This window comes from Impatiens glandulifera, chromosome 6, assembly GCF_907164915.1.
Source record: "Impatiens glandulifera chromosome 6, dImpGla2.1, whole genome shotgun sequence".
Taxonomy (NCBI): domain Eukaryota; kingdom Viridiplantae; phylum Streptophyta; class Magnoliopsida; order Ericales; family Balsaminaceae; genus Impatiens; species Impatiens glandulifera.
In genome coordinates this window covers 2,543,314-2,615,402 of record NC_061867.1, presented here as the reverse complement: position 1 = coordinate 2,615,402, position 72,089 = coordinate 2,543,314, and the positions used below count along the sequence as shown (strand labels likewise).

General features: G+C 28.1%; 6 protein-coding genes across 6 annotated transcripts; all 6 read left to right on the top strand.

Moving 5' to 3' along the window:
- Positions 1 to 7,330: 7,330 nt before the first annotated feature.
- LOC124941078 (E3 ubiquitin-protein ligase RHA1B-like) lies at positions 7,331 to 8,122 on the top strand. The gene has a single exon (XM_047481343.1). It carries the CDS (start codon positions 7,391 to 7,393, stop codon positions 7,943 to 7,945), a length of 555 nt encoding a protein of 184 aa, XP_047337299.1. The 5' UTR covers positions 7,331 to 7,390; the 3' UTR covers positions 7,946 to 8,122.
- Positions 8,123 to 23,390: 15,268 nt separating this feature from the next.
- Positions 23,391 to 23,933, top strand: LOC124941129 (E3 ubiquitin-protein ligase RHA1B-like). Its single transcript, XM_047481394.1, has one exon. The coding sequence runs from the start codon at positions 23,415 to 23,417 to the stop codon at positions 23,931 to 23,933; it is 519 nt and encodes a 172-aa protein (XP_047337350.1). The 5' UTR covers positions 23,391 to 23,414.
- Positions 23,934 to 34,066: 10,133 nt separating this feature from the next.
- LOC124942128 (thaumatin-like protein) lies at positions 34,067 to 35,001 on the top strand. Its single transcript, XM_047482554.1, has one exon. It carries the CDS (start codon positions 34,166 to 34,168, stop codon positions 34,832 to 34,834), a length of 669 nt encoding a protein of 222 aa, XP_047338510.1. The 5' UTR covers positions 34,067 to 34,165; the 3' UTR covers positions 34,835 to 35,001.
- A 12,340-nt stretch (positions 35,002 to 47,341) lies between these two features.
- Positions 47,342 to 48,180, top strand: LOC124941947 (protein P21-like). Its single transcript, XM_047482339.1, has one exon. The coding sequence runs from the start codon at positions 47,377 to 47,379 to the stop codon at positions 48,043 to 48,045; it is 669 nt and encodes a 222-aa protein (XP_047338295.1). The 5' UTR covers positions 47,342 to 47,376; the 3' UTR covers positions 48,046 to 48,180.
- Positions 48,181 to 63,497: 15,317 nt separating this feature from the next.
- LOC124944118 (thaumatin-like protein 1) lies at positions 63,498 to 64,403 on the top strand. Its single transcript, XM_047484591.1, has one exon. It carries the CDS (start codon positions 63,516 to 63,518, stop codon positions 64,377 to 64,379), a length of 864 nt encoding a protein of 287 aa, XP_047340547.1. The 5' UTR covers positions 63,498 to 63,515; the 3' UTR covers positions 64,380 to 64,403.
- A 4,590-nt stretch (positions 64,404 to 68,993) lies between these two features.
- Positions 68,994 to 70,075, top strand: LOC124944119 (protein P21-like). Its single transcript, XM_047484592.1, has one exon. The coding sequence runs from the start codon at positions 69,077 to 69,079 to the stop codon at positions 69,887 to 69,889; it is 813 nt and encodes a 270-aa protein (XP_047340548.1). The 5' UTR covers positions 68,994 to 69,076; the 3' UTR covers positions 69,890 to 70,075.
- The last annotated feature ends 2,014 nt before the right edge of the window (positions 70,076 to 72,089 follow it).

Below are 72,089 nucleotides of genomic sequence, written 5' to 3'. Positions count from 1 at the left end.
AGGCCTGTAATCAATGCGTACTCTTTCAGACCAAAAGTATATTCCTCCCCATTAAAGTTGAAAATCATCCTATTCAAATTGGCCTTCACCTTCCGAACCAGCAACTGATGTAAAATGGTCCCTGAGAACAACAAGTCTGGGACTCCTCTCAATAAATACTGAAATTGGGAATTTAGAGCCCTCTCCATAAGACCCAGCGCTTCAAACCTATCAGATACTTTTTTTAAGGCTAGGACAGATTTCAATGAAATCCTACCAGGAAAATCATAAACCGTGAAGTCTGCCATCTATAAAAGGGAAAAGAAAAACAACAATGTTTGTGAAAACATTTCACAACAAATATAAACAAACGAGAAGAAAAGCAACCGTCAAAATAGCTAGAAACAACTGTCAGATGCGTCAAGCAGCTGCTTGACGCAGCTGCTTGACGCAACCCAACCCATAAACCGTGCATGAACCATTTGAAATCAAGAAGCATCCTACCCTAATCCCTAACATAAAACATGCATGAACCGTTTGAAAGCAGGAAGCAACCTACCCTAAAACCCTAACATAAAACATGCATGAACTATTTGAAAGCAAGAAGCAACCCTAAAAACCTAACATAAAACATGCATGAACCATTTGCAAGCATGAAGCAACCCTAAACCCTAACATAAACCATGAATGAACCATTTGCAAACAAGAAGCAACCAACCCTAAAACCTAACATGAACATAAACAAACATAACTAAAACTAACCTCATGAAGTCAATGAATGAACGAGAAGATGAAGACGAAGACGAGCAGGAAGAGACGTCGAGGCAGGTGCGTCGTCGAGGCAGGTGCGTCGTCGGGTGCGAGAGAGAGAGAGAGCATGAATAGTGGTCGAGGCTTATTTGGGTTTTTATATAAAATAAAAATAAATGTGACGCATCGTATCCTACTTGATGCATCCGAGTTGACGCATCGGAGTTGACGCATCCGAGTTGACGCATCGGAGTTGACGCATCGGAGTTGACGCATCCGAGTTGACGCATCGGAGTTGACGCATCCGAGTTGACGCATCAGAGTTGACGCATCCGAGTTGACGCATCCATGTTGACGCATCCATGTTGACGCATCCATCTTGACGCATCCTACGTGACGCATCCTACCAAACAAACAACCTGCATTCAACGAATCAGCGAATCAATAAGGAACGTTCTGTAAAGGAAATATACACGAACTGAATAGGAAATCGAAACAAACAATAACGAAATAAACACAAAATATAGTGGAATGGTCGAATGAAATGTCAATTTGTTCGAAATCCTCAGCGCTGTGCAAACTCGTCTTCATTGGATGTTCTTCGAAGCTATAGGCCGTTGAATATGGTGCCATGGTCGACGGTGCCTCTTCGATTCGTTCTTCATCGCTGAAAAAGAAGAGAAAATCTTCTCCGCCACCATTAGGGTTTCACGGCGGAACGGAGAAGACGGGAAGAAAGGGGCTGGATGAGAGAGAAAATGAAACGAAAATGAAAAAAAATTAAGTCTTTATAGGGTTCAGGGTGCGTCACGCATCTGGAGGGTGCGTGACGCATGGGTAAAATGGTCATTAAAAAATTTGGGGGTCACCAACGCTATAAAAATTAGTGGCCCGCACCATCGGCTATTTGGCCCTATTTTGGGGTCATTTCCTCAAATTTCCCCCAAATATCTGGATAACTCAAACAAGCATGAAACAGGTATGCAGTTAAAGACCACTTATGGACTAGGGATAGTATTATCACTTTTATTTGTAAATCGTTTTGTTTAATCTTATAAATCTAAATAATATTTTTTTTCTCCATATTTTATTGCCTTGAATTTGTTATTTTTTTTTTAATTTTATAAAAATATAACGATTAATTTCTAGATTTGTCATAAATCTAATTATAAAGGAATATTTAAAGTTGAAACAAATGGTAAATACAATACGATATATAGTCAATTTTATGTCATACAAATCTATATATATATATATAATAATGATGCTTAATTTTTAAAATGTCCGGATTGGCAGGTCGAAAGCTGTGATTAATTTGGATATATGTGAGAGTAAATGAATATTTGGATCGGTTTGTAGGTTGACCCACTCATAAACATTTTTACCGTAATATTTTTTTCATGCAAATGCACGGGATACATGTTAGTTGTATAAATATCTGTTATCAATAATCATTGATTATTATAATTATTATTTTTAATTTTCTAAGTTTATTTTGATTTGAATACAACAATTTGCAATTTTTAAACAATATTTTTGATGGTTTCCACTTTACTTTAATGATTAATTATTGTCAACTATTATAAGTCATGGATACATACTAATAAGCTCAATAATACTCAAACTAAATATATTAATATATATATTCACAAGTTGTCTATAATTAAGTATATAAAGACATTGACTACCTATTACAAATATTAAATTGAAACATAGGACATAAATATAAATAAAGAAATTGACCTAGCTATTATTACAAATATTGAAATTGAAACATAAACATAGGACATAAATATAAAGTCACGTTCAACCCTACAACCCCGGATTCACTTATATAATTTATTATATAATAATAAAGTTTGAGTGTCCCACCACTAAAAATATATAATTAATTTTGTAATTAAAAAATATTTTTAATTACTAAATAAAAAATATTTACACTCTAACTCTAACCCTAATATTAACATTAACAGTGGGTTTGAAAAACTGAAATTCATCCTCTCAAATATTTCTATAATTTTTTAGGGCTAAAATAGAAAGTTTATTGTTCTAAATTAAAATTTATTCTCTCGTATTATGTGTTGGTTGTAGATGAAATTCATTCTCTCGTACTCTGTCGGTTATAAATTAAAATGCATTCTCTCACAAGGTTGGTATAATTTTTAAGTATGTATTTTTCATCCGTTATTTTATTAGTATTTGTAGTATTGTTATACCATTTGTGTTTATGACTCGTTATTACACTCTTAATATTTTGATATTAACTTTATTAGTATCTCATAAATACATGTATTTATGAGAATCTAAAAATTCTAACAATTTTTTAATGTAAAATTTGAAAAGGAAGAAAAAAAAATAATATTATATCTTTTATTAAAAAAAAAAATTATAATCCTCCGTTACATAAGCAAACGAAAACAAATGCAATAATTTTTGAGAATATTGAATCTCCTTCTAACTCTCAAAAAGTTAAGTTTAATGAAACTATCATTGAATGAATGAAATATTGGTTTGTGTATTTCTTTGTGTCAACATTTTATTAATCATCAGAGTAAAATTAAATGAATTTTATATTAAAATTGGGTCATATTAACACATATTGTCAAAGTATTCGAGATTTGAATCTGGTAAACAATAACATGATTTTAATATTTTTGGCTCAAAAAATTCTTTGATTGGAATACTCTCGAAAAAAAGTTTAGTCCCTGTAAATTTAAAATCATGTTACCCCTGTATATAAGCATTATAATATATATATATATATATATATATATATATATATAACTTGCTTATAACTGTCAACACTTTGACAAATTAAATTACTTAATTTTTATATTTTAAATTCAATTAAATATTTTTATCAACTAACTATTTTTTATATTTTTTTTAAGTGTTTTTAAAATATACTCTTAAATGTTTAGAAAATTAAATGAAGCTTTAGTTTGAAAGGTTCTCTTTCGAGTCATGAACTTTTGTATTTCAAATTTAATTGTATTTTGTATTTGATATAAACTAGATAATATATTAGACACCATAAAGTTTAATTTAAAAAAAAAACACTTTATAATGAAATAAAATTAATTTTAAGTCATAAATAAAATATTATTATATATATTTTTAAATATAGAAAATTAATATCTCAGCAAATTATTCATTTAGGTAGTTGCTTCTATATGACGTACGGGTACCTACATCAATAAGTTTCGTACAAATTATTTTTTTTGTTGCACTATCTAATTTGAAAAAAAATAGTCAATTTTTCAATAATTGTAGTCGTTCGATCAATAAATATCATTCATAATGTTATTATTAGGACGCTTTTTAAGATTCGGCCAGAAAAACTAGTAAAGTCGGCCAGTAAATTAATTGTCTCCTCGAGAATCTACGTGCTTGATAACTTATTGAGTAACATTTTTTATTTTCATAACATTTTTATCGTTGTGCTTAAATAATTTTTATCAGTTTTAATATAAATGAATAATTTAAAAAAAATTAATTTAAAAGTATCTAAAACTAATATATCAAACAAACAACTAGTATCATAGTATCAAGCTTTTGAAAACCGTTCCGGTTTATGTTTTGGATTCTTAAACGAATACCGATTTGACCGGTTCTATCGGTCCGACCACCGGTTATAACGTTTTTTTATTTTTTATTATATTAAGATATTATTGGTCTAATTATGGGAATATGATAAGGATGAAAAAGAAAATAAAATATTATGCATATTAATTATAGATTTGATTGACAACCGAGAAAGGACAACTGACAACATAATTTAATATATTTTACCTTAAATTTATTTATTATTAATATTTATAAATTTGTATATTTTTTTATACATTTTCATTTTTCTCTCTCACTAGTTATCTTGGATATTTGTTTGAAACTGTCACAGACTGTTGAATCTATACTTGATATTTCTATACATTTTCATTTTTCTCTCACTAGTTATCTTGGATATTTGTTTGAAACTGTCACAGACTGCCGAATCTATATTTGATATTTGCTCGGAGTTCTCACATGCCGCCATGTTTGGAACCAATCGGACCAGAACTGGTACGATTGTAGTCTTTAGGGAGGATGGTTGCCCTGTTTGTTTGAAACGGACGGGAGCACCCACAATCATAGAGGAGAGAAAGAGAAACGCATCAGCAGGTAGAAGATAACCTTTCGAACCGGAAAATTCCGCTTTGGATTTTCAGTCGAACCGTCCGGTCCGACCGGATTTTGACCGGTTCGTAAGGTAACGATATTATAGTTAAAAACCGGACCGTTCATCTAACCGGTTAACGGTCGGATCGGTTGAACCGCCGGTTCGACCGCGTATTTTAAAACTATGCATAGTATACTCTTAAATATTAATATATTAAATTATATAATTTAATATATTAAATTAAAAAATATTAATATTCTGTTTTTTTAATATAGATAATGGGCAACTAATTTATAATTTATTCAAGTTGACCATATATATATATATATATATATATATATATATATATATATATATATATATATATATATATATATATATATTATCCTTTCTTCCTTTTATCTATTTAAATTTGATTACATTTTAAAATTGAAAAAAAAGTAGATGTGTTGTAAGAAGAAGATGCAAAACCAAATATAATTTTATCTATATTAGTAAATTTAGGAGGATAAATTAGTGTTTTAGTAAAAAAATTTAAATTAAAGTGTTTAATTATTTAAAAAATAAATATATTTTTTTAATACATTTTTACTTAAGTTTATAAAAAATAAACAATTATAAATATATTTTATCATTATACTTATATTAAGTGATAAATTATTTTATCAAACAATATATCACTTGAACCATCTAATTCATCTCTTTTATTTATTAGTATAATTTTGTTTTAAATTAATTATTGTCAACTATTATTAGTCATGGATATAGGCTAATAAGCTCAATAATACTCAAACTAAGATATATTAAAATATATACATTCACATGTTGTCTATAATTAAGTATATAAAGACCTTGACTACCTATTACAATGATTGAATTGAAACCTAGGACCTATCATTTTTCAATTAATAATACCACTAAAAAAGGAATTATTATTAAATTTTTTTTTTAGAAAAACCCAAGCAAAACTCAAAAATTTATTTCTCAAACGAGACCAAACTCGTGAAGGTATTATTGTGAGAAATAATAATATTGTTTTTAAATAATAATATTGTTTTAAAATTTTTAATATTTAACTGTATTTATTTTTTTAAATGGTTCATACAAAATGATATGAATGATAGTCGTTTAAGCTCAACGACAAAAGCATTACAATATAAAAAAAAAATATTTTAAAAAAGCACAATACAAAATAGTTCACCAATGATCAAACAAAAAGAATAAATTTTAATGAGCACGGAGATCTTCAAGAAGATCAATGAGTTCTTCAACTGCCTGAACTGGTTTACTCAATGAAACTTCTCCGATTGTCATAATAATAACATTATGAATTAAACGCATTGGTCGATAACGATTACTGAACGTTCTACGGTTTCTTTCAAGGCAAATGGTGCACTAGAAGATAAACGGGATATGAGCCCAATGACTAAGACCAACTGAACTCACCGTCTCTATCCACACTTCCCAACAACTAACAATGGATTCCGACATAACCCACTGAATATTAGTCATGTTCCATAATAAGCTCCAAATCGCAATCACTCCATCACAGTGTAAGAGCAAGTGAGACGCCGACTCTACCTCTTTATGACACATTCTACAACGACTTGTCATAATACACCATTTTTTTCATGCATATCATCTGTCAAAATTCCTCAATGCATGACACTCCATCCAAAGAACGAGATCTTCAATGAGAATTTAGAGTCCCACAACTTCTCCTATATGAGATCGTAAGAAACATTCTCCGCAATTAAAGAGTAATAATAAGTAACCTTAAAATTATCAGTATCTTGCCAACGCAAAATATCACATAAAGAAGGATTCACCTCTTTACACCCCACCAAGTTTAACACTCTATCATGTGAAGCTAAGTATTCAACATTTAGTCTTCTTCTATATCTAATTCTTCTTGCAAAACCTTTAGAACTCGCGTCAAACATATCTTTGACTGTAACATCTCTACATATAGCAATCAAGGAAAGGACCAAGTACGATGAGGAAATACTTCTAATCGACACTATACCATACGTCATCCCAAAAACTAATCGAAGAGCCATCGCCAACCAAAAATCTGAATCGTCCACGAAAACGAAAAGACTTCCACATATCTAATGTATTAATATATATATATATATATATATATATATATATATATATATATATATATATATATATATATATATATATATATATATATATATATATATATATATATATATATATATATATATTTTCTCCTAACCCTTTTATTTATCAGTATATTTAAGCCAACATGAAACAATCGTGCCCCCTCATATACATCAAAACCTACATTATATAATTCATTTCCATTTTCTTCTCTTTTACTTTATATTTTTAACTTAAATAATATTATCTCCTTATCCAACAATAAATAGTATTGAATCCAGAGAAGAAATGCTTAAACACTCATCCTTCTTCTCCATTAATTTCTTCATCATCTCTCTCTTCAATTCATTTCAGAATTCAAAGATCATAGAAGAAATGTTATCCAGATTCGAGAAACTTCGATTGATCAAAAGCGCAATCATCATAACCGTCTACATAATTTCATTCACACTCTATTTCATGTTCAAAGAAATGAAGAAGAAAGCCATAGCCGCACTCCCTAAGTTCCATTTCTTCAATCAAGTCGCCGATCATCAAATCAACAACAGTACAATCGCTAGCCACATCTTCATCGACGGCAGTTCTCCAATACCTAAAGAAATCGTAACCGCTGCCATCAAGCTGAGTCTACCCATTATCAGGTACGAAGATTTTCATGAATTGATGAAGATAGAGACGAAATCGATTGTTATTCAGCATGATTCAAATGGGTCTTGTGTTGTTTGTTGGGAAAGGGTTGAGTTGAGTGATGAAATTAGGGATCTGGTTAATTGTAGACATGTGTTTCATAAAGATTGTTTGGATAATTGGCTTGATGAAGGACAAATTACTTGTCCGATTTGTAGATCTATGCTTCTTCCTCCGTTTATTAATCCATGGACGGTTGTTCTTGAATCAAACTCGTCTATGGAGAGATCTGATAGTTTATGAATCATCTTGGATCCAGTATGATCTTAGAAGAAGAAGAAGAAATCAACGATCCATGTATGTCAATCGATCTCCACTGTTTCTTTTCCTATTCTTCTTGTAGGAGTAGAATTTATACCGTAATGCATTTTTCCATCAACTTTTTTTTTTTAAACTGAATTTTATAAAAATTATAATCAAAACTAGGTCAAAATGGGAATAAAAAAAAATATTCAACCGTTAGAACGTTTTTATTATGATATTATCTAAAATTCGTTTCGAAAAAAATTCTCTTTCTTTATTGTATTTCTATTGGAAGGAAAGAGAAGATTAATGATTACAAATTAAGGTATATTTCCATATTAAGATTTAATTTATCATAATTTAAATTATAATTAATTCAAATAATTCTGACACAAATTACTTGTCATATTTGTAGATTATGCTTATTTCACCCTCCGTATGATAAAAGAAGGAGTAATCAATGATTTATGTACGAGGTCATTAATATAATAAATAATTGTGCAAATATCATATTTAGTATAAGTCAAAATTATGTGATATAATGTGAAATTAAGTTTATGTTTGTGAATGTATTTTTTAGAATATAAAGTGAGAGTCTAGGGATGAATCTATGTAGGGGTTCGGGTGCCCAACCCGATTTTTTTTTACGGTTAAAATATGACATTATCCCTTCATTATTAAAAAAAATTTAATAGAATTCACTATGTTATTTATTTAATTATTAAAAAAAAAGGGTAAAACTTACTTTTATTTACCCGTTTTATTCAAAAAAAAATCGTTTTTTACTTTAGCTCACCCTAAATTTTTTTTAAGTCCATCACACCACCGAATCCTAAGTCCGTCCCTGAGTGAGACTATCTAAAGTGATATTTCTAAGTTTATGAAAAAGCTAAATTAAAATTATTCAAATCATAATAAATAGCATGTTGGTTATAATCATAATAAATAGCATGTTGGTTATTTTATAACGATAAAAATCTCCATTTGAGGTATGATCTATTTTATCTTTACGTCTCCAATAAATAGATAGAGAAACTAATTTGACATACTAATCAAATTAGAAGAATCATTCCATCTAAGAAAAATTTAAGGAAAAAAAAGATTATAGATCTTTTATATTACAAAGAAAAAAAGATTATAGATCTTTTATATTACAAAGAAAAAAAAGATTCATGATCACAAATTAAGGTACGATTCCGTGTTCAGATTCAATTTGTCACAATTTTTAAATATGATAATTGATTTATTTCTCAATTCTTCTTTTAAAATTACCTTAGAATAGTATAATTTATAACCTAATGTATTTTTTCATAACCTTTTTGTGAAACTGATTTTTATAATAATTATAATCGAAAATAGGTCAGGAGAGGAATACAAAAAAAAAGAAAAATAATATTTTAATAAAAAATTAGAATATACTGAAAATTAGTTAAAATTATGTATAAATATTTATTTTCTTATTTTTATTATCTTTTGTTAGATTATTTAGCTTCATTATATTTGATTGAATAGTATAATTTATTATAATGATATTATCATAAATTTGTTATCAAAAGTTGATAGAGTTCGTTAAAGAGCTCTTCGCCCTTCTTAAAAATTATGCCCACTAATTTAACAGGGAAAGTCAACGAGGTAGGAAAGAATAAAGTAGAAAAAAAATATGAAGATCATGCCTAAAAAAAAAAAATCTATTTAGGGATATCCAAACAAAGATAGATGTACTCAACTCTCTTTTTGATGCGGTGCGAGTCGAAGAGGCGTTTATGCGAAAGTTGCAGCATCCGAAAATATCTCGCAAGTGTCAGATTTCGACGATTGCCTAGTGTTTTTTGGGCGGAAATGTGGTGCTGTGAAGAAGTCATGGTTTTGCCATGAGGTATGATGGTTTAAGGCCATCTGACGACGTTTAGGGGCTCAAAATCGCATTTTTATTAGTTTCGGGTGTTTTTTGCAATTTATTAAAAGTTGTTTATTTCTTTTGCAAGCTAGGGTTTGAGTATTTAAAGAATCTTAAAACACTTTGTTAGGGGAAGATTATTAATTAGAAAACGAGGTTTCCTCAATATCTATCAACTTTCGGTATTCGTAAGAATCAACGAATCTTGATAAAGGTTCATCCTAGCCACGCACGCTGCATCAGTTGGTATCAGTTTCCAGTCGACCCTGAGGTATGCCGCCCCGAAGACAGCCGCGCAACCCTACCCCTGGTGCTGATGATGGTGACCTTGCTGAGTTGCGACGTGAAAACGCTGAGTTTCGCCGTGATAACGACGATTTGAGGCGGCAGGTTGAATGGTTGACGCAACGGATGGATGCATCTATGCACATGCACCACCCTGAAGATGATGTTACGATGACAGATGAAAACCCTTTCGGTGGTCTTCGGAATCGATCCCCTGAACGCCCCAATCATCGCTGGGAGCAGGCTTTCAGGGTGGACATCCCTAAGTTCGATGGTAGTCTATCACCGGAAGAGTTTATTGATTGGCTTTCTCAGGTTGAAGAGATTCTGGATTTCAAGGAAGTTCCTGCAGATCGTCGTGTACCCCTTGTTACGATCCGCTTACATGGTCGTGCACAAGCATGGTGGCAGCAGTTGAAACAGACACGTGTTCGTCATGGTAAGGCAAAGCTCACGAATTGGGACAAATTCAGGAAGCATATTAGGGTTGCGTTTCTACCATATAATTATGAACGTAACCTGTACCAGCGGTTCCAGAATCTTCGTCAGGGTTCTCGTTCCGTGGATGACTATTCCACTGAGTTTTACACCTTTGTGGCTCGTGTTGACCTGTCTGAGTCCCCTCTCCAGTTGGTTTCTCGCTATATTGGTGGCCTTCGCCTCAAGTTGCAGGATATTTTGAATATGTTTGATCCCTTGACTGTTTCTGAGGCACATCAGCGTGCTTCACAGGCTGAGAAACAGCTAGCCAGGCGCGGTTCGGGTAGCTTTGGAAAACAGGTTGTCCCCACTAGTGGCATTGGTTCTTCTTCCCAGCTGGCCCATCCCACCCCAGCCCCCCCTCGCAACACTACAGCCCCCCCGCAGGGACGTCCCGGTGGCTTGCGTTGTTTCAATTGTGGTGAAGTTGGCCATCGCCAAGCAGAGTGTCGCAACCCAAAGTCCACCAATCGTGGTCTTTTTACTGAGGTGGATGATCCTGACTCTGCTCTTCCTTCAGATTCAGCCCCAGTGTATGATGTTTATGATGATGAGGCAGCGGAGGAGTATGTTTCTGGTGATGTTGGCCCCCTTTTGGTGATTCGTCGATCATGTTTAACCCCTCGTGCTCCTGACAACGAGTGGTTACGCAATAATCTGTTCCATTCCACTTGTACCATCGGTGGCAAAGTTTGCACCTTCATCATTGATGCTGGGAGTTGTGAGAATGTGATTTCTGAGGTTGCAGTTTCGAAGCTGGGTCTGTCCACTGAACCTCACCCCAAGCCTTATCGCCTGTCCTGGCTGAGTCAAGGTACGGATGTTACAGTTTCCAAGCGCGTACTTGTTAATTTTTCCATTGGTTCCCATTATCGTGATGCTGTATATTGTGATGTGGGTCCTATGGATGCTTATCACCTTTTACTTGGTCGCCCTTGGCAGTTTGATCATTCTGTTATACATGATGGGCGTGCTAATACCTACACGTTCTTATTTCATGGTACCAAGATTGTGTTGATGCCAAATCAGCCCAAGAAGGGTGCTGCCCCCACTCATCATGCGTCCCCCCCTACCACCTTGTTGTCTCGGGGTCCTTTTCAGACCGCCATGGTCGAATCGGGCATGGTGTTTGCTCTATTTTGTTCGCTAATTACCTGTGGTGCTAGTTCTGAGGTGCCTATTCCAGTGCAGCCGCTGTTACAGGAGTTTGCAGATGTTTTTCCTGAGAATCTGCCTTGTGCCTTGCCTCCTTTGCGTGATATCCAGCATCACATTGACTTGGTTCCAGGTGCTGCCCTACCCAACCGTCCTCATTACCGCATGAGTCCCAAAGAACATGAAGAGTTGCGTAGACAGGTGGAGGACTTGCTGGCTAAGGGACACATTCGAGAGAGCCTTAGTCCCTGTGCTGTCCCGGCCCTTCTTACCCCAAAAAGGATGGGTCTTGGCGTATGTGCATTGATAGTCGTGCTATCAACAAGATTACAGTGCGTTATCGGTTTCCTATTCCCCGGTTGGATGACTTGTTGGATCAGTTGGGTGGTGCTTCTGTGTTTAGCAAACTGGATCTCAAGAGTGGATACCATCAGATTCGTATTCGCATGGGTGATGAGTGGAAGACTGCCTTTAAGACTCGTGAGGGCTTATATGAGTGGCTGGTTATGCCGTTTGGTCTGTCGAATGCTCCTAGCACCTTTATGCGTGTGATGAACCAGGCTCTTCGCCCTTTCATTGGGAAGTTTGCTCACAATCATGCTGTTAATCGCTCCACTGGTTTCAGTCCTTTCCATGTGATTTACGGGCTGTCTCCGCGTGCTCCTCTTGATTTGTTAGCGCTGCCCAGCAAGGTGCGTCCTCATTCCACTGCTGCGGATTTTGTTGGTCAGTTGGCTCAGGTTCATCAGACCACTCATGACCGTTTGGTTGCTGCTACTGCCAAGTACAAGGAGAAGGCTGATTCGAGAAGGCGTGCTGTTGATTTTGAAGTTGGTGACTTTGTGTGGGCTTTTCTGACTAAGGATCGTTTTCCAGCTCATGAATATAACAAGCTTGCTGCTAAGAAGATTGGTCCTGTTGAGATTGTGGAGAAGATCAACCCCAATGCTTATCGTTTACGCCTTCCCAGCCATGTGCGTACCTCTGATGTGTTCAATGTGAAGCATCTTGTTCCTTTTGTGGGTGAGTCTTCTTCTGACGAGGATGATGCAGTTCCAGATTCGAGGACGAATCTTTTCTACCCTGGGGGGAATGATGCGGTGCGAGTCGAAGAGGCGTTTATGCGAAAGTTGCAGCATCCGAAAATATCTCGCAAGTGTCAGATTTCGACGATTGCCTAGTGTTTTTCGGGCGGAAATGTGGTGCTGTGAAGAAGTCATGGTTTTGCCATGAGGTATGATGGTTTAAGGCCATCTGACGACGTTTAGGGGCTCAAAATCGCATTTTTATTAGTTTCGGGTGTTTTTTGCAATTTATTAAAAGTTGTTTATTTCTTTTGCAAGCTAGGGTTTGAGTATTTAAAGAATCTTAAAACACTTTGTTAGGGGAAGATTATTAATTAGAAAACGAGGTTTCCTCAATATCTATCAACTTTCGGTATTCGTAAGAATCAACGAATCTTGATAAAGGTTCATCCTAGCCACGCACGCTGCATCACTTTTTGAATTCAAACTGCATTCTAAAATAGAGGAGAAATGTATTGAAGATTGAGAAACTTCATTGGGAAAAATAGAGTATCATTCGCAACTACCAAAAATGCTCTAATTAAATAGTGGGGAGAAAAAGAGTTTTGAAAAAGTTTCTACAAACATACATGACCTCTATTTTCTGTAATTCAAAATTAAAGAACTCAAATCTGAAAGAAATCTTGGAGAATGGACATATTTACATATGATCAAATTGCATGAAGCTGGAAAAATGGTTAGAAGAGATTAATCTACAGAGCAGACCAAAGAAAGTTGCCCAAATTTGGTTCAAGTTCTGGAACATTCCAGCCCACATGTACAATGCTGGAGCGATTAATCACTTTGCAGGTACAATTGAGAAACCATTATATATGAACCCAATAATTGAAGGAGGAAAACACTTGTCCTTTGCTAGAATTAGCATTGAAATGCATTCTAGGAGTGTCCTGCCAATGAAAATGACAGTTATTAGCAGAAAAGGAAAATACAATGTCATGAAGATCTCTTATGAATGAATACCAAAAATGTGTGTTTTCTGTAATATTTTTCTTCACAATAAATGTGATAAATTAAAAAAAAAGAGCAGAAAAGCCAAGAAATAGAAAATAAAAAGAAGGAAACAAAGGAGGCTAAACTGAAAGATTAAACATTTGTAAAAGAAAGTAAGAAGGATTATGAGAAAAAGGAAAGCAGCGAAAGAAAAAAAGTAAAGGGAATCAAGGTGAAGAGGAAATTTTTTTTATGTAATGCAAAGGATTATGATCAAAATGGAAGGATAACCTTAAGTTATTGTTGAGGAAACTCAAGATGAAAACACCCATAATTTCAAAGCTGAAACAGAGAATTCTAAAACCGATAAAAATGATTTTAAAATTGATGTGGAGTCTGAAACTGAAGATAAAGAAGACAAAAATACAAAAATTCAAGTTGAAGATAACAAATGTAAAACTCCTAAAATTCTCAGAAATAATTCTTTCTATCAAATCAGAACGGCTCGTACAAATAGAGAATTCAAAATGAGAAACAACAATACTCATCATCCTCACTAATATAATCTCCTTTTATCGTTAGAGGAAGGGGAAGAAAACCTCTCAGTGAAGATAGATGACATGCGAAAATCCTAGATTATGATGGTTATGTTTGAATATAGTCTTTTCTGTTTGTAATTTTTATTTTTTTAGAAGGTTCATAAGTAGATTTTTTTTAGAATATACTACTACTCAATTTTTTTAGAGTTTTTTCATTGTTATCCTTAATCATAACTAGATTTTTTAGAGTCTTTTGTCTAACTTTAATTTTTGACACTCCCACTTTTGAGATTTTAGTGAAATGATTTTAACCGTTTTTCAAAAAAAACAATTAAAAAATTCATGCGCGCTAATTATTTTTTTTTCATTACGTCTATCTTTATTTTTTTCTCTTTTTATTGTCATTATTTATTTCGAATTCCATTTTTCAATATTTGATGTACTTTCTCGAAAGAAAATCTTTTACATTTAAATTAAGTATATATATCAAATAATTATAAAATAGTTTATTCAACGTTTTTTAATTATATTTTATTTATTTTGATAATAAATATTCAAAATTAATTTTAATTTTATCCTACCACATTCTATCAATCTTATTGGAATAACTAATAAAAAGTTTTAATTTTGTACTAGACATTTGTATTATTCCTCCATTTATTTTTAACTTTTTTTTTATATATTATACTTTTAAATATTGAATATCACGGTTTTTATTTTTTTTATTCAAAATAACCTTAGTGAGAAAAAGGTGAAGAAAAGGAATTATAAAAAGTTTTTTTTTTAAAGCGTGTTTTAACAAAATAAAAAAAAGTCACCAAATTTACATTTTTAAATATTTTAAAAAAAAATTTCAAACACAAAAATATATCTTTTAATTACTTAAAATATAGAACATCAAATTATTTCTCAATTTGTTTTTAACACTTTTTAATCCATCAATTTTTATTTTTATTTTTTTCCTTTGAAAAAACCTTCTAGACTTATTCTAAGTTCCATATGATCTATTTAATTTATTATAGAATTTTCTTAATTACATGTAATTAATTTAATATATATATATATAATTACAGCATTAAAAATTTAAGTACTCAATTTATAAAATCAAAATAATTAACATTAAGTTTAAAACCTAATTAAAACAATTAATTAGATTAATTATTGTGATAATTAAAATCTTATTAATTAAGGAAAATGACCAAAACAAAAAACAAAATTATTTGAAATAAATATTATACTCATTTTATCTTAATAATAATTTAAAAAAAAAATAAAGAGATTGAAATAAATAAGTTTGGATGAAATGAGTACCCATTTCATCCCCTAAAATTATTTATTTAAACTAAAAATATAAAAATAAATTGACAAAATATTTGCATATATAGTTTTAATGTTTTGTGCATTTAAAAAATAATAAAGCCAAAAGGGTGAAAGAAAAATCAATTTCAAACAAACCCTTAAGGTTTTAAATAAAAAATAAAATTCGCAATCGGGTGTAGCCGAAACTCGGAAAGAAAACTACAACCAAAATCGCGTCCATTGGATAGGTGCTGAACTTTCATCCAACGCCATAGGAGTGCCCGCGTAGCCCGCTTTAGCCGAAGGAGCGCGCCCGCGCCGCACATGATCAACTAACACCCATTAATTAGCTGAAACGCCAACAGAACGCAACAAAGTTCTAACGAAACGCTCTACGCACCCAAAACGATATCATTTCTCCCTAGTTTGTCGTCTTCCTCGCATTCGTCGAATATATTGTCTGGTTGTTAGGGTTTAGGGTTTAGGGTTTCTTAAGCCCTAAACCCTAAACTCTAAACCCTAAAATTTCCTAAGGTCTAAGGAGTGTTCTTCAATCATTGGTATGATTTCAATCACCCTTTAATTCTTATTTCCAGTTTGAATTTGAAATTTTTATATTTCAATATTCATAAGTTTATATATTGTCTGGTTGTTACATTTTAGGATTGAAAATCAATCCTAAGATCATTTCCAAGCTTTATGTTTAGTATAAAATCAATCAATCAACATTAAATAAATCAACCTTAAAAAACCCATATTTAAAATTTGAAAATCCAAAAATCGAATATGTTCTTAGGCTAATCTTTAAGAATAGCTGCCTAGAAAACATTCCTATATGTGTCTAATGATGTTGGGAGGTTATTTGGATCATGTTTCATCTATCCCGATCATGTTTGATTAAAATCAAAATTTTCAAAATAATTGAAAATTTTGAGGTCTTTAATTGGACCAAACGAACAACCAATATTCATGTTTTGGTACCAATCAAGTATATCAAGTATAATGAAGTTAATGACAATCTCCTTACACTTCAGAACAATTTTAAAACCAAAAACTCAATTTTTGGCCAAAAACTGTTTTGAATATATTGATCATCACCCATGTCGATTGATACCTTGGGATGATGTTTTAAATGTTCTTGGGAGCTTTGTGAAGCTACCCAGACCCTTGGATCATAGAATCCAAGCCTCCATCAAAATTGCAAAACCTACAATTTTGATGTTCTTGAAGACTAAGAGATCCGACCGAGGATCGAGGATCAAGAGGTCCGACCGATAAATTTAATCTAGGATCGACATGTCCGGCCGAGGCTTTTTAGCCAAGATAGAGAGGTCCGACTGATGTTCTTCATCTAAGACCGAGAGGTTTGACCGATGATTTTTATATTCGACCGAGAAATCAAACTTAGGACAGAGGACTTTCGCACCTGACCAAGAACTCCGAAACCTATGACCGATGCCTTCCACCTAGGACCAAGAGGTCCGATTAAGAATTATGGCACCTGACCGAGAATTCTATCCAAGAACCGAGAGGCCCTAGCACCCCGATCGAGGGACTTCCTCACCCCGACCGAGGATCCCGATCTCGGACTGAGGGGTTCTCAACAAGGACCAAGGGTTTCTTAGCTCCCAACCGATAAAACGAACCTAGAACCTAGAACACCGGTCCTACGGCCTGTTTGGTTCCTCTTTTAAAATTCCAAAATTATTTTTGTAAATTTGGAGTCCCAAACCATTTTCTAAAAATCTCGGAAAAATAAAATATGATTTCAAAATATTTTTGGGATATTTCCACACAAAATATTTTGATAAAGGCTTGTTAGGATTTATGTTTAAACCTAAATACCTTTAAAAAACTGGTGGTCTTCAGGTATTTTTCTCCCTTAGTCAACGTGAACCGCAACGGGTACCAGCATTTAAATAATTGTTTTTTACAACTATTTAGATAACATTTAAACTTATACATACCTAGATCGGAAGAATAATCGGTTAAAATAAAACGTTATACAACCGATTTTCAAAACCCAAATTTATAAGTAGAGACTGTTTTCAAAACGGGTACAGAGGATGAAGCGTTAAATCCCTTCCTAAGTATCACCAAACTACGAACTAAAAGAAACTCTAGTTAATATGTTCGTACACTTATGCCATTTTTATCACTAGTAAAAGATACATAATTATCGAGAACGATCGTTGAGTACAAAAAAATGGTCTTGGTGATATTAATATCACTGAGGGCAAAGGGTTGCTCTTATAAAAATTATGATTATAACCGAGAGTAGAGGGTTGCTCTCGGTAAAAAAAAAATGAATTTTACTCTAGACAATTCTAGTCGCCCAACTCTCTTCCTTTCCAGTCGCCCAACTCTCTTCCTTCCTCTCTTATTCTCTCTCTTATTCTCTTCATTTCTCCAAAGCTTTCTTACTCTTCATCCTATCATCTCTCTTCTTCCTTTTCATTCTTGTCAGGAAGAGATTTACATATTAAAAAAGTATTTCTTTCTTCGTTAACTTTTTTCTTGTTCATCTAATCTAATCTCTAATTTGTATCACCATATGCACAAATTTGAAGAAGTCATCGGCACAAATTTGAATTTGTATCACGAACTGCACCTGTAGTTCTGTAAATATAAATTTGTACGAGATACTTCATCAATGTCATCGAATTAAGGTTAGAAGATTTCGCATATAAAATGAGTATATAGAGAAACTACCGATTTAGATTCGGATCTATATGAAGAAGATGAAATAATCCAGATCTCAAATCAGATCTATGAAGAAAATGATGAAATAATCCAGATCTGTATGAAGAAGATGATGAAATATTTCAGATCTCAAATCAGATCCATGAAGAAGAAGATGAAATAATCCATATTTGTATGAAGAAGAATGAGTATATCATACTACCACTACTATAAATGACATACATTCTCCTCCTCTAGCTGTTAGTTCGTCTAGCAGCGAAGGATCATCTAGAATATTTCGGAACAACGATCGAGCATATCCAAATCTCAAATTAGATGTATGCAATATTCCTCATACTTGTTCAATTTCTTCACAATTCTGTTTACTCGTTTCTCTATTCTATTAATTATTTTAATTTGTTGTTGTAATTTGTTTGAATCTCTAGATTCAACTGTTTTTCTTCTTTATCCTTTTGATTTTTTTGTTATAATTTGTTTGAAACTTTTGTTGCTATAATTTGCTGGACTATACAAATTTAGAAATGGTGATTGAGTCATAACCAGATGGAGATTTCAGATAATTTTTTTAGAAAAATTTATTATCATCGAGAGCATTGGTTTTGCTCTCTATAAAAAAAATTTATCTCTGAGGGCGAAAAATGCTCTCGGTGAATTTTTTTCACCGAGACACTACGAGAGCATTTATCGATCTCGGTGAACACTATCACCGAAGACATTTCTGTCTTTTTCCGAGGGTTTTTGCTCTCCTTAAAAATGATTTTTTTACTAGTGTATTAATTTTTAAAAATCAATTGACGACTATATTTCAAATAAATAATATTTCAAATTGATTATTTTAATTAATTTAAAACAAATTTCTTAAAAAATCAAATTTTAATTTGATTACCGTAAATCCTTAAGTGATTTAAATTTGAATCCAAATTAATTATTTTTATAATTAATTTTAAAAGTATAAGATTTATTTAAAATCTTTTAAAATAATTTTTTGTTAAAAAAAATTCTCTGACACGTAAACAAATGTTAAATTCTTGAACTTCGAACTAGTCTGTATGTGTGTGGAACCAAATAATTTTTCCAAATTAAATAAAAAGTAGAGAAATACACTCACAAGTGAGACTATTTATATTTTTGGATGGAGGATATTGATTTTTATTTTTATCTTCATATTAATATTTTTATTATATTACAAAATTTATTTTTAGTAAAAAAAATAACAACCATGTTTCCCAAAATTGTAGTCCAACCATTATTTAAATAACAAAAAGTAACAATTTTAATAGTACCCAACTTGCCTATTATGAGTCACGTGGCAGGATGATGGACACACACTTTAATTTTATGGTTTTTTAATAAGATAAAATATTAGTATTCAAACAAAAATCTTATTATAATTCAGAAAAATTTTAGTGCGATACAAACGGATAAGGATAAAAACAAAATAAATTAAATAAATTATAATAATATTTATTCAATGTTTAAAATTATTAGAATAAAAAATATAACGCTCTCATTTCATATTTTAATCACTTCGATAAAACAACTTATTTTCTCACATGTTTATCATATATTTTTTCCGAATGAATCTCTCATCTCGTGACTTTACACTTTAATTTTGTCAATCAAATATTTGATTTATATTTTTTAATAATTAGCATCGTGACCACACACTTTGGTTAATAAAATATTTGATTCATAATTTTTTAACCACTTTCAAATGATATCGGTCTATTATCCCTCGGTAAACCACATCTCAATCACACTTGGTTAAAGGTTGTACTTGTTTTGTTAGGTTGCAATTTCAAAACATACAAATAACATTTTTATATTTATTTTTAACCGTTTTAAATTTATATGCGGGTCAACCCACAATCCGACCCAAATATCCATTTACTCTCACATAAATATCCAAATTAACCACAGCTCTCGACCTGACAATCCGGACACTTTAAAAATTAAGCATCATTATATATATAGATTAACTAGTTAAAAATTTAAACTTTTATTGTTAAAATGTCTCGCGTTCATCAAATTTGGTGTTGAATCTTAAATATAAAGTGTTGTTAGCCTATTTGGTTAAAGAGTTGTACTTGTTTTGTTAGGTTGCAAGTTTGAAACATACAAATAACATTTTTAATTTTATTTTTAACCATTTTAAGTTTATGGGCGAGTCAACCCACAATCCGACCCAAGTATATCCATATACTCTCACATAAATATCCAATTAACCACAGCTCTCGACCCGGAAATCCGGACACTTTAAAAATTAAGCATCATTATATATATATATATAGATTAGTTAGTTAAAAATTTGAACTTTTATTGTTAAAAGGTCTTGTGTTCATCAAATTTGGTGTTGAATTTTAAATATAAAGTGTTGTTAGCCTAGTTGGTTAAAGAGTTATACTTATTTTGTTAGGTTGCAAGTTCGAAACATACTAATAACAATTTTAATTTTATTTTTAACAGTTTAAAGTTTATGGACGGGTCAACCCATAATCCGACCCAAGTATCCATTTACTCTCACATAAATATCCAAATTAACCACAACTCTCGACCCGGCAATCCGGGCACTTTAAAAATTAAACATTATATATATATAGATATGGTTAAGTATATATTTAAATATCTTGACTATTAAAAATACAAAATTGAAGGGGACTACAAATTTTATTAAACTATTATAAAAATCAAAAATTTTATTTCAGTGTGAACTTTCCTAGATCTCTTTATATTTTTCACATATGTTTCGATGAATTAAACCTAATCATCAATTTAAGTTTAAGAAACATTTAGATACCAAATTTTCAGAATTAAGTTGTCTAGGTCTTCCATACCATTAATAGCTTTCGAGCAAAAAAGTACTTTTGAACATGGCATACCCCAAACTCAATTTCTAGTGCAGTCTTTGACATTGAATTTTCATCCTCCTTAGGTGAACTAGTTTAGTCTCAAGGTCCTTTGATCAACTCGTATAATATTGTCTTGATGATCGACAACATTTAAGCTAATATCTATAAGTGTGACAATTTATCATTGATACTGAAATATCCTTTGTGTCAAATTATGTTGGGAACACTTGATTATGGTATCTATTTGATATGGAATTTTGGATTTTGTCCATAAAAGTTTTATTTTGTTTTGTTTTATTTTGAATTTTGAATTAATTTATTTATTAAATGTCATTTTAAATTTAACAAAACTAAAATAATTTTTTTAATATTTTAATTAATAAATTAGTAATTTATTTCACGATTAAAATGATGGTAAGACCATAAAGAAATAATTAATAAAATTAGGGATTTATTTTAATAGTATTTTTATAGCCCAACCATTTTTGTGATATTAAATTCAACTTGATGAGTTTTATATTAGAATCAAATTTATTTTTGTTAGATGGGACTTGGGAGTGACATAAGTACTTAACTCCTATTTAAAATTAATATTTTTATTTAGTAGGTATATGTGAACGATATTTGTCGGTTGAACCTCACCGGACATGAGATTCTTCATTAACTTTATTTAATTCTTTAATAATTCCGTGATGGTCCTCCCACAACTTATCCCTTTACCCTTTTTCTATGGAGGGGCCTATAATTAATAATATATATATATATATATATATATATATATATATATATAAACACTTTGACATTTATATACAATATTTGACATTTATATAAATATTTGACTTTTATTATTATTATTTTATTAATTATTGATCAAATTTAAATGAAATATATTTTTATCTATTTTAAAGAAATAATGGATGATCATAGGAATCATGATATAAGCTATTGAAGAGAGTTAACTAGTTAAATAAAATTATTTGAATTGTTAATGATTTTGGCAAAACTAAAAAAATTATTAAATTTGTTTAAAATGCGTATAAGATTTAGACCAATATGTTTGTTGCATTAAAAATAGAATTAAGTTTACGGTAAAACTTCGATGAATAAAACCTTTAAGACAAAAAAAAATTATTCATTTTGGCAAGATTATTTATTTATCTATTAATGAATATAATATTTTGAGATTTTTATTTTTATAATTATATAATTTTGTATATATCAAATTCAAATCTATCATAGTTATAACTTTTATGTATTTTGGAGAGGAAAGAAACAATTAATTTTGGAAGCATTTTTCAAAAAAATATAACTTATTAATATATTTGAAAATTAGTCCTTTGATGAAATTTATTCTAATGTATTATATAAATAAAACATATTATTTAAAATATAGTGTTTATTTATTTATATTTATATATATGACCTATAAAAATTTATTTGTATTTATTCTTTAATGCATTAAGCGAGTTTATTCGTTAAACTCATTGAATCAGTAGAGACCGAAGAAATTTATTCATTTATAAATAAATATGTTCTAATTTATTTTGCGTAATTACTTTTGCATCATCGTGTTCCACTTCTGTGTTTAATATTACAATTGTTTTAGTAATTCAAAAAGACAAAAAAAAAATAGTGAAAATAATATCTATTTACTAAATTTATTTTCATCTATTTTGTATGTACATTGAAATCGAGCTCGGATTTATCCACTTTTATGTTTTCAATTTATTTTTGACATTTTAAAAGTAGTTTGAGAATAATATACGTTGTCAGCGGTGAGAAATAATATTAATTTTTTTAATATAATAAAATTGTTTTAAGACTTTTACTATTTAACCATATCTAATGTAGTTAATAAATATATATTTTCTCTTAACCCTTTTATTTATTATTATATTTTTTTTTATAACTCAACACCAAACAATCGTGCCCCCTGATATACAACAAAACCTAATGATTTTTTTTTAGCTAGTTTCCATTTTTCTCTTTTTTACTTTATATTTATTTATATTTTAAACTTAAATAATATTATTTCCTTACCAAACCCTTACCCCTTATCCAATCAAATAAATATTTATTATTTATCATGAATGAAAAAAAAGAAGTAGACGTATGCTTATAGATAGAAGCGAACAAGGCTTAAGTCGACTTCTACCACCCGACTACCTTAAATACTGAATCTCTTTCTTTTTCTCTGTTCATTTCATCGTTGATCTATCTATCTCTTTCGTATCAGAATTGAAAGAAATGTTGTCCAGAATCGAAAAACTTCGATTGATCAAAGGCACAATCATCATAATCGTCTACATAATTTCAATCACAATCTACTTCATGTTCAAAGAAATGAAGCAGAAAGTCATAGCCGCACTCCCCAAGTTCCATTTCTTCAATCAAGTCGCCGATCATGAAATCAACAACAATACAACAACCAGCAGCCACATCTTCATCGACGGAAGTTCTCCAATACCTAAAGAAATCGTAACAGCTGCGATCAAATCGAGTCTACCCATTATCAGGTACGGAGATTTTCAGCAGGATTCAAATGGATCTTGTGTTGTGTGCTGGGAAAACTTTGAGTTGAATGATGAAATTAGGGTTCTGGTTAATTGTAGACATCATGTGTTTCATAAAGATTGTTTGGATAATTGGCTTGATGAAGGACAAATTACTTGTCCTATTTGTAGATCTATGCTTCTTCCTCCGTTTACTAATCCATGGACGGTTGTTCTTGAATCGAACTCGTCTATGGAGAGATCTGATCATTGATTTATCATATATGATAGAAGAAGAAGAAGAATTAATCATCTATCAATCTCCACTGTTTGTTTCTATATTCTTCCGGTAGGAGTAGAATTTATTTCATAATATAGTTTTCCATCACCTTTTTTTAAACTGAATTTTATAATAATTATAATCAAAATTAGGTCATCGAAAGAATTCAGATTGCCCATGCATTCCTTCGGTCTCTATTCCAAATTCTCTATCATTATCGTTTCTTATTATGAAAAAATATAGAAGCAACGAAATTGGGAACGAATCTGATGTGCCCTGTTAGTTATGCAGAAAAAATGGTCATATTCGAGACAAAAATTTCCAAAATAAAATTTTAAACTGAATTTTGTAAGACTATTTTAATAATTTCTTGTTTTGTTGTTGGTGTTTTTCAATTTTTTAATATTTTATGTAAAAAAAATCATATATAAATATTTTTGACATTTAAATTTAAATTATATTAAATTAAATTTATATATCAAATACTTACAAGATAGTTTATTCTAACATATCTATTTTGTTACTTAATATTCAAATTTCAACATTCATTTTTTATTTTATCCACACATTGTATAAATCTTATTGGAATAACTAAAAAAAGTTATTTTATCCATTTATTTTTAACTCTTTTTTATATATTCTACTTTTAAATATTTAATATGTTGATTTTATATATTTCTTATATTCAAAATAACCTTATTGAATTAAAAAAATGTGAAGGGAATTATAAAAAAGTTTATCTTTTATTAAAGTAATTTTTAACAAAATATATAAAAAAGAGTTACCAAATGAACTATTATTACTTAAAATAAATATATTTGATAAATATTATTTAAAATCACTCAATTTCTTAAATTTGATCTAACAAAATTAAACTAGAACATTTATATAAAGTATAAATTATAAATTATTTAATTAGATAATATAGTACTAGCTACTATATATTTTGGGTAAAATTATATTTAAATATTTTTTCAATATTCAACATTCAATCCTTAATTTTGTTTTTTAATATTATCAAACAGACTCCAAAAAATTATTCTTTCAATAACTTAAAATATATATACAAAGATAAAAAGTAGAGAAATACACTCTCACAAGTGGAGACTGTTTATATTTTTGAATGCAAGGATATTAATTTTTATCTTTATATTAATATTTTGATTATATTAAAAAAATTAAAATATTATTAGAAAATCTATTTTTAGTAACAAAATGTGAAAGTAACCAAAAAATAAATAAATATAACATCCATTTATTGCCATTATGTTTCCCAAAATTGTAGTCCAACCATTATTTAAATAACAAAAAGTAACCTAGACTTGCCAATTATTAGTCATGTGGCATGCTGATGGACACACATTAATAAGATAAAATTGAAGGGGGCCTACAAATTTTATTTAAAAAACATATATAATCTTTTATAAAAATCACAAAATTTTATAAAAACTTATAACATTTTATTTCAATGTGAATTTTCATAACTCTATTTTATATATTTTCACCATTTTTTTGGCATAGTCTAACTTAATCATTAATTTAAGTTATACCAAATTTTTAGAATTGAGTTCTCTAGGCCTTTGCCACAACTTTAACTTTTGAACAAAAATGCTACATTTGAAGAGGGTATACCTCAAACTTGATTTCGAGTGCTGTCTTTGACATTGAATTTTCATCCTCCTTCTTAGAAGATATTTTAAAAAATGAACCAACTACCAATGAACTAGTTTAGCCTTGTGTACATTTGATCAACGTATAATAATGTCTTCATCATCGACAACATTTAAGCTAATATTTATAAGTGTGACAATTTGTCATTGAGGCTGAAATATCCTTTGTGTCAAATGATGTTGAAAGACTTGATCAAAGTGTCTCTAAGAATTTGTTAATTTGATATATTTTGAATTTTGAATTAGTTTAATTATTGAATGTCATTTTGTATTTTAAATTTAAATTTAACAAAAATAAAGTAAATAAATTTTAATATTTTAATTAATAAAATTAGTAATTTATTTTGACTGTTAAAATGATAGTAAGACTTTAAAGAAATAATTTATAAGAAACTGATATAAATTGATCATACCTTAGCGAATTCTGAGTAATTTTGGTCTTCATATTATCATTTGTTTTTGTCTTTTATTTAAAAAAATAAAATAAATAAATAATAGTGAAATTAGTTTGGTTAGTTCCAAACTCACCCAATATTATAAGAAGAGTAAATAAGAAGTCTATTATAAACATGTTAAGAAAACTTAAAAAAAAAAAAGTATAAATAAGAGCGAAAAAAGATTTCAATATCCCAATTAATTCTTTTTGTAACCCAAAGTTATAACACCGTATTTCAACTTAAGACATTTTAGGTTAAAATCGATGATGATATTTTTTCTAGATATATAAATCTTAATTCCTATGTAAAATTAATATTCTTATTTAGTAGCCTATATGTGAACAATATTTAGTCATTAACTTTATTTATTTCTCTAATAATTCATCCTACAACTTATCCTTACCATTTTTTCATGGAGGGGGGCAAGATTCGACATTTACAAATAATGTTCAATTTGAATATATTATACAAGACTTTGACATTTATGTACAAAGTTTTACTTTTAATTTATATTATAGTTCTATATGAATAAAAAAACATGTTTATTTATTTTTTTTTATTTTATGATTTGTAGATCAAATTTAAATGAAAGATATTTCCACCTCTTTTGAAGATATAATGGATGATAATGAGAAACATGATAGAAGCAATTGAAGAGAGTTAACAAGTTACAAAAACATTATTTGAATTGTGTGCTAATGTTTTTGACAAAAGTAAAAAAGTAATAAATTTGTTAAAAATTGTTTGAGGTTTAGATAAATTGGGTGATCTAGCCACTTGAGTTTGAAAGTGATGCATGATTTTTGTTGCATTAAAAATAGAATTGAAATATGTGAAAATATATGATTTCTTTATTTATTATTCCAAAAAATGTGGCGATGAAAATTAAGAGAATAATGTATAAATTTATATGAGTAGACGATGCCTAACCGCCGCACCGAGAATTCGGGAGGGGGCGGGACACTGCGAGGTGAGTAGTTTATCTGGGGCGGATGCCTCCTAAAGAGTAACGGAGGTGTGCGAAGGTAGGCTCAAGCTAAGATTTAGCTCGTGAGCGTAATGGTATAAGCCTGCCTGACTGTGAGACCGACTGTTCGAACAGAGACGAAAGTCGGCCATAGTGATCCGGGAGTCCCGTGTGGAAGGGCTCTCGCTCAACGGATCAAAGGTACGCCGGGGATAACAGGCTGATGACTCCCAAGAGCTCTTATCGACGGAGTCGTTTCTAACTCGTTGTTTTGTCATTTAGTTAGTTGGAATAAGGTTAAATATTTTAAAGATTAAGAAAGTTTGGATATTCGAAATCTTATTTTCTTTAAGCTCTTCTATTAAAATTATAATGGAGATTTGTCACAGAACCGAATAGTCTTTGGACATCGATGATCAAATGTAAGTTTGGTTACGATTGGTCTAGTTGGTTCACAAAAATGTCTAATTATCCAGCGGGGTGTAACATTTGAAGAGTAATTTATTCTTTGTAGAAAAGTTTCTGTGAGCATCTAGATTCATTATGGAGGATGGTTATTCGATTAGTTTTTGGGTCGACATTTAGTGTAATGTCAAAAATCTAGCCACGATGTATCCCGAACTTGTTTTCATTCCTATATGTAGAAATGTCACAGTTAAAGACATGTTTGATCTTCGATCTAGTGGTTTCATTAGACGAATTGGATATAGAATAAGATTAAACATTATAGAGAGTTCGTCTCATAATAGAGTTTTACTTTTAGTAGGACGCAAACACGTATCACCGTCTAAACAAGATGTTATTCGTTGGCAATACATGAATAGTGTTCATGTAGAGCATTACTACAATTTGTTCGCTAGATGAATTCATATAATTTATACCATAATATATTTTCTATTACATTTTTTTAAACTGAATTTTTATAATAATTATAATAAAAAAAAATTAGCTCAGAAGAGGAATAAAATAATGAAGAAGCCATATTTTAATAAAAAATTTAGAATATACTGAAAATTAGTTAAAATTACGTATAAATAGTTGGTTTCTATTTATTATCTTTGGTTAAATTATTTAACTTAAAAAATAGTTTTATTTTCATGCATATAATTATAATGTCATTATTATAATATTATCTAAAATTCTTTATCGAAAGTCTATAGAATCTGTTAAAGAGTTGCCGCTCTTATTGAAAAATCATGCACATTAATTCTTTTTTCCATTGCGTCGTTTATTTGATGTATTTTCTAAAAAAAAAAATCATATATAAATATTTTTTGATATTTAAATTAAGTTTATTTATCAAAATACTTATAAAATAGTTTATTCAACATTTTTATTTTATTTTATCTATTTTGATACTTAATATTCAAAATTAATTTTAATTTTATCCAAACATACTGTATAAATCTTATTGGAATTAACTAATAATTTTTTTAATTTTGTACTCCATTTATTTTTAACTCTTTTTTATATTTATTCTACTTTTAAATATTGAATATCTTGTTATATATATATATATTTATATATTCAAAGTAACCTTTAAGGAAAAAGGTGAAGAAAGGGAATTATAATAAATTTAATGTATTATTGCAAAATCTATTTTTAGTAACAAAAAATTCAAAGTAATTTAACCATATATGGCCAATAATGTTTCCCAAAATTGTAGTCCAACCATTATTTAAATAATAAAAAAAATTAACCGTTTTAATAGTACCCAACTTGCCAATTATTAGTGATGTCGCTTTTGATGGACACACTAATAATATAAAATACTAGTAATCAAACTAATATCTTATTAAAGTTATATAAAATGGTATAAGTATATAATTAAAGATCTTGACTATTAAAAATATTAAAGTGAAGGTGGCCTACAAATTTTATTTGAAAATATCATTAATCTATTATAAAAATCACAAATTTATTTCTATATGAATTTTCCTAAATCTGTTTATATTTTGCACATTTTGTTCGATGAGTTAAACTTAATCATCAATTTAAGTTTTAAGAACGATATCAATTTTTCATAATTGAGTTGTTTAGGCCTTCCATGCCATAACTTTAATTTTCGAACAAAGGGAAATTTTGAAGAGGGCATACCCCAAACTAAATTTCTGGTACCGTATTTGACATTGATTTTTCATCCTTCTTAGAGGACTCCACTATAAGATATTTTAATGAATAGATTAATTACGATGAACTAGTATAGCCTTGTAATCCTTTGATCAACTTACAATATTGTTTTGATCATCGACAACATTTAAGCTAATATTTATAAGTGGAGTCATGTGACAATTTGTCATTGAGGCCGAAATATCATTTGTGTCAAATAATGTTGGAAATACTTGATCACCTTGTTTCTAAGAATTTGTTTGATTTATTTTGAATTTTGAATTTTGAATTAGTTTAATTATTGAATGTCATTTTGTAGTATAAATTTAAATTTAACAAGAATAAAGAATTTTTTTTAATGATTTAATTTAACTATTAAAATGTCAATAAGACAATAATGAAATAATTTATTAAAAATCGATACATACCCGATCAAACCTAAGAAGCCTGTCTCTTAGTCAATTCCGGTAATCTTGGTCTCCATATTATTCATTTCTTTCTGATTTTTTCTATAAATTATAATAAAAATAACGAAATCAGTTTTGTCATCCACCAACATAAGAATATATTGATATTTCCACGTTTACCCATTTTTAAGAGTGAAAATATGTATATATCCCCCAATCAATTATTTTCATTATCATGCATTTATAATACATACTTTAACATAAGATATTTTAGGTTAGAATCGAATAAAATTTGGTAAAAAAAAATAATCTTGGCTCTTTCTTTTAGATGATGATGATTTTCCTAGATGGGGTGACATGATAAGTCTTAACTCCTATGTAAAATTAATATTCTTATTGAGTAGCCTATATGTGAACAATATTTAAGTCATTAACTTTATTTATTTCTCTAATAATTTAGCAAGGGTCCCTCGAACAAGTTATCATTTCCCTTTTTTCTTGGATGGGAGTGACTCATGGGACAAGATTTGACATTTACAAATAGTGTTCAATTTGAATATATGATACAAGACTTTGACATTTATATACAATATTTGACTTTTAGTTTATATTATAGTTCTATATGAAAAAAAAAAAACATGTGTAATTTTATTATTATTATTATTTTAAAGATATTTTCACTTCTTTAAAGAAATAATGGATGATCATGAGAAACAAAGCAATTGAAGAGAGTTAAAAAAAAGAGTAAAAGTAGGAGAGAAATTTGGAGAGAGAATGAGTGAGTGAATGTTGTGTCATCACGTTATTGGGTGAAAAAAAATATAAGTGGAGGAGTAAATAGAGATTTTTTTTCATCAATCAGATTATTTAACATTTAACTTCAATCCCTTTTCAAATTCTCTCATAATCATTTCTCTAAAAAAAAATATATTTAAATTATTAATAATTTCGACAAAATAAAAAAGTAATAAATTTGTACGAGCTATAAACAAAATGGGCGAGAATTTAGCCACTTGAGCTTGAAAGTTGAAAATGATGTATTATTTTGGTCGCATTAAAAAAAAAAAAAATAGTGAAATGATAATATCAGCTTTACTAAATTTATTTCCATATATTATGTATGTAAATTGTTTTTCTCACTCTCTCTTATATTTTCACTCTTTGTCCATTCTTTAATTAACTCCAAAATTACTTATTTATCTCTATCATTTTTATATATTTATATTTTTTATCTTATTTATTATACTTATTTTATTTTATTTTATTATTAAGTTTTTTTTACCATTAAATACAATTAATTAATTAATTTTTAATATTTGTTTAATTTTCTTTATTTAATTAAAAATACAAAATATTTTTTTTTATATTATAATTGTTTAAAATATATAAAATATTAAAGTGTGTTTTGATTTAATAAAATATAAATATTTTATTAAATTAATTATATATATATATATATTAAAATATTTAAATGATTCAATTTTTTATATAAATAAAATTATCTATTAAATAATAATTAATAATTAATCTAATCATAATATTTTAATTAATAATATTATATATTAATAATTAGTCAAACATAATATTTTTAATAATATTATTTATTAAATTAGTACACATTCCAATATTTAATATATTTTAAATAATTATAATATAAAAAAATAATATTTTATATTTTAATTAATTAAATAAAGTTATAAAAAAACATATTAAAAATTAATTAATTATATTTAATAAAAAAATTTAATAATTAAATAAAATAAGTAAAATAAATAAAATAAGAAAGGTAAATATATAAAAGTGAAAAAGATAAATAAGAGCATGCTTGGTAAGTGATTTTTTAGTCGGAAATAGATTGAAATGAGATGTTTGGTTGGTGGTTTTGATTACAGGATATTGATTTGATTCCCGGATACTCAGGAATTATCCAATCCTCTCTAAATTGGTAGGAATGAATCTCATTCCAGAGCGATATACTCTCCTATTTTCTCTCTCATAATTATAATTATAAATATAATATCATAATTATAATATCATATATATTTTATAATTATATTATACGTTATTTTATAATTAACATAATAATAAATTTTTATTTATTTATGATTAAATAATTTCAATTATTTAAATAATATTAAAGAAACATTTAAAATAAAATTTTAGTAATAATTACAATAACTAATAATAATATAATTAATTTTATATAATTAATTTTAAATATTATATATTAATAATAAAATTAAAATAAATTAATTAAAATATAAAAATATAAAATTAAAAATAAAATAACAATTTTATATAAAAAAATATTAAAAATTAAATATGAAATATTTTAATAAAAATTATTATTAAAAAAATTATATCATGTTATAATAATTTAATTTAAAATATATAATATTTGAAAGATTTTGTCTTATATTATTTATATTTAAAAGATAATTATTTATTTATAATTAGTAACAAATTGAAATATTTAACATTTTTTATTATAAGTATTTTTATTTATATAATTAATATGAAAAAATATCAGATGTTTATATTTTATTAAATTATATCACTTAAATATTTTATAAATTTTAAACAATTATGTTATAAAAAAAAATACTTTATATTTTTAATTTAATAAAATAAAATTAAAATTAATCATAATTTTAATAACAAAATTATATTTATAATTTTTCTCCTATAAATCCAAACATTATCAATGAAAATGAGAATCTCTTAACCAAACACTACACTTTTATCAATCATAGCAATTTTCATTCCACGCATCTATTAATTCCAATCCTATTCTCATTCCTTTATTTGAATCAAGCACCCTAAGTAATTTTTAGAGTTAATTAAAGAATGAGCTCAGAAATTGTGAATATGAGAGTGGTAGGAAAAACACTTCACACTTATAACTAGAATTTATCCATTTTTATAGTCTGGGTCGGCAATTGGACGAAAATGAGTCGAATTAATAAATAATGGTTGGGCTGGACCCACTTCTAACTAGTGAGCTAGTGACTGGGCTTGACACAAATAATAATTGGGCTGAAAATTATAACATTCTTCCCTAAGAGACAAGTAATTGGGGGAAACTGTGACCGCTGCAATAATTTGTGTTTGGTTAACGTTATCACAAATTCGATAGTTGTGAACATGCCTATTTCAATTAGGTCAAAATCGAAAATTCATATAAAATTGTTATGCATTTGTAAATTATTAAGATCGTAAGAATTTATTTTGAGAGGATATGAGTTATATAGATCATAGATAAATTCTTACTTAAAACGTTTTAAGTTATAATAAATGTCATTACTCGGTCAAAATTAATATTCTACCATTATAAAACAAAAAATTATATATATTAATAAATATAAAATTAATTAAAAAATAATCATAATAAAAATTATAATTACAAAATCAATTATATAAGTTTATTATAATTATTTTAAATATATAAATATAAATTTACTTTATTTCTATAAAATAGTAAAATCAAAATATTTTCTAAACTCGAACAAGTTTAAAATTTAAATTTTAAATTTTAACAAATTTACTTAAACTAGAATCGTTAAACTTTTTTACGGTCTTAAAATCATAAAATTTTGGGAAATAAAACCATATTTTAACTCTCAAAACAACCCACAAGATTGAACTATAATATTAACACAATTTATGTTTCTTGCAAAATAATAAAATTATGAACATTTCAAAAATTGAGATCATAATTGATTAAATTTAATGTAAGAAGAGTACATTAAACTAAATATATGTCCAATATTAAATAAAATAGTTATCTTTATTTTTTTTTTAAATAAAGGTGTGGTTACCTAATTTTTTATTTGGTGAGTTATTAAGAGAGAAAAATAAGAAAACATTGTGTGACATTGATTATTTATTTTATCAATATTAGTTTAATTTTGCCTTTTCTATTTGTTATATATATCAGTTATGAATAATTTTAATTTTTTGCAAATAGTTTTGTTGTGAAGATACCAACTTTATTTTTATTTTTGTATTTTCTTACTTTTGTTACTTTTTGAAATATTATTTTTTTATTTTTTTCTTCTAAATAACCTTGTTAAAATATAAATGAAATGAATGTAGTTATACATCATTTTCATTTATTTATGAGAATGTTCAAATTTATAAAAAAAATAATGAAGATATTTTACTCAAAATTTATTAATTTGAAAAGTCTTCTAGTGTTATGTTAGTTAGATTTGGGACTCTAAGTTGAAAAGTAAGACAAACCTAATAAACTAGAATGACTCTATTTTAACTTATATAGTTTAGTCAAACTAAAATTAGATCTTTAGAATATTTTATGTTATTATTTATTTTTTATATACATTTATTTAATTTTAGATAATTAAATTTAGAGAAACCAAATAACAAAATTAAAAAAAGTTATTTAAAAAAAGAGTTCTTAAACAACTTTCATATAAATAATGTTAAAATATTTCAAATTGAAACAAATTCCTAAGTCTTGTAATAAGTCTATACTAATAATTATTTCCACACTATTGCCTAACTTACTTGGAAGCTTTAATACGGAGTTGATTATGGACAATTATTTCCACACCACAACCTTATATATACATACCTTCATTCCACTATTCCAACACACAAACAAACCAATAATACAATGAAATCCTTCTCATTTTCTCTAGTTCTAATCTTCGCCCTTTTCTCGATTTCCACCAATGCAGCCACGATAACCGTGACCAACAACTGCCCCTACACCGTATGGGCTGGAGCCGTGCCCGGTGGTGGTCAACAACTCGGCCAGGGTCAAACATGGACCATTAACCCGGCAGCAGGCACCACCGGTGGCCGTGTCTGGGGACGAACCAACTGCAATTTCGACGGATCGGGTAGGGGTAGTTGTCAAACTGGAGACTGCAACGGGCTCCTCCAGTGTCAGGGTTATGGCTCACCTCCCAATACGTTAGCTGAATACGCGTTGAACCAGTTCAGCAACTTGGACTTTTTTGACATTTCTCTTGTCGACGGGTTCAACGTGCCCATGGATTTCAGTCCCACCTCAAACGGGTGCACTCGAGGCATCCAGTGTACCGCCGATATCAACGGGCAGTGCCCGAACGAACTAAAGGCTCCCGGAGGATGCAATAACCCGTGTACTGTGTTTAAGACCGACGAATATTGTTGCAATTCAGGTAGCTGTCAAGCTACCGATTTTTCGCGATTCTTCAAGACTCGATGCCCGGATGCTTACAGCTACCCTAAAGATGACCAAACTAGCACTTTCACTTGTCCTGCAGGAACTAATTACAAAGTAGTGTTCTGCCCATAAAAACTTTAACTATTATAATTAACATGCTAAATAAGAGCTCAATCTAGCGCAATAAAGAATTAATATGTCTGAGCTACTACAAAATTGTATTTGTAGGCTTCTTGGTTCATACATATAATAATAAAATGTTGAATCTAATGTTATAAAAAAAACATTTCCTTTTATAACTGTTTCTTTATATATATATATATATATATATATATATATATATATATATACAAATTTATCTTAAATGCTTATAAATTTTAGAATATTTAGACCATCCAATTCATTTTCTTTTACCCCTCATGAATCAACCCCATAATGAATAATTGACATGACTTTAAACTTATAAAGTTTGTCATGCATTCGCTATCAAGCATTCGCTATCAAGCGGTACCTATAGTCAATTTAAAAAACAAAATTTTATATATATATATATATAATATTATTATTTATATCCATATATTTTATATTTTGTTTATATAGTTAACATTCACTTATTTAAAACTTAAATAATTTAAATTATCATGTTTCTTTATCCTAAATTCTCTTTAACTACCTTTGGCCTCTACTCGGACTTTTCGGTTAGCTCTCGGTTTGTTTTCTTCACCCTCCGTCCTTCGGTTAATTTTGTTTATATTATAAGATTATATAAATTGTTTATATTCTAATTTTGATTCTATATTTGTGTTAATAGATTAAAATAAAAAATAAAAAAATTATTATTGTCATTTTTCAAACTTAAAGAATTTGTTCACAATTAGTACTCCTTATACTTAGTTCTGCTTTAGACTTTAAAGATGAAGATATTGCAAATTGGCTGAAAAATATTATTAATCAAAAAAATTTAGTGAACAAAAAATTCATTATTTAAGATCTCAACTCTAGCATTATAAAATTGATATTTCTCGTAATGAAAATTTTCAAAATATGTCTTCCACCATTAAATTGTGCCGCAGATTAATTGAAATAAATAAGTCATTTGATTGATAGGTTCATTCAACTTGTTTTTACTTTGCCAGTTTTTATCGTCGCCTCATAAATATTAATTTCAACAATGAAACATGAGAAAACTATTCGACGGAATAAGATGAAAGGAGAGTTTTTAACCGATATTCTGATAATTTATATGAACGAGAGTTAGTTGACGATATTGATTCAAATTTTATAATAGATGAATTTTATTTTACAAAGAATAGAAGTTTGCAGCTTAAATAATATGTAAAAGTTTGTTAAGTTTCATAATATTTTTTTGTCTTATTTTACATTTTCTATATTACGAGATAAAATTTTAAATATATAAATTTTCTATTTAAATTTGATATTCTCACCATTTTTTAGATCTTTTATATTTATTTTATTTTAAGAGGGGTATTCGTAAATCGATTTGATTAATAAATTTAATAGGTTAACATTTTACTCGTAATAGTGTAATACTTCTCATCTTTATAAGTAAAAAATATTCTGAATTCAGCCCGGTTAAAATAAGATTTCAAATCATATATGTAGTCCAATAGTCATGTTTGTGGATCCTACTCTTATCAAATAAACTAAACCAAATTAATTCAAGTTGTGCAACTGCATTCAAGTTTTGCAACTGCATTTCATTGTATAGGGTACCCTCTTTCAAATGACCCCAATTTATATTAACTCAATTTATATTAGTCCATTATCTAATATATATTATAATTTTATAGTCCCTAATTACTTAAAAGTCAAAACTATATTAATATATCTGTTTAAAATCTTTAATTTTTGTCTCAATTTATTTTGTTATCCTCTAAAGTTCTTAACTTTTTCATTTCGTTTTAGATACTTAATTTCATATATCTTTCTGCAATAATTATATATTTAATTTGATATATATATATATATATATTTTTTAAACTTATAATTAATATATTTCTCTTTTAATTTATTTAATCTAAAATAAATGGATTATTTCTTAATTTCTCTTAAGAATATATAATATATAAGCATCAAGACTCAAGATGAATGTAACTTGTTTTGTTTTTTTTTTTAATTAAAAACATCATATATATATATATGTATATATATATAAATATTTAAATGGTTACATAATTTAATTAGGATATTACCTAAAACAGATCATTTGAAAAGTTCTCAGAAAAAAAATAAACCTTGTTAAAAGTCTAATTTTTGTTATATTTTATTTAGTAAGCTACAAACTTGGAGACTCTCATATGGGAAGATGAACTATGCTTATGTATTGTGGAGGATTTTGTATAAAATATATAAATAATCAATGACTTGTTTGAAATTGGTTATTTGAGATTTTTATTAGGTTTTAAAAACAACAATAATTTGATTGAAAAGTAAGTTATTGTGTTTTTAATTAGTTGAATTATATTAATGTTTTTTTTTTATTTTTAATTTAAATTTTATAAAATAAAATATATTTTAGTATTTTAATTGATTAATAAAGTGATGTTGATCGTTAAAACAAAAATATGATCGAATAATTCGTTTTTAAGAGAATTTAAAAATATTAAAATCAAACCATCCTTTATCATGAGTTGACTTTCTTAGGAGAATGACATAAGATGAAAATTCATCCAATAAATAATAACTCTCTTTGTAAATAAATATATTTTTATATATATTTTCTTTGAAATATATATGTTTTTGTGATCTGTAATTTTTAAAATATATTTTGCACTGTAAATTAAATATTGTTTAAATATAATTAGATATGACATTAATTAATCATGACCCATGTGTCACAAATATATATATAATTAAGTTGACTTTGACTGTTAGAAAGACGAACCTTCCTTCATACACGTTTAATTGAGGTCCATCACATGATTAAGAAATTCATTATCTCATATTTCTAATTCATATTTTTAAATTCTAAATCTTAAATTTAATTAATTGACATTGCCAAACATCCCAGAACTGGATTTGTGTTTGGACAAGCTTTTTAAAAATTATTATTTTTAAAAATTTTATTTAGATATTGATTTAAATAAAATAATGTTACAAGATATTTACTTTAATTATATTTATATATATTAATAAATTTAATAAGATTTGTTCATTCAAACTCAATACCTCTAATTATATATATACATTCACCCACACAGCCAAAAAAAAAAATAAAAAATTTTCGATTCAATTTTCAATAATAATTCTATAATATAAAGTAAAAAAATTAACCAATAAGACAAAAGTTAGATAAGACACAAACTAATGGTTCTAATACTTTTATAAACGAAGCTCTAACTAAAACAAGAAAGAAACCTATTAATTTTGTTTTACAAGTAATCAAGACAAGAAATAAAAAATAAAAAATAAAGTTGTTGGATCAAGATTTATTGTGAAAAAAAATGGAACAACAGATTAAACATGTAACCCGCAAACACACTTAAACATTTAACCAGACGCAGTTAGAAGAGGGATAAAATTGGGACAACGGATTAAGCATTTAATTAGGCGGAGAACTTGTCGCATGACGGGCTCGAACTCAAGACCTTATGGTGAGAATATTCTCATCTTATTACAGTTAGACTAAAATAGGTGATTTGTTAGACCAATATTAAATGTAGCAACTTGAGTCATTTGTCTATAATCGATATTTAACGATATCATCATGGTCAGTAAATGCCGTATGTATTTTAAGAAAATTGGAGTTTGCATCATCGAGTTTGACCGGACCGATATATAGTTATTATAATTTTAATTTTTGTAACGTTAAAATTTAGATTTTTATTTAGTTGTTTAATTTTTTAGATATTATTTTGTAATTTTTTTTATATATAAATCTTTAGTTGAATTAATAAGAATTAAATTTATTTTTTTTCCAAAATAAAATATCCTTCTCAATATATTTTTAACTAAAATAAATATATATATATATATACCTTTAATTAATATAACTTTACACATTATATAACTTGACCTTGTATCATACATATCCTTTAATTACCCAAAATAGATTTCGAAAAGTATTAAGCACAAAAGAATAGAAAGAAATTTAAAAAGTCTTTATCTGTTAGATTTTATCTAGTAATTACAGACTTTGATTTTCACATGTTGAAAACTGAGACATGTTTATGTCATTATTTGTCTATTCCATTTTTTTCCGCCTAAAATCATAAAAGCTTATCCAAAATATTATTTTATAATACTTTTTAATCTTTTAAGTATAACGTCATATTTATTTTAAGTTATAAATAAAAAAAATATTATATATAATTTTTAAATTTAAATAGTTTATATTATTCCAAAAATTATTCAATAATAAATTTAAGACTTTCCACCTGTTAAGTTTATGAGCAAAACAAAAAAAAATGAAAAATTAATTGAGTGATAAATATCTAATAACATAAAGAGAAAAAAAATTAAAAATAAAATAAAGACTATTTTATACATGTTATGGTCCAGTAGAGCTTGACATCGTGCATAAACGTTCGTATTCGACTCGAGCAAGTCGTGTTAGAATCTCAATCGTGTCGTGTTGTGTCGTGTCTCAATCTTATGCGTGTTCGTATCGTGTCTTGACCCACTCAAAATATTATGATTCACGGACTCTTTTATGTCGTGTTATTCGTGTCCACGAGTTTATTCGTGACGTGCTAACTCGTATTTAAATTTGTGTTAGGTGTTATTCCGACTAAATTTTATCATCATGTCAACACAATCGTGTTTAGACACACTAATGTTAATTATTTATTATTTATATATATATATATATTAAATTATATTGTTAGTAAAATTATAAAATATGATTATTAATTTATTTTAATTTATTTTTTTTAAAATTTAAATTAGTTTAATAAGTTAAATAAATTAAATTTATTTAAAAAGTTATTTAATATGTAAAATATGTAAATATAAATTTTAACATACAAAATAAATAATAATTTGAATGTAAATTTTATTTAAAACGTGCTTTAAAACATATAAATAATTATTCAAATAAAATAGTTAAATTTGTTATTATAAAATTATTAATTTATTTTAAAAAAATAATATATCAAGCTAGTTAAATATGATAAATGTGAAATTTTATAATTTTTAAAATATTAGATAATAATTAATACTTAATTATTTATTAAGTATATATGATATTTATTATTATAAATAATTAAAAGTAGTGGAGATTTTTTTATGATGGAATATAGCTTTTTTTTTTATATATATTTTATTAACTTTTAAAATTTTAGAGTGATTAATATAAATTAATTGACTTATCAATTATGTAATCAATCGTCACTGTTCACTGTTGTATTCACTCTAAAATATTTTTTTTTTTATATTTTTATAAATTAAATTTTTATTTAATTAATAAAATTAATTTAATTTTTTCATTTTATAAATTATATTCTTTTGTTTGATAAAGTTTTATAATAACTTGTAAAATTTTGGAGTGATTTAAGATTTTTTAAAATGATATGATGATAAATAATTAAATATGTGATCAATTACTAGGACACTTGAAGAGATGTGCTAAGTTGATAATGTTAATGTAAAAGTGAATAGTTTGAGTAAGAAAGTGTGAAATGTGTGTTGAAATTACAAATATTATGATATTATTAAAATTAGAATTATTATCATATATTTATTATTTAATGTATTAATAATAATTAAAATTATAAATAATTTAAAATTTTAAAAATTAATAAGTAATTAATAAAATAATATCGAAAAGAATTATTAATGGACTCACATTTCTATTTATATAATTTATTTATTTTTATTTTTTATGTTAATTTAATTTATAATATTTAAGTTAATATTTTATTTTAATATTATATTTTAGTATGTTTAATTTTAATTATAAATATTACATTTATTAAATTAAATAATTTATTAAATGAATAAAATGTAATAGGTTTAGAGAATATTAATGTGAGTAGCTTATGTCATGTAATTAATTGTGTTTATGTCGTTTCGTGTGTATACTCTTGTTCGTGTTGTGTCTATATTTGTATCGTGTCTATATTCGTGTTGTGTCTGTGGCGACTCGTAACCGTGTTACGATCGTATAAACCCATAATCGTGTCGTGATTGTGTCGTCTCGTGCTTGTATCGTGTCAACCCAAGACTCGAGTGAGATAATATTGTATCGTGTCGTTCGTGTAAATATCGTGTTGAATCCTATCGGTTCGTATTTATCCAACCCATTTCCCAGCTCTAATCTTTACCAATATTAAGCACGATGAGCTCAACCAAACCTTTAGTATTCATCAAGAATCTCAACGCCAGCGATTCACGAAACAGAATCTTACATAGAAGCGATACAACGATCGTCCCAACCATCTTCCCAACGCAGGTCGTGCTTATAACCAAAACAAGAAGCCCAAGGATTGCGGTCCTTGAATTGTAGCCACGTTTGTTTTCAAACCACTCGACACGAAATAAAGAGGAAGAAACATACCCGATACCAAATCCTCCACTTTCTCAACTAATGCACCTGAAAAAGGTCTGTCTTTAGTAATAAGAACACCAACCATAAACGCATCAAAAAGCGCATGAATCCCGATTGAATCAGTTACAAACCCTACAGTTAAAACTGTGGCCATAATAACACAAATGTAAACATCGTCCACAGGTTAGCCCTTCGGGGAACGTTTAGCCATCTAATTGAATACCCACGTGATTACAATCGAACAAAGCCCGAAAAAACCGAACCCATATAAGAACACCCATAGAGAAATATTGAATGTTTATCGGTTGGGATTAAATCGTGTCTATGTTTTGTCTAGTTTGTTTCTTTGTTACCAAAAATAAAAGTGGCTTACCATAATCATTATCTTACAAAAATATATTTGCTACTTTTATTAATAACTTTATACTTGTTTTAAACGTGTGACTAATTTTGTTTATGTTGTTTCGTGTTTATACTCGTGTTTGTGTCGCGTCTATACTTGTATCGTGTCTATATTCGTGTTGTGTCCATGTCGACTCGTAACCGTGTTACGATCGTATAAACTCATAATCGTGTCGTGATTATGTCGTCTCGTGCTTGTATCGTGTCAACCCAAGACTCGAGTGAGATAATATTGTATCGTGTCGTTCCGTACAAATATCGTGTTGAATCATGTCGGTTCGTATTTATCCAACCCATTTTCCAGCTCTAATCTTTACCAATATTAAGAACGATGAGCTCAACCAAACCTTTAGTATTCATAAGGAATCTCAACGCCAGCGATTCATGAAACATATTCTTACATAGAAGCGATACAACGATCGTTCCAACCATATTCCCAACGCAGGCCATGCTTATAACCAAAACAAGAAGCCCAACGATTGCGGTCCTTGAATTATAGCCACCTTTGTTTTCAAACCACTCGACACGAAATAAAGAGGAAGAAACATACCCGATACCAAATCCTCCACTTTCTCAACTAACGCACCTGAAAAAGGTCCGTCTTTGGGAATAAGAACACCAACCACAAACGCACCAAAAAGCGCATGAATACCGATTGAATCAGTTACAAACCCTGATAGTAGCACAAATGTAAACCTCATGCACAGGTTCTCCCTCCGGGAAACGTCTAGCCACCCAATTGAATACCCACAGGATTACAATCGAACAAAGCCCAACAAAACGAACCCATATAAGAACACCCATAGAGAAATATTGAATGTTTATCGGTTGGGATTAAATCGTGTCTATGTTTTGTCTAGTTTGTTTCTTTGTTACCAAAAATAAAAGTGGCTTACCATAATCATTATTTTACAAAAATATATTTGCTACTTTTATTAATAACTTTATACTTTTTTTTTAAACGTGTGACTAATTGTGTTTAAGTTGTTTCGTGTTTATACTCGTGTTTGTGTCGTGTTTATACTTGTGTCGAGTATATATTCATGTTGTGTCCGTGTCGACTCGTAACCGTGTTACGATCGTATGAACTCATAATCGTGTCGTGATCGTGTCGTCTTGTGCTTGTATCGTGTCAACACAAGACTCGAATGAGATAATATTGTATTGTGTCGTTCCGTATAAATATCGTGTTAAATTCTGTCGGTTCATATTTATCCAACCAATTTTCCAGCTCTAATCTTTACCAATATTAAGCACGATGAGCTCAACCAAACCTTAAGTATTCATCAGGAATCTCAACGCCAGCGATTCACGAAACAGAATCTTACATAGAAGAGATACAAGGAACGTCCCAACCATCTTCCCAACGTAGGCCGTGCTTATAACCAAAACAAGAAGCCCAACGATTGCGGTTCTTGAATTGTAGCCACGTTTGTTTTCAAACTACTCGACTCGAAATAAAGAGGAAGAAACAAACCCAATACCAAATCCTCCACTTTCTCAACTAACACACCTGAAAAACGTCTGTCTTTGGGAATAAGAACACCAACCACAAACGCACCAAAAAGCGCATGAATCTCGATTGAATCAGTTACAAACCCTGCAGCTAAAACCGTGGCCATAGTAGCACAAATGTAAACCTCATCCACAGGTTCGCCCTTCGGGCAACGTTTAACCATCCAATTGAATACCCACGAGATTACAATCGAACAAAGCCCGACAAAACCGAACCCATATAAGAACACCCATAGAGAAATATTGAATGTTTATCGGTTGGGATTAAATCGTGTCTATGGTTTGTCTAGTTTTTTACTTTGTTACCAAAAATAAAAGTGGCTTACTATAATCATTATTTTACAAAAATATATTTTATATTTTTATTAATAACTTTATACTTTTTTTAAATGTGTGACTAATTGTGTTTATGTCGTTTCGTGTCGTGTCTATACTTGTGTCGTGTCTATACTCGTGTTGTGTCCGTGTTGACTCATAACTGTATTACGATCGTATATACTTATAATTGTCTCGTGAAAGTGTCGTCTCGTGCTTGTATAGTGTCAACTCAAGATCTGAGTGAGATAATATCGTATTGTGTCGTTCCGTACAAATATCGTGTTGGATCGTGTTAGTTCGTATTTTTCTAACTCATTGCCCAACTCTAGTCCTGCGTGGAAAATCAGAATGAGTCGGTGATAGCGTGTGCAATAAATTATAAAAACTGTTTTTTTTATATATTCGTTTTTAATTTATTACAAAATAAATAGTTTAATATCAAAAAAAAAATATATATATATAATAATAATGATTAACTACATATAACCCGTTTTTAGTTTTAATATTTATATATAAAATGAATACATATAAATATTCTCGCACCACAATGCATCTCTCGTTTTGTGAGAGAAATTGAGTTGGATTAACAAATCGGTTAATTTGTGTATTAAATAGTTGACCCATTGACTTTGAAAAATATTTAATTGTATTTATCTTATTTCAATTAGTTGCTATCACTTAGACATATTTTTCTTTTTAGTTGAAAACTATTTAGGAATTAACCTTTCAAAATCATGTACTTCACTTCTAACATTTGTTTTAACAATACCATTAAATGAATTATTTTTTTATGTGAAATTTGTGACCCTCTTAAAAAAAAAGAGTAAATAACACTTGTAACATTGTTTCTTACCCTTTTCAATCTCATAAGTTATTTTTTAAACTTTATCTAGATGAATTCCATGTATTAGAAAATCATTAATTCAAATTTGATAATATATATTCATTTAATAAAATAACATATCAAATTATATATAAAATACATTATCATAAAATTATGGTCAACATTAATTTATTTGTTTGTATATTTAATTATTAATAATTATTCGTTTAATGAAAATATATATAATTTTAATTTTAATAAAGTTTTGTATACAATTATATAATTTGATATGTTATAAACTACATAATTAAACATTTATAATATAATTCATAAACTATTCATTAAAATAATTTGTTAAGGTTATAAAATAACGATAACTCAATATCAATCGTTTTAAAACGATTTTATCATTAAAAGAATGTGTAACACTATTTCTCACCCTTATATAATTTTGGCTAAACTAAAAATCTAGTAGATTGATTAAAAAAATGTATGAAAATTCAAGACGATTAATTTGTAAAATTTGAGATACTATGGTTGACAATTTAGTAGACATGACTTATATATTTGCTAAATCCGAGCTTGATAGATAAATGTTGAAACATTCCTTGAAAGTTATGCAAAATTGATTTAGTTTTAAAATTATAATTAAGTTTAGTTTGAATTATGGATGTCCATTTATGATTAATATTACAATTGCTTTAGAAATTCTAAAGTAAACAAAAAATTGTTAAATGCTAATATCAACTTTACTAATTTATTTCCATCTATTTATTTTGTATGTACATTAATTTTTTTTTGTATGTACATTAAAATCGATCTCAATTTTTTTTTTTTTTTTATCTTATTCTATGTTTCTCAGTTTATTATTATTATTATTATTATTATTATTATTATTTTTAACTTCGCATTTTAAACTTATTTTCTTAGGCTGAGAAATTGGACCAAAGTTTGATATAATGATTGGGCTGGATTTGGGCCTCAACTCACTTCTGGATTTAGTGAGCCAGTGACATGGGATTGGCCCAAACAATAGTTGGGCTGTAAATAAAGTAGTTGGGCCAATTTTGACCCATGACCGATAGAATAATATGTGTAGAACGTTTGTGTTTGGTTAGTACTTTTGTAAATTCTAAATTCGTATAACCGAAAATTTACTTTATTATTATTATTATTATTATTATTATTATTATTATTATTTATATATATATAATTAAATATAAAATTAATTTAAAAAATAATTATAATAAAAATTCTAATAAAAGTTATAATTACAAAATTAATTATATAAGTTCACTATTTGAATAAGTTATAATTTTAAAAAAATATATATAATTATAAATTTACTTTATTTATATAAAATCGTAAAATCAAAACATTTTATACTTGTAAAACTGTAAAAACTAAGTAATATAAATTTAAAATAATAAGAGTTTAACTAGTAGAAGAGTTTCCTTAATTAAATTCGAAATCGTTAACATTCTCTAAAATGATACTAAGTCCACACTATATTGAGATTTGTGTTAAGTTGAAGAATTGATTTGACGTTAAAAGACATAAAAAAAAATGAAAAATCATATAATTAACGATAGACATAATTAATAAGTAGGACTATAGTCAAGTTGTAAAGAAGAAATTAGAACTAGGTAATACTATAATTCTTACCATTTGAGATAAAATAAATTATAAAATATATAGATCATCTAATTATTATTTTTACCACTTATGAATCAACTCCACAATGAGTGATTGACCCAACTTGAAATTTTTAAAGTCACAAACGATAAGTTAGAATTAGGATAGGCTGCGTGATTATCTAAATCCCTATAAATTGGAGTTTAAAAAATACAAATTTATTCCTCGAAAATGGTACAAATAAGATTTCAAATAAGTTTGTGGATCCTACTATATCTAACCAAAGTAAATGGAGTTGTGCCTGCATTCAAGTTTTGCAAGGTCTTGTTGTAAAGATACAAACTTTATTTTTTGTTTTTGTTAAAATATAAATGAAATGAATGTAGTTATACATCATTTTCATTTATTTATGAGAATATTCAAATTTATAAAAAGTCATTTATTTGAAAAGTCTTCTAAGTTTTGTTTATTTGTTTTTTTCTAAACAAACAGATAAGTTTCATTAAAAAATTAGTTTTTAATTTTTTTTTAGCAAATTATCCTTATTATTTTTTATATTTTTATTTAATAATTAATTTATATTAAAATAAGTAAAAGATATTTTTAGTATTTAAATTGATAAAAATAATTGGTTAGATAGTTAATATGATAATTGAGTTTTATTTTATCTCAATAAAAATAGTGTTATGTTAGGACTTGTTCTCTTTTAAGTTTTTAAAGAATTTAACCAAAATCAATTTTTCAATCAATCACTTCTCAATTATTACATCACTCATTTCATTAATTAAAATACTAAAATATTCTCTATTTTAAATTATTATTTTTTATTTTATATATATATATATATATATATATACCCTTTAAGTCTTTTTACCAAAAATAATCGTAACCTCCTCAAAATCATTACCAATAATTATTTTTTTTTCTCTTTTTAAGTTTTAAAAAAAAACCAATCCGAACAAACAAGGCCTTAGTTAGATTTTGGACGCTAAGTTGAATTTTTTTGACAAACCTAATAGACTACACATGCCAAGATAATATAATATTCTCAATTATGACTCTATTTTAACTTGTTTAGTCCAACTAAAATTAAAAATTTTAAATTATTTTATGTTATTATTTATTTTTCATAAACATTTATTTAATTTTAGATAACTAAATTTAGAGAAACTAAATAACAAAATTAAAATAAGTTATTTCAAAAAAGAGTTATCAAACAACTTCCATATAATCTAATATAAATAATGTAATAATATTTCAAACTGAAACAAATTCCATATAATCTATAATATAAATAATGTAATAATATTTAAACTGAAACAAATTCCTAAGTCTTCTAATAAGTCTACACAAGTCAATTATTTCCACAATAATACATAGTTGCTTATGGACAATTATTTCCACACCACAACCCTATAATATACATACCTTCATTTCACTACTCCAACACACAATTAACAAACCAATAATACAATGAAATCCTTCACATTTTCTCTACTTCTAATCTTCGCCCTTTTCTCGATTTCCACCAATGCAGCCACGATAACCGTGACCAACAACTGCCCATACACCGTATGGGCTGCAGCCGTCCCGGGTGGTGGTCAGCAACTCGGTCAGGGTCAAACATGGACCATTAACCCGCCATCAGGCACCGCCGGTGCCCGTGTCTGGGGACGAACCAACTGCAATTTCGACGGATCGGGTCGGGGCCATTGTCAAACCGGAGACTGCAACGGGCTCCTCCAGTGTCAAGGTTTTGGCGTACCACCCAACACCTTAGCCGAATATGCGTTGAACCAGTTCAACAACTTGGACTTCTTTGACATTTCTCTTGTGGACGGGTTCAACGTGCCCATGGATTTCAGTCCCACCTCAAACGGGTGCACTAGGGGCATTCGGTGCACCGCGGATATCAATGGACAGTGCCCGAGCCAACTAAGGGCTCCTGGAGGATGCAATAACCCGTGTACTGTGTTTAAGACCGACCAATATTGTTGCAATTCGGGTAGCTGTCAACCTACTGATTTTTCGAGATTCTTCAAGACTCGATGCCCAGATGCTTACAGCTACCCTAAAGATGACCCAACTAGCACTTTCACTTGCCCGGGAGGAACTAACTACAGAGTAGTGTTCTGCCCTTAAGAACTTTTAACTATTATTAACATGCTAAATAAGAGCTGATCAAGCTAGCAATAAAGAAATAAATATGTCTGAGCTACTACAAAATTGTATTTGTAGGCTTCTCTTGGTTCATACATATAATAAATATAATGTTGAATCTATGTTAAAAAATATATATATATATATATATATATATATATATATATATATATATATATATATATATATATATATATATATATATATATATATATATATATATATATATATTTTGGAGGATTGATTAGGCGAGGGAATTAGAGAATTATACAATCTTCACTGGAAAAATAAAATAATTTATCTTTATTTCTTCATATTTTTTCTTTTTTCTAATCAATAAGTTCATGTCACATAATTTCCTCGCCCAAATTTTCTCCCCTATCCATATCCATCCGTATATATATACAAAATTATCTGAAATGTTTATAAAATGAAAACTTTAGACAAAAGTAACACATTCAATCAGTTTAATTAGAAAATTATATTACACTTGTCTTTTTTTAATATTTCAGGGAGATTAGCTTAATTATACTAATCCTTTAATGTTTGAATATTATTATAATATTGATGTCTTAGAATGATAGATTAATAAACAAATATATCTCTCCTTATTTTATATTATTATTAGAATATTTTGCTTCTCTACTAATCATTGAGAATAAACTTTTTTCTCCAATTCAAAAAATTAAATACTAAATTCATACTACATTGAGATTTGTATTAAGTTGAAGAATTGGTTTGATGTTAAAAGACGTAAAAGAAAATAAAGAATTATATAATTGACTACAAACATTAATAATAAGTAGGACAAACTTCAGTAACATTTGAAATAAAATAAATTATAAAATATGTAGATCATCCAATTCATTAAAAGCTATACTAATATATCTCTATTATTTTTTTTTGTCTCAATTTAAATTTTTTATCCTTCTCTAAAGTTCTTTAACATTTTCCTTTCTTCTTAGGTACTTAATTTCATATATCTTTCTATAAAATTATATATTTAATTTGGTATATATATGTATATATATATATATATATATATATTTTAAACTTATAATTCATATAATTATTTTAATTTTCAGGCCCACAATTATTTTTCTTCCAATTATCAGGGCCACAATGTTTTTTTTCATAGAGCATCTCAATTCTACTCTATTTGTCTTGCACACAAAAAATATATACAAGATAATGTAAAATAAAAGGATTATTTCTTAATTTCTCTTATGAATATATATATATAATATATAAGCATCAAGAGGTCGGTAGCTTCTTTTCTTATTTATTAAGAAAATCATATATAAATATACAGATGATTACATAATTTAATTGGGATATATATTACTTTAAAACAGATAATTTGAAAAGTATTCAGCACTAAAAAAAAGTTATTTTGAAAAGTCTATTTTTTTTACATTTTATTTAGTAAGTTACAAACTTGGAGACTCTATGTGGAAAGATGAGCTATGCTTATGTATTGAGGAGAAATTTATATAAAATCTAGAAATGATCAATGACTTGTTTGATATTGATTATTTGAGATTTTTATTAGATTTAAAAAAAATATTATTTGATTAAAAGGTAGGTTATTGTGTTTTTAATTAGATGAATTATTATAATATTTTTTGTATTTTTAATTTAAAGTTTATAAAATAAATTCAAATATTTTTTAGTATTTTTATTTAATTAATTAAATGATATGATTGTTGAACAAATATGATAAAATAATTAGGTGTAAAAGAATTTAAAAATAAAATAAAAATCAAACCATCTTTTATCATGAGTTAAGTTTCTTATAAATATCTTGACATACTCTCTTTATAAATAAATATATTTTCATGTAAACTAATAAAATTTAGATTTTTTTTGTAACATATATTTTTTTTTTTGATTTGTAGTTCTTATAAATATAATTGGATATGGCCCATGGGTCACATGGGTAATGTACAAATATATATAATTAATATTGACTATAAGAAAGACTTAATTTATGGTCCATCACATGATCTTCTATTTCTAAATCTTAAATTATAAATTTCATTAACTTATATTCTCAAATTAATTGAATCAATCATCAACTAAGTATAATATACTATCAAACTATCAAACATTTTGCATCCACACAAACAAAAATAATCCTATTGGAACTTAAGAATTTAATAAATCTGATAGTGCAATTTTCAATAATAACACTCTAATTTAAAGTAAAAAAACTCCTAATTATACTGGTATTATTTCAGAATTGCAACAAACACTTCTTATATTTTTGGTACAAAGGCACAATTAACTAATAATACAAGAGGTTAAGTTTTGAACTCCATAATTTTAATTTGATTTTTTTTTGAAAAAACTCTTTTACTATCTGTAAAAAGATTGTACAATCTATTTGTATTTACAATTATTGCAATTAAATTATGTAGAATTGTAAGTGATTTATATAAAAAAATTGGAATTAATATTTCTTTGAAACGTGTTAATGAAAATAAAAAATTTATCATTTGTCATTCTTATCTTGGTTTTTCTTATTATATGTAATAAAATCACGAGCCTTTTATATTAATACTAATTTCATTTACAAAATTTATATAATTAATCTCATAATTATCTATATATATATTTAAAATGGTTCATATATATTAAAAATAAATAAATAAATATAATTTTATTTTTATATTTAATTAATAATTGAATAGATTGATGAGATATAATATTAAATTTGTTTTTTGGGTGGCCACAAATATATTAGTACTATTATGATGAGAAGACCAAACCTTCACCACAACTTTATTTAATTAAGGCCCATTGTACTACTACGTAAATGAATTTGGATATTGAAGAATATTACTTGATGAAAATCCACTTCCGACATGTTCATGTGATAAAACCAATATTGATTTGTATGTACCTAGGATTTAAGCTTCAAAAGGAAGGGTTAAATGATGGGAAAATATATTTTTAAAAATATTATAACATTTTCTCAATTAATTGAGTATAAGAGATAAGTTAAACCTAATGTGAAGTGACAATGCAAAAAAAGTTTTAGCATGAAAAACCTGATCTACAAATCGAGAGTAAAACCACGTGACCAGTTAGTATATGACACTTAACAATACATTATTATCAACAATGTTACAACTAAATGTTCACTATAGATATAACCAAACTAGAGTCTAATAAATTATATCAAGATCACACAATAATCTTGATAAAACAACAAAGAACAAGATCAACAACTATATAAATTATGCAATTCCGGTTGTTTGTCGGACTTGTCTTGGAGGTTCTTTACGATCAGTTGTACCTGGTCTTCTTCGGACGGTCGGTTTAGCATCTTGGTGGCTTTCAACTCGGTGAATGTCTCATCTGGTTTCTGCTTCGTCATTTCAAGTGACTTAGAAGCCTAAAAAAATAGATCTTTACTGTTAGAATTAAGCCCCCATAAATAACCAACAAGCGACTAATGTTTGAAATTGATCAAACGGTAAAACTCTAACAAACATAAATCATTTCGACTACTATCTCAAACCCCTAAGTTTATTTTTCTCTCCTCCCTCTCTTTTCTTGTTCTATACTAAACTCAAATAACTTAAATGAAAAAAATAATATCTCTTCACATTATATAAGGTAGACATAAATAAAATCCATATAAAATTGGGTCTCTTCAACTAAAAGAACAAAACACAACATTTACAAAGTATGTAAAGATTGTTGTTTGAGAATTGAGCGGTAAATTGCTCGTGCTCTTGGTCTGCCCTAATCCAAGAAGACCAAAGGTTGACCCATTTTATTTATTTGTTTGTCTCTATTTTAACTCATTAACTATCTATGTAATTAAATATTTATAAATTAGAAAAAAAAAGGAAAAAAAAAGAGAATAACAAGGTTTGTCTAAAGTTGACTTGGTCTTAGAAATTGATTTACTTTTAGGTAAGTCTTACTTAGCTTAGAAACTTGTTGAGCTGAAACATATCAGAACTCTATCATTTTTTTTATCCCAAATAAAAACAAAAATATTATTAAATTTATTAATATACATAAATAAAATATATTTTAAAACAATATTTAATCTAAATCAATTAGATACGGTAAGAAAAATATAATCCTAAAAATACTTTTAAAAAATCGGGTCAAATCCAGCTCCAGATCTAATAAAACAATGTCAATATTTCAAGAATTGAACTAATAATTTATTAAATCTAAAGTAAAAATCACCAAAGGCCCGTGTACCGTAGTATATCGAAACAAGAGGTGAATATTCGTGTACCGTGTTTAAGACTGACGAGTATTGTTGCAATTCTAGTAGCTGTGAATCTACTAGTTTTTCGAGATTCTTCAAGAAAAGATGCCCGGATGCTTATAGTTACCCGAAAGACGAAATAACAAGCATTTTCCCTTGCCCCGGAGGAACTAACTACAAGGTTGTTTTCTGCCCAGGTTCGGTATTAACAAAAACAACAGCAGCATGCCAACGTAATTCTACTATAAGTATTCATCCGGCTAAAAGAACAGTTGTTGCTCCTGCATTCAAGAGTTGCAACACAGTTTTATGTTTCCTTGTCAAAACAATAACAATTTATGTTAAATACATTTTATTAATTGTTTGTTTGATTTCATATTCTTAATTACATGATGATATTAATTCGGAACTACACCGCCATGGTCCTCGTTTAATCTTAAAGCGCTTACAGATGAAATCGAACCGTTGACCTTTTTATTGTCTCTTAAACCGACTCTTACCAATGAGTTACCTTAATCGACAGTCATAATCTTGACTCATGAGACTAAGAGATATGAGCAGAAAAGTCCAAATTCCGAATTTGAAATTGGAATTTTGAACCATGATTATAAATAAACTCTTAATTTTACAAATTTATAATTGTTCAACAAATTTTAAGTAAATTTTAGATTTGAACTTTATTAAATGTGAGGCGCTTTGTTCGTTTTGTTGTTTTCCGTTAAGTGTCTGCCCATGCCTTTGGCTGCCTTAATCCAAGAAAACTTAAAGTGATGACAAAACCACAAAATAAATTGTCGCTAAAATAAATTAGGAACGAATGAAACCGAGTTAGAAGTAGTTCAAGCTTTGCACTTAACCGCGGATAACCAACCCGAACTGTTACTCACCAAAACCACGTCGTCGTGACATAACTAAAATTACTAAAAACTCCTAAAACAAATTTAGTCAATTAATTGATAGTCTCTTTTGTCTTTAATACTAATTAAATAAGGAAATAATGTTCAATATTGCGAAACTACTATTAGGCTAAGGATGAATGAATTTTACTTGGTCCTAAAGTGCATTCTGAACTAATTGATGATGCCACTAGCCCATAAAATATTATTGCTTACCAAATTAGTATAATTTTACAACTTTTTTAAAATAATAATAATTGATGAAGCCACTAGCCCATAAAAATATTCTTGTTTACCAAATTAGTATATTTTACAACTTTTTTTAAATAATAATAATTAGTGGCCCTATATTAATGCATATGATGCATCAAATCTTTCATAAATTTGAAGGCTGCTTTTCATTTATCTTTTCATGATTTTTATAATTTTTTATTATATAAATAATTAGATAATATCTCTATAACACTTTTCAGTATTATTTATCGATCCATATATAATATTGATTTTACAGTCACTCATAATATTTAATAATTAGTTTGTTAAATTAGCTTAACTTCGTTCCATTGATATTGAATTTAAGCGATTTTTTATTTATTTAAGATCACTTTTATAAAAAATTGTAAGATTGTTGGTTTTTTTTTATTAAAATTTTAATTTTTATAAATAATTTATACTATTTAGCATCTAAATTTTTATTTAGTTATTTTATTTGTGTAAATATTATTTTGTATTATTTGTAAATTAATTTTTTAAATAATTCTTTAATTGAGGAAATTTATTTTATAAATATATTTTAAACTAAAATATATATAACAAAGAGGGAATCTATCTTGGAAGAGGAACTCGAAGAATATATATAGGTTAATTGAGTGAGAAATATATAGTAACCTAAAGAGATATAAAAAAAGTCTGTAAACATTTTAAAGACAATACAAACTTTAAAAATAAATATTAATAATAAATAAAGATCAAGAAACATCTTAAATGTTTTTCTATTCATATACAATTCATTTATATTTTTTTTTTTACAAATTTGAAAACCCAAAAAAAATATTTTTATTCGGCAAGCATTTATTAAATAATGTGACGCTGTTTCTGTTTCGCTTAAACATTTTTTTCATGTGTGTGAGGACAAGACCATTTGGAATAATTCCTTTTGAATCACAAAATGTTGAGAGTTGCCAAATGATCCCAGATGAAGACTTGATCCATGACCCCAAGTTAAATAATTGGTTTGATGTTAAAGACGTAAACAAGTGAAGAACTAAATAATTGACGACAACCATGAATACAAAATAAATTAGAACTAGGTAATTCTGTGATCCTTAACGTTTGAGAAAAAAAATTCTAGAATATTTTGAACATCTAATTCAATTTATTTTACCCTTCATGAATCAACCCCAAAGTGAGTGATAGAAACCCTAGGAAATTAAGTATTGCTTTAAGAATTAGGGCATTTAGACGACTTTGAACTTTTAAAGTCCTAAAAGTTAAGTTATAATTATAATTACAATTACGATGAGTGGCTTAAAAATGGTATAAATAAGATTTCAAATCTTATATGTGAGTTGTGCCTGCATTCAAGTTTTGCAATTGCATTTCATTGTACATGGTACCCTCTTTTAAATGACCCAATTTATATTAACTATATTACAATATTAACATATACAAATACTGTATATTATAATATTAATCCATTATCTAATATATATTATAAACTTATTGTCACATCCCAAAATTAACTTTTCTAGACCGAGGAATATGCGGTCTTGACAGAGATCTATGACCGTGGATGATGGCACCCAGGATCAAGTGGTCCGACCGATGATTTCCGCAAACAAGGAAATATCAGGCAAATACCTTTTCTATACGTTTTCTAAAACTCACACAGTGCTATTTATTCATGTATTTTATATAAACGATGCATATGGTTTTCAAAGCATGTTTCAATGCATGTCCATGATTTCTAAAGAATGATGATTTTATGAAGGGATATGGATTCAATGGAATTGACGGATATAGAGGAGGATGGCTACCGACATGAGCTCTGGTAGTCTGATTCCAAAATATGGCTGAAGGAATTGACGAATGGATGCCTACCCTGGAGGATCAGCTCTCTGGGCTAAGGGTCCCAAATATGGCTCAAGTATGAAACTGTACATGATTGACTGATGAGATACCCTTAAAAACACTCATCGATGCAATGCCTAATGAATGTCTTCTATTAAATACTTGCTGGTCCCTAGACTCACTATGCTTGTGTGGTGTAGGAATCCAGCCAACGGATTTTATGACAGGTGAAGGAAGATTTGGAGTGGAGCATGGTGCCGGAGATGTGTGTGGGAGGAGGGACCGAGACCGTAGGACCGACTTTTATATCAACCTTTTCAATGATCATGTCGAATAGGCACCCTAGAGCTTCCGCATTTATGTTCAAAATCATGTTGAAATAAAGTGCATGAAAGTAAGAAATGAGGGCATAACAATTTGGTATCAGAGCAACGGTTCCGAACCTTAGCACTTTCACACATATGCTCCTGCAGATGCATATCCAATGCCTTCATGTCTGTAAATTGTTTTAAAATGATGTTTTGCATGACATGAAACAGTTTTTCATAAGGATTGGAAATAATGTTTTTCATGAAACCATTTTTCATAAACACACTAGTAGTATTGCCCTTATGATCGAATTTCGAGGACGAAATTCTTTATAAGAGGGGTAGTTTGTCACATCCCAAAATCAACTTTTCTAGACCGAGGAATCTGCGGTCTTGACAGAGATCTATAACCGTGGATGATGGCACCCAGGACCGAGTGGTCTGACCGATGATTTCCACAAACAAGGAATTATCAGGCAAGTACTTTTCTATACGTTTTCTAAAACCCACACAGTGCTATTTATTCATTTATTTTATATAAATTATGCATATGGTTTTCAAAGCATGTTTCAATGCATGTCCATGATTTTTAAAGAATGATGATTTTATGAAGGGATATGGATTCAATGGAATTGACGTATATAGGGGAGGATGGCTACCGGCATGAGCTCTGGTAGTATGATTCCAAAATATGGCTGAAGAAATTGACGAATGGATGCCTACCTTGGAGGATCAGCTCTCTAGGCTAAGGGTCCCAAATATGGCTCATGAAACTTTACATGATTGACTGATGAAATACCCTTAAAAACACTCATCGATGCAATGTCTAATGAATGTCTTCTATTAAATACTTGTTGGGTCCTTAGACTCACTATGCTTGTATGGTGTAGGAATCCAGTCAACGGATTTTATGACAGGTGAAGGAAGATTTGGAGTGAAGCATGGTGTCGGAAATGTGTGTGGGAGGAGAGACCGAGACCGTATGACCGACTATTATATCAACCTTTTCAATGATCATGTCGAATAGGCACCTTAGAGCTTCCGCATTTATGTTCGAAATCACGTTGAAATAAAGTGTATGAAAGTAGGAAAGGACGGTAACACTTATAGTCCCTAATTACATACAAGTCAAAACAATATTAATATCTCTATTTAAAATCATTAGATTTTGTCTCAATTTAATTTTGTATCCCTCTATAAAGTTCTTAATTTTTTCTTTTATTTTTAGATACTTAATTTCATATATCTTTCTATAATTATACATTTAATTTGGTATATATATATATATATATATATATATATATATATATATATATATATATATATATATATATATATATATATATATATATATATATATTTAAACTTATTATTAATATAATTGTTTAAATTTTCAGGCCCACAATTTTGTTTTTCCAATTATCAGGGCCACCAATATATTTTTTTCCTAGAGCATCTCAACCCTCCTCTATTTGTCTTGTCACACACAAATATATACAAAATTTAATTTAAAATTTATAATATATAAGCATCAAGAGGGATGTAACTTATTTTCTTTTTAATTAAAAACATCATTTATATATATATATATATATATATATATATATATATATGGTTACATAATTTATTTAGGGTATTACCTAAAACAGATCATTTGAAAAATATTCAGCAAAATAAAAATCCTTTTGAAATGTCTAATTTTTGTTATATTTTATTTAGTAAGTTACAAACTTGGAGACTCTCATGTGAAAAGAATAGCTATACTTATGTATTGAGGAAACATTTATAGAAAATCTAGAAAATGGTCAATGGTTTAAAATATCATATTAATTATTTTAGTTTTTTTTATTAAGTTTTGAAAACAAAATTGTTTGATTAAAATGTAGATTATTGTGTTTTTAATCAGTTGAATTATTATAATGTTTTTTGTATTTTTAATTTAAATTTCATAAAATAAAATATATTTTAGTATTTTAATTGATTAATTAAATTATTTGATTGTTGGAAAAATATGATAGGATTATTAGGTTTAAAAGATTTTTTTTTTTAAATTAAAATAAAACCATCATTTATCATGAGTTGAGTTTCTTAGGAAGATCTTGATAAAAGGTGAAAATTGATCCATAAGTAATTACTCTCTTTGTAAATAAATATATTTTCATATAAACAAATAAAATTTAGATTTTTTGATATGTAGTTTTTTTAAAATATATTTTGCACTGTAAATTAAACAGTGTTTAAATATAATTGAATATGACATTAATTAATCATGGTCCATGGGTCACAAATATATATATAATTAAGTTGACTATAAGAAAGACTAAGGTCTTTATGGTCCATCACACGTGATCATAAATTCATTATCTTGTATTTATAAATTCTAAATTCTAAATTTCATTAACTTGTATTCTCACATTAATTGAATACATCATCACATAAGTATAACATAATATCAAATATTTTGCAACCACAAAAACAAAAATAATCCTATTGGAACATAAAAAAATTAATAAATCTGATAGTTTAATTTTCAATAATAACACTCTAATTTAATTTAAAGTATAAAACTCCTAATTATATCGGTATTATTTCAGAATTGCAACAAACACTTTTTTCAGGTTGATATAACATGAGATCCTAATATGTTTGTTTTCATAATTTTTTTTAATAAAATGAAAAAGATAAATTTTATTAAATCACAATTAAAATTGTTTATATTGAATTAGATTAATTATCATTACAGAGAGAACGTACAGATATTTTAATCCACAAGTGATGTTTTTCATATAATATTGTCATAATTTATGTACAAAATAAAAATTAATAGATCAAATGATAATCTTACAAATAATAATGATGATTTTTATGAAATAGTGGATAACTAGTTTATTTAAAAAATAAATAAATATTTTTTAATGAGTTTAATATCATATAATTATATAAATAATCTTCATGCAATAATTCAAATAGAAAAAAAATTCACTAACAATACATGTATTTCCACACCATTTTTAGAAGAAGAAAAAAATTCCACAAAATTGACAAACTTTCCAAGAAACATTAAATGAAATGTCTCCCCCCAACCCTATATATACATTACATTGTTTCATTACTTCAATACATCAATTCCATATCACATCAAGGTGTAAAAAAATTCAATTATAAAACAAACCGTGGAATCTACTATATGAGACACATGCAAATTATACGGGAGATGAAACATAATGGAATTGTGACACGAGAAGGGAATAATTGAGGATAAAATACTATGCGACTATCTTAAAGTTAAAGCTCAACACTTATAAGAGCTTATTGTCTAAAAAAATAGTGCCTTATCCAAAGAAAGAACGAAAAATTAATAGTGAAATTATGAAAATTTGACATTTGTGTCGATGACAAACTTAACCTCACTTAAAATGACCTGTCTACATTACATTGTTTCATTAATACTTCAACACATCCAACCACTAATAAACTACCTAAGACAACAAAAAGTATTATTTTTATTTTTTAGTTAAAACAAATATATTTTATACAAAGTAATTATAATAAATTTGTATTATTTTAAACAAAATAACATAATTTAATCGGTTAAATGACATGATAACAAATAAAATGATTTAGGAATCAAATATTGCTAGTGTTATGTTTCCTTGTTTTGTCAAAACAATAACAATTAATATTCATAAATTTTAACTGTTAGGTTTGATTGCATATTCTTAATTACATGATGATATTGGGAACTAGAGAAAACTTATAGAGAAGAAGAGAGAGGGGTCATTTCTGATCAGAACTTATCTGTTATGATTAGTCGTCGTATATGTGACGAGTACGTTGAATTGATAACTCACTTACTTTTGTAGATGTGACTAGTATATGAAGTCTTTTGTGGAGTATTACTGAAATTCATTGAGTGATGTCCGTGTCTTTCTCAATTATTTTTTAGTGGATTATCTGGTTTGAAAAAAAATCGTTCAACTTTCAATAATCATAGTTGTCTGATGCGTATCATTCATAATATATTATTATTATGTTTTCTGAGACCCGTTACATAAAATTAGTAGGGTTCGTCGAGAAATTAATCGTTTTTCTCGAAAATTTACGAACTCGATAACCTATTGAGTAACATTTTTATTTTTTATTTTTATGTCAAGTTTAGTCGTTGTGCTTAAACAATTTTCTTTTTTCTAATACACGTTACTACTACAAAAACATTTTTTATACTAATTATAAAAGTATGTCACTTATTATATTTTATAACGTTCCTATCTAAATAATTCATAATTACAGGTTCATTGAAATATGATACCATTAAATCGGTAAAATAGTGTACTTTACATTACTTAATTAATTTGATTTTCTATAACTTGAGATTCTTGGTGATAATCTGAATGCATCGGAGTGTCTCGCAGGAGACCTCTTATGCTAATTAATACTTTTATGTTGATGGTGTGTCCCGTAGCGACTATTATGAATTATCTATAGACTTGAGGTGCTCAAATAAATCATGTGAATTATATACTTTGACACCAGTTATAGTCGATCTGTAAAAGGGCCAGAGTCGGCCCTATGTTAAGGAAACCAAGACCGCCGCCCATGCCTCCAAAAAAAATTATAGCTTAATAAGGTTAGAACCTATGACCTTAGAAACAATTTGATCATTTAACACAATACAAAATTATTAATATTTTTAATATAATATAAAATATAAAAAGCTAAATAAAGAATAAGAACACATTTTTTTCAAAAGTTGATAATTGGTATATGTGTGAGTATCCAATATCATAACTCTTGTAAATAGAAACAAGGTTTATGGTTTTCTGAGAATAGATTAAATGAGTAGTATGTTTTGGGATGACAAAAGAATAAGGTTTGGATTAAATACTATAATTATAACTTTTAATGTGATTGGTTTATTATTGTATTTAATATTAATATATTTAATTAAATATATAAATAATAATTATATAATTTCATTTAAAATAAACTTGTATGATTTTAAATAAATTCTAAGTTACACAATTTTTTTTTTTTAAGTAAAACTCATAATTTTACAAATTTACATAACAACATTTTAATTAAACTTTTAATTTTCAAATTTATAATTGAACCAGCATTGTTGCCTCCATTCCACAAAATTCGTATGTGTACTTTAATTTCTACTGGGCCTTTACCTATCAAGAAAAAACTTAATGTAAAGGATACTTTTTGGGCTGCCCCAATCAAAAAAGACCATTTTGAGGTTGACTCATTTCATTCTACTATGTTTGTTTGAGGTTGACTTGGGCTTTGGGATTGATCTTAACACATAAACTTGTTGAACTTACACATGCCACAACTGTTTACATATATATATATAACACATATCACAAATGTGTTACATAGAATATGTCTATTATAATTGATATATAAAAAAATTAAATAATATAATATTAATATTATCATAATTTATAATATTATAATAATATCTTATAAATATATTATATTATACTCTAACAAAATTAACCAAAATAATATTTTGATCTCATAATTTATTAAACCTAAAGTAAAGATCACCATTAAACCAAATATATGTTGGAATATAAAAGTAAAGTAAAATAAAAATATTTCTTTATTTTCTAAGATGAGTGTAGGATCGTGGAGATGCCTATTTTTTTTTTTATTTGATGAAAAATAAGAAAACATTAGGACATGGCTCGTCCAATTAGAATGTTTAAAACCTACGTTAGCAAAGAAAATTGTCATTAGTAAAGAGCAATAATATTATGTTACGTGGTTTTTAATATGAATTATCGGTGTGGTATTTTCTATAATTTGACATGTAGTTTGAAAAAAGATGTATGAAGACGATATTTGTGTCTTTCATTTCTGATTTCGACTCGAAAATTAATATAATCATTTTCACTAATTTTCACTAATTTATGTGAATATTTTAATAAATGATATAAAATATAAAATGATTTATGTTAAAATATAAAATGATCTTGTTAAAATATAAAATAAATAAATGTAGTAGTTATACATCATTTTCACTAATTTATGTGAATATTTTAATTAAAATTTCACAATTATAAAAATTAGGTATGACATTTACCCAAAATTGATTAATTTGAAAAGTCTTTACGGTTGATTAGATTTGAGACTCATGATGCATATATTGCCCCCTATTGAGACATTATTACATGGAAAAAAGAAACCAACTTACCAATTTAATATTTAAATTGTCATTTAAGATAATTTAAGGTATACAAAAAATAAACTTAATATTTAATCATTCAAAGAAAATATGATAATAAAATTTAAATTTTAATCATTCAATGAAAATATGATAATAAAAAAATCAACTTAATTTATAAAGATTTTTCATTCTATTCATCAGATTTACATCAGTTTCATATATTTTATAACAGTCTATTTGTAATCTTGAACCAAGATTTTGTGATGTTATTTAACATCTAAACTTTTTTTTTAATTGTTTTTCTTCTTTTGAATAATTTAAGTTATAAATTACACTAAATTATTTTTTAATAGATTTTACCGTTTAGTTACAATATCATTTAAATGAAAATGTTTTATATTTTAAAACGATAAATAAATATATTTTTGGAGACACTTACATTAAATAAAGGTGTTATACAAGGTAAATGTATTGTATATCATTACTTATATATTTATATTTATATTTATATTTATATTTATATTTATGTGACTTTAACTATAACAGAAGAGTAGACAAACCTTAAAAAAAAAACTGAAATAAATTTTGATCGGTTTATTCACTTTAGCTACTCTAATATATTAAAAAAAAATTATAATGGACCATGTATATTAAAAATAATAAAAAACACAATGATAAAAATGAAAATAAAAAAATAATAATAAAATACAACCACGATACCAATAAGTTATCGAGTTCATATGTATTTGAAAAAAACCGATTAACTCTCTAACCGATTTCACATATTTTCCGAAACGAATATAAAAAGTATAATGTTAGGGTCTCCAAATTAAGGCCTCGGTCCTAAAATAATTTCAGCAACCTTTTTCGGCACCCTTTCTCGGTCCTATTGTGCACATAGGCCAGATTTCTATTTGTTGTTTTAATATTTTGTTTTGCTTTCCATTTCTATTTTACAAACCGAATTTTGTTATTTTCTAGTAGTTTTTGTAACCGAATATTTTGGGGCAAGACATCACCTATATAAGACTGATCTTTCTTCTCCAATGACCCATGAATGGAATAATGAAGATATGAACTTCGACCCATTTGTCTATTATTATTTATTATGGACTGTTTGGTATTGACCAACAATATTTCTCTTCTCACCATTGGTTCTTCTATCCCCTCATCCCAAACTCTCTATTAAAAACATTCTCCTGCCCTTTGATTATAGAATTTCCACCGGTCCTAGAGATCAAGAACTTGATTCTTGAGATCAAGAACCCATAAACACACCTTACGAAACAAGTCGTAACATATAATTATAAATGATAAACATCTTACAACTACGATTATTAAAAATTCGACAATTTCTCTTCAACCAAATAGTGCACAAAAAATAATTGGGATATTAACCAAAATATGTAGGTCTGTCACATCAGACGCATTAGTCCTACATGAAAAGTATTCATGTCTAGTCAACGTATAACATTTTGTTTAGACGATGACACTTGTTTGCGTCTTAATAAAAATAAATTCTATTATAAAATAATTCTAAATAAGTTTTATTCTTTTTTTTTATATCTAATTCGACTAATGAAACCTTCGAAATGTGCTCAACTATTGATATACTTATATTATTCAACAAATCTGAAAATTCTATAAGTTGACTTTGACTAAAGGGACCATGACTTGATTGTGTTTATGGTCTACATATGACCGAATTCCTATCTCCTATTTCTAGTAAATCCTCTGTTTTCAATCACAAATCTAAATTAACAATGGTGTCTATCTCCTTCTCCTTCTTCTCTTCATGTTTTCCCATTAATTCCTTTCTTCTATTTACATCCCTTCTTTCCGCAGCTTTGATCGATGCAGCCACAATCACTGTCACCAATAACTGTTCTTTCACCGTTTGGGCTGCAGCCACACCCGGCGGTGGCCAGCAACTCAAACAATCCCAAACATGGACCTTAAACCCACCAGAAAATACAACCCGAGGCCGAATCTGGGCCAGGACTGGCTGCAATTTCAACGAGTCCGGTTATGGTAGTTGCCAAACAGGGGATTGCAATGGGCTCCTAGAGTGTCAAACCTACGGCTCACCTCCCAACACTTTGGCCGAGTATGCATTGAATCAGAACAATAACTTGGACTTCTTTGACATTTCTCTTATCTACGGGTTCAACGTGCCGATGCAATTCAGTTCCAACTCAAAATTGTGCACCACAGACATTCAATGCATCGGTGACATCAATGAGCAGTGCCCCGGCTCACTACAGGCTCCAGGAGGATGCAATAACCCGTGTACCGTGTACAATACTAACGAGTATTGTTGCAATTCTAGTAGTTGTGAACCTACCCGTTATTCTAGATTCTTCAAGGATAAATGCCCGGATGCTTATAGTTACCCGAAAGACGATCAAACAAGCACTTTCACTTGCCCGGGAGGAACTAATTACAAGGTTGTTTTCTGCCCAACTGGTTCGGTGTTAACAAATACAATAACAAGGAACACAACAACAACAGTATCAATATGCCAAAGTAATTCTACTATTATTATTCCTCAGGCTAAAATAACAATTGTTGCCCCTGCATTCAAGAGTTGTAACAAACAGTTTTATGTTTCCTTGTCAAAACAATAACAATTTATTATGTTAATAAATTTTGTCAACTGTTTTGTTTGATTTCATATTCTTAATTGGGTGCTCTAGTTATAAAGTTTAATAAAAGAATTTTATAATATATATAATAATAATAATATATATTTGATACAAAAGTAATGAATACCTAAATCAGCGGGTGAATTATAGTTCACTCAAATTATAAAAGAAGCCGCAGATGAATTATAATTCACTGAAATTATAAAAGAAGCCACAGGTGAATTATAGTCCTCCGTTGTTTTTCTTTTTTCTTTTGGTGAATTATAGTTTCACCTGAAATTAAAAAAACAACGGTATACTTCACCCGTAACTTATTTATTTATTTAGGGAGGAACAATATCGGATGAACTATAATAATAAAAAAAAAACCGCGGGTGACACTGTCTTATTCACCCCTAACTATATTATTCACCCAAGTGAACTATATTTTACATGTGCAACATTGGAATTTAGTAAAATTGTTGTGTTTTTATATTAAAATTTTAATTTTTAAATTTTTTTTAATACTATTTAATATTTCAAATATTTTTTTTTCTCTTGGATAATTTATAATAAAAAAAGATAATTTTTTATAATAGATTTTACCATTTAGTTAGAATTTTATCGAATAAATAATAAATGAAAAACGTTTTATCATTTAAAAATATAAATAAATATATTTTTGTATAGACTAGTGAAATTTGATTTTCTTTGAGATAATTCTTTTTGTAATTTGTAAAAATGTTTTTCAATATATTATACAGTACGTAACAGTCTTTTTTAAACAAAGACTTTGACTATAAGAGAAGAAGAACCTTCAAACAAGTTGAATTAAGGTCTTTATGGTTCACCCACATTATGATATGATGAAATTCCTATATATGTAGTGTTTTAAGTAAAGCACATACTTTCATAATCAAGAATGGTGTCCTCCTCTAAATCCTTTCACAAATTTCGCCTCCTCATCACAGTTCTTGTTTTTGTCGGGCTTTTCACCGAAACCACTAAAGGTACCTTTACCGTTTGGGCTGATGTCATACCTAAAGGTGGTCGACGACTCGTCCAAACAATATTAGCACCACCATCACCACCAGATTCATCACCGACAACAATAGTAACACCGCCATCACCAAATTCATCACCAAAAACAATACCAACAATAGTTGCACCGCCATCAACAAATTCATCACCAACAACAGTACCAATAATAGACACCACCATAATTAGATTAAAATTACAATATTATGTCCATAAAACCCACAACTATTAAATAAGTGCTCATGCTGACCCGAATAAATTAAATGTATCCACTATTGCATCGAGCCATGTTATATGTAATAAGATCTTGAGTCTTTTGTATTAATGCACTTTAATTTTATGAGTCATGCATGATTGCATGCCTTGAGACATTGTTACAAAAGGATGAAAACCAATATGAAAATTAAGCTTTTTAATAATGTATTTAAATATATATCAATCTTTTATGTTTGGAAGTAATATGTTTTTTAAGAATATTAGTTTAATTGTTGAGTATACCTACCATTATAAAATTTAACTTAATATCAAAAGTTAGATTCCCAAAGAAAAAACTCTTACTTAAAAAAAAAAATAAAAAAAATTGACATTTTGAAAATTAATGCGAGTAAAAAAATAAAAAATAAAAGAATTTGAGTTAAACAAAGTTTTAATTTGTATTAATGTCATATTTTATTTTATCAAATACATTAGTCACGATGAATAATTGGGTGAAAAAGAAAACCGATTATACATGTTAACTCGCGTTATCGAACCAAACAGAACAAATCTATTTATATATTACGATGCTTAATTTTTAAAGTGTCCGGATTGCTGGTCGAGAGCTGTTGTTAATTTGGATATATATGTGAGAGTAAATGGATACTTGGGTCGGATTGTAGGTTGACCCGCCCATAAACTTAAATAAAAAAATTTCTATAGGTATGGTTCGAACTTGAAACCTAACAAAATAAATACAACTCTTTTAACCAACTAATCTAATACCACTTTATATTTTAAATTCAACACCATATTTGATAAAAGCGGTGGTTAATTAATAGTTTTTAATCAGTCATAATTCTCTTTTGACTTTACACTATATATTTCACTATTATTAGTGAGCAATAATGGAAGAATTCTGTCATATTTATAGAGATAAGGAACATAATTCATATGGATATAGTAAGTCTCGTTTGGGCTACTTTAATACTAGTATTTAAATTTTTTCTTTTTATTCGTAGTATGGGGAAGAAGTGGACTCTAAATGTCAAACTAATTGAGTTGAGGAATCAAACTTTATCAATTGTTTTAGAAATCGTTCTGCAATGTGAGAGTAAATGGATACTTGAGTCGGATTGTTGGTTGATTCGCCATAAACTTAAAACGGTTAAAAATAAAATTAAAAATGCTATCACATTCTTACCGTAATATTTTTTTCACGATTTTTTATATTATTATTCGTGCAAATACACGGGATAAATACTAGTTAAAGTAATGACTAAATCACCGAATAATTGGGTGAGAAAGTAAACCAATTATACCACATTCACAAAATATATTGACTTTTCATTATTTATTTATTTATTTATTTATTATAGAACATCAGATTTGAACCCATATATTAGTGTGTATGTTGCATCAATTTAGTACCGGTCATAATTTGAAGGCTCCTTTTCATTTATCTTTTCATGATTTTTATAATTTATTATTATAATTATAATTATATAATTGTTTTTTAATTGTCGCTCATAATATTTAGTAATTAATTTTTTCAATTTGCTTAACTTCTTTCTATCGTTACTTAACTTAAACAAATTTTTATTTGGAATCACTTAAAAAAAATTGTAAAATTGTTGGGTTTTTTTAATTAAAATTTTAGTTTTTACAAATAATTTATACTATTTAGCCTCTAATTTTTCATTTAGTTATATTTTTAATTGTGTAAATATTATTTTGTATTATTTTTAAATTAATTTTTTTATATAATTCTTTAATTGAGAGATTTTTTTATAAATATATTTTAAACTAAAATATATATAACAAAGAGGGATCTATCTAGGAGAAGGAATTTGAAGAATATATAATGTTTAATTGAGTGAGAAATATCTAGTAACCTAAAGAGAGATAAAAAAAAACAAAGATTATTTTATACCTGCATGCATGGTCCCTTAATAAATTATAAAAAAGTGTGTTTTTATATATAGATAAATTATTGTTTTTCAGAGTTAATATCTCTACAATTTGAAAGACAATATAAACTTTAAAAATAAATAGTAATAATAAATAAAGATCAAGAAACATTTTAAATATTTTTTATTCATATACAATTCATTTATATTTACTTTTTGTTTTCAATTTGAAAACCCAAAAAATGTTTTTTTTTTTATATTCGATTTATATATTGACCGTCTTAGCAAAATCATCATCCCAAAATGATGAGGGCATATAGGCATGCATGAACGAGAAGTGTTAAGCCAATTGTATTTCGCTTTCTCATTTTGTTCATGTGTGTGGACAAGATTGTCGATGAATAATTCCTTGTGAATCACAAAATGTTGAGAGTTGTCAAATGATCCCGGATGAAGACTTGTACCCATGACCCCAAATTCACGAGTTTGTGTTTTATCAATAAGCTACGAGTCTCCACAAAAACCCATAAAGTTTGGTCTTTTAAATACAAACTTTTGTCACTTGAGGTACTATAATATGTTTAAATTATTATTTATTTTTTTAATTAAAAACGATAAAATTCGTTTAAACACAATGACAAAACTTGACATGAAAAAATAAGAATATAATATAATCACAATACCTAATAGGTTATCGAGCTCATAGGCCCTAAAAAAGAACGATTAACTCCTAAATCGATTTTTCGGAACGAGTATAAAAAAACGTCGTAATAATAATTTTTGAATGATAAGCAATATATGACTATGATTATTGAAGGTTCGACAATTTTTTTCCAACCAAATAGTCTATTAAACAATAATTGGGATGATAACTCAAATATGTATGTATGTATGTATGTCATATCTGACGCATTAATCCAAACATTTTAGCAATTTCTTAAAGACTCGGACATCACCCAATAATCTCAGATACTTCACAAAAAAATTTAGATACTAGTCATCCATCGCCAATGCAAAGTAAGTGAGTTGTCAGTTCAACATTCTCGTGACATATACGACTTACCATAATACAACATTTTTTTCATGCACATATCATCTAATATGAATTTTGTCGTGAATAATGCTTTATCCAAAGAACGAAATTTTAGATGTTATCTTTGACTCTCAAAACTTCTCCCAACAAAAATAACATATATATAATATCTTAGTGAACAAATTATAACCATGTCTCAAATGAAAACTATTCATATATTGTCATTGCATCTTGTTCAAACAAGGACACTAATTTACGCCATAAGAATGGAAAAAAAACTATCTTTTCAGATCTAATTCCACTAGCAAAATTACTTTATCAACAATTAAACATATCCTATACTTTTATTATTCAACCACGAGGAGCATTAATCATTGATGGCCGACAAAAGTATAGGTTCACTTTCACTTTTTAAAAGTGAAGATAAACATTAAAATTAAGGACCGTGACTTGTGTGTGTTTATGTTCCACCACACCACATATGATATGACCATGGAATTCCTATTTACTAATTCTAATCAACAATGGTCTCCTTCTCCTTCTCCATTAATTCTCTCCTTGTATTAACATCCCTTCTTTTCCCAACTTTCATAAATGCAACCATATTCACCATCACCAATAACTGCTCCTTCCCCGTTTGGGCTGCTTCCATACCCGGCGGTGGCCGCTATCTCCAACAATCCAAAACATGGATCTTAAACCCACCAGAACAAACAATCAACGCCCGAATTTGGGCCAGGACTAACTGCAATTTCAACAGGTCCGGTCATGGCAGTTGCCAAACAGGGGACTGCAACGGGCTACTCGAGTGTCAAACCAACGGTTCACCTCCCAACACTTTGGCCGAGTATGCATTAGATCAGTTCAATAACTTGGACTTCTTTGACATGTCTCTTGTCGACGGGTTCAACGTGCCGATGCAATTCAGTCCCACCTCAAACGAGTGCACCACAAGCATTCGGTGCACCAGTGATATCATCGGGCAATGCCCAAAGCAATTACTGGCTCCAGGAGGATGCAATAACCCATGTACCGTATTCAAGACTGACCAGTATTGTTGCAATTCTGGTAGTTGTGTACCTACCAATTTTTCAAGATTCTTCAAGGATAGATGCCCGGATGCTTATAGTTACCCGAAAGACGACCCAACAAGTACTTTCACTTGCCCGGGAGGAACTGACTACAATGTTGTTTTCTGCCCAGGTTCGGAATCAATAAAAACAAGAACAGTGTGCCCACGTAATTCTACTATAAGTATTCCTCCTCCGGCTAAAATAACAGTTGTTGCCCCTGCATTCAAGAGTTGCAACAAACAGTTTTATGTTTCCTTGTCATAACAATTTATGTTGAATAAATTTTGTCAACTGTTTTGTTTGATTGCATATTCTTAATTACATGATGATATTGTGAACTAGAGAAAACTGCAAGTATAGAGAAGAACAAAGAGGGGTCTTGATCCGGTCAAAACTTATCTGTTGTGAAGTGGGTTTGGTCAGGCTGGAATGTTTCGTTTTGATGCTCCATAGATTGGGTCTGCTTTTGTTGTTGATGGAATCAAACTATGAAGATCAAATTGGGTTTTTACCATTTGCTCCGATGATGATGATGGTTTTGGGATTGGCCGACAGTCTGAATCTTGATTCATGAGACTAAGAGATATGAGCAGAATGAAAACGACAGGGAAATTGTGATTCACCATTGGGGATTTGGGAATGGGAATATATTGGAAGATCAGATGCAGCTTCTTCTTCAATATATATTGAAAAGTCACATATTACAATGTTACAAGATTGGGAAAACAAATAGTAAAATACTCAATTTTGATGAGATCAAAACAAAATGACATTGATTACAAGTTTAGCGTGGAAAATCTCTACAAATTGAGAATAAAACCACATAACAATCCACTATCTTTAACAATGTTACAACTACGGGTTTACCCTAGATATAAACAAACTAGAGTCTAATTAATTGTATTGAAATCACACAACAATCTTGACAAATAACAACAAAAAACAAGATTAACCAACCATACAAATTCTGCAATTATGATTGTTCTTACTTCCTTAGACAGACTTAGAAACCTAAAAAAACACATATTCACCGTTCAGAACGTAACACAAGAAATAACCAACACGTTGTCAAAGTTTGAAGTCGATCAAATGATGCAAACTTCGACAAATATAATTATTTTCCAACTGCTACCCCAAACCCCTAAATATGTTTTTTGCTCTTCTCTCTTTTGTTGTTCGGTAAAATCCACTGAAGAACCTAGATTAAATCATTTTCCTTCACATTATATAACACGAACTTAAATAAAACTCATACCAAGTTCAGTTTCTCTAACTACGGGGGATAAAATTTAACAAACTCCCCGACCAACTAGTTGGAGGGAAATGTCAACTCGTTAACCAAGCGACATAACTCAAACTTATTTCGTGACAATATTTTTGTCATCATATCTGATCCATTATCATATTTTCTTTGAAAAAAAACTTTTTACAACCAACTGAGTCTTGTATCTAGGTTGTGAAGTATGTTCATCTTGATTCAACCGATAAAACCATCGATTTTTAAAGATTTCTTGTCTTTAGACAGCTTTGTTAGCTCAAAAGTGTTATTCACTCGAAGATATTACATTTCATCCTCCATGACATCCATCAATTCCTTTTTATTTTATTTTTCAATATTTTTGAAAACTTTTAAGTTCTCCACCATTAATGAAAAATACATACTCATTTGATGAATATCTAACTAAATATCGTCTCTCGAGTAGACCATCTTGGTTTATTAAAAGACATAGACTCCTCAACATTTTCATTCCCTTGCTAATTTTCATTTCTAGCATTATGTCCACTGCTAAAGTCAACATCAATAAATTCATTAGTATTTAAATGATTAACAACATGTGCCTTGATTTTCAGTTTGATCGTTGTTGGTACCTAACGAGTTAGGAGCAACTAAAATTGGATTTATTTCAACCATTTCCTCATTTACTTGAGTGTGAACAACAACATCTACCCAATTGATATCTTCAATAGTATAATCCTCCAGAATACAGCATCGCGACTACGAATAAGTTTCTTATTAATCGGATCAAAGAACCGATATTCAAACTCATCTAGTCAATAACTGACAAACACACATTTATTAGTCTTGTCTTCCAACTTTGACCCTCATCTTTGAAACATACACGTAAGCATACATCCAAATACTCAAAGATGATCCTAAGTGATATTCTTTTGTCCACTCCAAACATAGTTCGATAAATCAAAGTTCAAAAGAACACATGGTGCGAGATTTAACACATGTATCACTGTACTCAATGCTTCACCCTAAAAGTATCTTGATAACTTTGCTTATGAAAGCACACATCTCACCATTTTCACTAGTGTCATATTATTTTTGCAAGCAACCCATTTAACTATGGTGTTTTCGGAGACAATCTTTGTTGTCGACAATACTCATCAAAAAGATTTCCCTCGTTGTCCGTTCAAATACACTTCACCCTTTTTCAGCTTCCCTCTCAACTAAGGC

What these genes read in the sequence shown, in the direction of transcription:
- LOC124941947 (XM_047482339.1), top strand. Translation starts at nt 47,377, where the DNA reads ATGAAATCCTTCACATTTTCTCTACTTCTAATCTTCGCCCTTTTCTCG.
- LOC124941129 (XM_047481394.1), top strand. Translation starts at nt 23,415, where the DNA reads ATGTTGTCCAGAATCGAAAAACTTCGATTGATCAAAGGCACAATCATC.
- LOC124941078 (XM_047481343.1), top strand. Translation starts at nt 7,391, where the DNA reads ATGTTATCCAGATTCGAGAAACTTCGATTGATCAAAAGCGCAATCATC.
- LOC124944119 (XM_047484592.1), top strand. Translation starts at nt 69,077, where the DNA reads ATGGTCTCCTTCTCCTTCTCCATTAATTCTCTCCTTGTATTAACATCC.
- LOC124942128 (XM_047482554.1), top strand. Translation starts at nt 34,166, where the DNA reads ATGAAATCCTTCTCATTTTCTCTAGTTCTAATCTTCGCCCTTTTCTCG.
- LOC124944118 (XM_047484591.1), top strand. Translation starts at nt 63,516, where the DNA reads ATGGTGTCTATCTCCTTCTCCTTCTTCTCTTCATGTTTTCCCATTAAT.